At 42.0% G+C, this 72,089-nt stretch overlaps 1 protein-coding gene across 11 annotated transcripts; it reads left to right on the forward strand.

Moving 5' to 3' along the window:
- Positions 1-26,757: 26,757 nt before the first annotated feature.
- gata3 (GATA binding protein 3) lies at positions 26,758-41,238 on the forward strand. 11 transcript variants are annotated; one of them, XM_034075186.2, is made up of 7 exons: positions 31,312-31,688; positions 31,799-32,165; positions 33,090-33,608; positions 35,450-35,506; positions 35,663-35,709; positions 37,717-37,842; positions 40,009-41,238. In XM_034075186.2, exons 2-7 carry the CDS (start codon positions 31,940-31,942, stop codon positions 40,285-40,287), a joined length of 1,254 nt encoding a protein of 417 aa, XP_033931077.1. In that variant the 5' UTR covers positions 31,312-31,688; positions 31,799-31,939; the 3' UTR covers positions 40,288-41,238. The 11 variants fall into 11 exon arrangements, with proteins under 11 accessions (XP_033931074.1, XP_033931077.1, XP_033931081.1 ...); XM_034075190.2 differs by having other exon boundaries at positions 33,090-33,551; XM_034075183.2 differs by lacking the exon at positions 31,312-31,688 and adding an exon at positions 26,758-26,927 and having other exon boundaries at positions 35,450-35,709; positions 40,012-41,238.
- Positions 41,239-72,089: the final 30,851 nt, after the last annotated feature.

The following is a 72,089-nucleotide window of genomic DNA, read 5'->3' on the forward strand; positions in this document are numbered from 1 at the left end:
GAGTACACCGCCCACCCACTGCTGTAGGTTCCCACCCACGACTTTCTTCCTTCACGTGTTTTACCATCAATAAGTAGTTCTACATTAATTTGAAGTTACATTGTAGTTACCACTGGTGTGTTGTGAAGTGTATTTACATATTTTACTAAAATAAAAGAAGCAATATTACAGTGTTATATTTGATACTCTATAAGTCTGAATTTCTTACCAATAATATTGGGGTCGGGTCCCTGTTTAATTTGTATCTCGTGTTCAGTAATGGACAAGTATTTGCAAGAACACACATCACTTATGGTTTACAACTTTTCTATTGACCACCAGCCAAACAATGCAATTACACATAACTGTATTTGTTGTAAAGAATGATGTAAGAAAACTTTGAAGGCCTAAGATGGTAAAAGTAGGTGGTTAAAAAAAAAGTTTTAAGATTCTTCTAAAGGTAGCAAATGGAAAAAAAACTTTTTTTTCATTCAAATGATTGACAGGGGCTTTGGCGTATTGATTGGACAGAAACGACAATTTGAAAATGTCATTTTGGATCTCAGTAAATTGTTATGTGCACTTTTCAATGCTTGACATTTAAAGGCCTCACAATTAATCAATTGCTCAAATAGAATAAGAAAATTGGGAACTGATTAATGGTTGGTAAGCCCCACTCTTCTTCATGTGGATGAATGAAGGGAAGAAAAAACTAGTAAATATTGGCGGAATATCTGCACTAAGAAATCTGTAAAACTACTGTAAAAGACATAGGTCACCATGTTTCCTGATAATGACCACAATATACAAACAACCTTATCAAAAGGTCTGCGCTCAGTTATTACTTGTGTATGTTCAAAAATAGGCAAAGAAACTGGAAAAACCCACATCAGAAAAATGAAATACATCTGACATTACTTATTGGCAAATGTACCCTGAAATGTCATGCAAATCCTGATTTTAACCTTGCAGACTGTGACATGTCTGAAGCTATCCTCTTTAAACCTCAACTGGAGAGCATGATAAAATAATAAGAGACAGGGCACTTCATATTACATGGATTGGTCAGCATCACATTACATTACATGTCACTTGTTAGACGCTTTTATCCAAAGCGACTTACATACATTCAGTACTGTGGACAATCCCCACAGGAGCAATTTGGGGTGAAGTGTCTTGCCCAGGGACACAACGACATGCTGACTGCAGTGGGACTCGAACTTGCTATCCCCCTGATTCAAAGTTCAGCACACTAACCAGTGAGCCACAGCCTCCCATTGCGGGGACGGGTGGGTCTGTGCATCCGATCATCAGATCAAGGGGGAGTGCTGGGGAACTCCAGTTCGAAACCCGCTCCTGTCGCCACTGCGTCAGGCCGTTGTGTCCTTGGGCAAGACACTTCACCCGGATTTGCTCCTGTGGGTATTGTCCACAGTACATGTATGATATCAATGTGTACTTGTAAAAGCGCCTCGATGACTTCGAGGCGTGAAGATGGATGGTGTGGCGCAGTGTGCTGTGCAATGATCATCAGATCAAGGGGTGAAACCCGCCGCTGCTGCGTCTGTAAAGCCGGTGTGTCCTTGGGCAAGACACTTCACCTGAACTTGCTCCTGTGGGTATTGTCCATTGCATGTATGATATGTGTAATGTGTGTATATGTAATAGCGCTTTGAGTCATTGAAAAAGCGCTATAATAAATTTAAGGAATTATTATTATTATTAAAAAGAAAATGCAAGAAATAGAGTATTGGGTTTGTGTTAAATAAGCAGGTACGGTCCAACATTTCCTCAAATAGAACATATTTTCTCTGTGTGTGTGTTCTGTGCATACCTTGTGAAACGGCAAAGAAAGAAACGGAGAACAAAAATGGCTTCAAAGGACACTTGAGCCTTTACTGTACGGAGGAAGATGAGGGGAGAGGGCGAGAACAAGGACGAGATAAAACCAAAGCAGGAGAGAGGAGGAAGAGGAGAGACCAAAGCAAGGACGAGGTGAAAGAGAAGAAAGATTTCAATTCAGAGAGGAGAAATCCACAGTCCCTTCAGCAGAAGACTGTCCAAAGAAACAAGAATACGGTAGATTAAGAGAAGACAACAAAACAAACAAGAGAAAGTAACAATTTTAAAAGTCAAGCTCAAGAGCAGGAAAGTGAGGAAGACCTCTGAGGATGATGGTAAAGCACGAGTCAGTGCTATACTATCTGTAATTGTTGGCAAAGAGTTCCCTGTGTGGGCTTGTGAACAGTTAATCTCTCTTGACAGGATCTTCATTTGAATAAAGATTCTGTCAGCGCTATGTGCCTTTGGTTGCTTAAGAGGAGTACCTACAGGAGCTCCTCCACAAATTGCCTTGACAAATCTTGGCTGATGCGAGAAAGGCGCCTACCTGTGCATCGCTAAACATGCCTGGTGGAGACACCTGAAGAGAACTTTCAAATCAGAGGGAATCTAAAGAGAACGGGCAAAAAGCGTCTCATAGATATTAGAGCAGCTTAAACGCAGGATTAGGCTTGTAATCAAAATGCCATATGTCCTTTTTATTTTTTACAGCTTGAGCTTTTCCTCACAGTTGATGTTGGTCAGGTGTGGAAAGCACTTACACAAGAGCTGTAGGCATTAAAATAGTAGGAATATACATGTGAAGAAGACTATTTATATTAAAAAAAAATAATAGAATTGATGTTGGACGTGGTGAAATTCAAATACATTTAAGAACCCCCGCCTCGAGGCTTTAAAAAAGTGAAATGCCCTGAAAATCTCCCATCATCACCAAAACATGATTTATTGTCCCATTACTTTAAGGTCAACTTCCCAACTGCTTGAGGAGGATTGTCCTCATTTTCCAGTCATTTGTTTTAACTATTCTATTGCCGTTCAAAACATGCCTGATGGGGAAGGAGTAATCGCTTGGCCTTGCTGCTTGAAGCTTTTTCAAGAAGGCTACTGCTCATCGAAACAACTTCACACTCGACACTTAATTACTGTTCTTTAATGTACTGCAGGGAACAGGCTCAACCCACCCTGCGGTTTGGAATTAAATAGGGTTGCCTTCTCAATACACTACATGTGCACATAACATACTACAATAAAATCATCTTAAGGAAATACACTTGACACTGGACTTATGGGACCTCAGCAATCTCGAAGAGAGAAGTCTATCTGATTTGTGGAAGTAAAGGCAAGGCAAGGCACGTTTATTTATATAGCACTTTTCAACACAAGGCAATTCAAAGTGCTATACAAAAAATGAAAGACATTAAGCATTAAAAAAGAAAAGCTAATAAAATAAACATTAAAAGGAAAAATACATGGATAAAAGTTACAGTGCAGTTTAAGATATGAATAGTTCAATTAAAAGCAGCGTAAAGACATTGATTCTTTTAGATGTTAGTTATATGCTAAAAACAATATTTGGAAATGTTTTCTTTTAGTTGCCTGACCCTAACCATAAAGACGGCAGTTCAGAAAGTGTCCATATTTGAAAAAAGGAAACCTTGGTTGACATCCCTATTCCTAACAACCGCCAACACTGGTTTATTATAATCATGACAACAAATCTGAGTATTGGTTAAAGTTGTCTAACCTGATCCTGGCAACAAAATGATGGAACAAGCTCCCCATGGATAGGGCAGTAGAAATTCGACATATCTTCTCACTTCGTAAGGTGATGATTGTGTACTTTGTCATCTTTTTTATTTAAGGTGTACAGAGGGGAAGAAAGAATATACTTGGGTATTATTTCTGTGTGACATTTGACCCGGGAATCTCTCAGTAGCGTGTATCTGAACATGGTGTGTGTAGCCCCATAATGGCACACGATGCCGAAGTTGATTTAAGTTCAGAAATCCCCCTGTCTCCCTCTCTCTCCTCTTTATTCTTCTCTCCCTCAACATTTCTCATCTCCTCTCCTAGATGGAATTCACAAAGTGATTTTCTCCTCGTTCCTCTAAATCTCTTGATCACTTTAATTTGTTGCTAGGCTGCTTCATCGGTGTCCTGGGAAAGAGAAAAGAGGAGGAAGCAGCAGACGGGCGAGAGACTGCAAAGGAGGCTGGGTGAGTGCAGGGAGAGAGAGGGAGAGGAGTATAGAGTTAAGGCTTTATCAGTGAGTGCCCTGAGGTATGTGGGGACGCTGCTGAATCCAGAGAGATTAGGGGAAAAATGCAGCACATGGCAGTAAGGGGCTTACGCCACAGCTTGTATTAGTTCAGGTGAAAAGAGTATTGCTTTTACATAAAACTGGACAAATCCAGCTACAATGCATTTCCCGTTGGACCACAATGGGGCCCTCTATCTGTGGACCTCACCTCCTGTCCCCCGGGTTCCTCAAAGCTCCTCTATCTAAACAGGAGTCGAGACTGAGGAAAGGAGGAGAAAACACAGTTGGAAATGGGAGGAAGGAGGAGATATAGCGCCGCACAAAACTTCCTTTTCAGGGTTTACCGGGAGCCAGTTTTCAGGAGATGGCAAGAGAGTAATTTCCACAGGGGACGAGGGGGATCAGCGTAGTTTTGTCCCCCCTGAATTGATCAACTTCAGGTTTAATTTACTCCAGAACCTTACTGTCCAGTTGCTCCAAACAAGTGTGAGTTCATAACAACGAGGATTTAAAATGTAAAGGTTTGAAATAAGCAAAATAAAATAAAGGCCAGTTTGAATAAAATGTACAATCATCTTATTCTTTGCTGTTTTTTGGACCTCTGTTACTTTTACAGGAAAGCTGCACTTCCTTTAGACTTTTCACATTAAAGGAAACAAGATGTAAGGGCTTGGGCTTTACGGAAGGCTTTTAATGTCAAAGATCTTGTACTGTATCACAGGTACGAGAACATTTTGAGGCAATTGTACTTTACTTAAAGTGGACCTATTATGCTATATTTGAAACATATATTGTAGGGCCATACCTATATAAAACATGTCTGTGAAGTTTTTTTTTCAAAATACCAAACAGATCACCCATTGTAGCCATGCCTCATACTGCTCAAACCCCTCTTTTGAAGCCCTGTTAGAGAAACGCGGATTTTGGGTCCTTTGCTTGAAAAAAAGAAAAGAGGAGGCGGAGCTAATGCCTGATCAGAATTTTACCGGAGCTAAAGTTAAATTCTGCTGTGATAAAACGCCATCCTGTTCTAAACCACATCAAGGATTATTTCTGAAACAGTATGGAGCTCAAATGCTTTTTCTCTTGCAGGTTTATCACAAGGCGAGTTCTTTTTTTATTTCCTGCTTTCTAAACACATGTACTCTACACAGTACAGATTAGCTCTGAGTGTTAGCGAGGCTTGCTAATGTAAACACAGACGAGATTACGTCCAAAACACGTCAGCCATTGTTTCTGATAGCAACTTTGGGTCCATGACGTCACAGTGGATGGACACGTCACAGCGGATGGAAATCTGTATCCGCTCGTTGTAGCCCTGTTCTTAGAGATTTGGGTACGGAGGAAAAGAGAGAGGGTTGTATTTTCTGACGCTGCGTGAGTTCCCCGGCGCAACGGGTACACATATTTAAGTATAAAAGACATCACAAAGTGCATTTTGCATGATAGGTCCCCTTTAAGTATTTCCCTTTAATGATACTTTTCTACTTTTCCTTTTACATTTTGGGGGCAAATATTGTACTCACATCATTATGTTTGACTGCTTTGGATACATTTTAGATCATTATTGATACAAAATATGAATCCACCACAAAATACTGATATATTATTTTAGGTTTAGCTACTCATCAGTAGCATTTTTTTTATTACAGCATATTAACGTACACATTAAGGAATTACATGGTCCAGTACTGTAAATCTAATTATTTTCTTCTAAAATGGACCATTCTGCACAATGGGCACTTTTACTTTGATCCTTTTAGACTTCTTTGAAGCATTTTGAATGCCTTACTTGTAACAGTATTTTTTTTTACATTGTACTATTGCCATCTTTGCAGGGAAAATATTTGAATACTTCTTCCCCTTCTTTCTGAACCCAAACCTATGCACATTGCAGATAAAGGCATGAAGTTACAGAGGAATTTAGTTTGACTAAAAGCAGAGAAAGACCAGAGAGCTGAGCATACATCAGAGAAATAAGTGATTGAGTGATTGAGCAAAGGTTTTCAGGTAAGGTAAATGCTTCTCTTAGACTTGGAAGTCTCCTATTCTACTTTCACATGGACTTTGTATCTAAATCTTCTGTTCTGAGGTGCGGTTATCAACCAAGTTTTTCATCTTGAAATATAGGTTAAGGGTAGATTGGCCCGCATTATTCTTTATCTTTCACCTGTCATGTACAGTAAGCCCAGGTAACAATGGCACCTTACATTACATTACACAATCCGTATTCACGCCAGACATCCAAAGTGGCTCCGACACCCCTTCCATCCTCGCCATTATTGGCAGAACAATACCCTGAAAAAGCCCCCAAAAAAAGAGAGGAGCTGTATCTGCGATGGCGCTTAACATCAATTTGTGTCACGATTAATCAATTTGGACCTTCGCGCTCTCTCTCTGTGTCTTGTCACTCTTTAAATAAAGAGTGCCGGCTGTTTGAATGAGCCCGGGCTCATCGCGATATGGCGCAGGTTAAGTAGGAGGCGCATGTTTTAGGATAGCGCCCCGCCGCTCCCTCTCGTCCTGAAACACTTAGCTGGTGATTAGCATAAGCTGATAGCGCTATCAGGAGCGTGCCATTGAGGTGACCCTGAAGCCCCCCCCCAACCCCACTCTTTCTCTACCACTAGCACCACCAACACCCATCCTACCCCACTCCCCCCTTCCACCCCCTCCTTCTTTGTCCCTCCGAGAAGGTCTTATCAGGGATGTACAGGGCCTCTGTCGCCTCCTGGGGAGATGATGGAGGGAGGAGGCAGAGGTGGGTACTAAAGGGAAGGAGAGGGGGGGGGGGGGGTTGGATGGGAAACAGGGTGGAGTGAGGGGGGAATCCCGTTGTTGAATACTTTGTGTCTTTGGATGTGTCCTCTAATGTTTTCACGCCTTTTGACAATGGAAAATTCTACTTGATTTCTGTGGCACTTCTTCAAAATTCACTGCGTTAATCATCACAAAGATATTAAAGCTAATGATTAAAATCAGCGAGACAGAAAGAAGTATCTCAAACAGAGAAGTAAAAAAGAACTTGGGTCACATTTCTGATGTTTTGGCTTTCATTTCAATCGGTTATGATTGTCCTGGACAGTCCTGTTTTTCAAACTTTGGGTGCAATATCTACAGTTTTTAGCCCTATCACCAGAGTGATGGCAGTTGTTGGTCTGTTCACTGCTAGATTCAAGACTGAAATATTTTAACATCTCCTGATTGATTTGCCATACATTTTTTGTATTCATGTCCCTCTTGTGCCAGCATCAGATCAGAAAGCACCAAATACCTGTCAAAATAACAACACCACCATTGTTTGTCAAGAGGATACCGGCAATACAACTGTCCTTAATTTCCATGAAACTTGGAGGTAAGGTTTGGCATGGGCTAAGGAAGACTCCTATGAGTTTCGGTGTGGACACGAATTACGTTGTGAATACACACAAATATCTTTCACTTTTGTTAACATTGCCACAAAAGGGCCTTTGGCCTTAGCGGAAGTCTGTGCTCTCAGAGTCCCCTTGTAGTGAGTGTATGTTATTATGCTAACAAGCTACATTTATGTTAAGCTTAAACCTGCTAGACATCAGCATGTTGTTTTTTGTCATGTCTGTTTACTCATGATGCCTAACCCTAACCCTGTTGGAAAAGATCTTCCAGCATTGAAGGAGTAATATGTTCTCCTAGCAGCCGGAACATGGACAAACATACGAAAAACCTGAATCCAGGTTGTGATAAACTGGATTTACATTGTGAGTTATAACAAAAGGTTCAGAAAGAGAAAAGGGTTTGGCCCTGATCTTTAACGGCAGGTAATTCCAAAGAGTCTAGTCAAGACGACAGCCTTGACAGATCTCTGTCTTCGTCTCCTTGAGACGAAAGTTTGACAGTTCATTTCAAACTTGAAATCAAACTTGAAAAAAGATTCACCTACATTTCTCCCTTTTTGTTACCTATTTCAGCGGTCTATAAATCACTCCTTTTTTGTGTTATGAGAAAAAGTATGATGAAACCACGAAACAATACGCACATAAGCATGAATGTGGCGACACATTACTTGAAGGTAAGCAATTTCCATGCACGTTAAGAGCTTAGCATCTACGCAGCACTATTCATATCAGTGTACCATTATGATGCAAATGATAACAGTGGTGCCTGGCTCCCTCTTTCTCTCTTTTCTTCTGCACTTTTACGACGAACAACACATTATGGTACAGATGCACACCTATATTACAGTGCACACACAGACACACACATGAGCAAATTCACCCAGCTCCATTGCTTATCCCCTTTGTTTGAGCTGATTGGATCTGCGACGATCACATGTTTACCCAGAGCGCTATCTCTTTGAGAAACGTCCGTCACGGGTAGCGGAGAGTAACGTTCGCCTCTTTTTGTGTTTTCCTTTTATTTTGGAGACGGGCACGCACACACGGTCTTTATGTATATATGCTAATAGGCTGGCTAACACGGTTTCACACTGTTTGTTTTTGAAAATGATGCAACTTGCCAGACATCCGTTTTTCTGCTGATGTTCACAGTTTCTTTTTTTTTTCTTTCTCAGGGCGGGCATTTTAGAGAGAGAGAGAGAGAGAGAGAGAGGGAGAGAGAGAGAGAGAGAGAGAGAGAGAGAGGATGATGAAGAAGAAGAAGGGAGGGGAAGGGGCGAGGGATGGAGGGAGGCGTGTGTTCAAAATCCACAAAGGTTTTGTAATAAATGCATCGACGACAATAAAAACAAAAACATTAAAAGGGAGAAAAGACGTGTTTCTGTGTTAAACAATTAGTGCTGCAGCATTAGAGCCGATCAGGAAGAGACAAAAGCTCGGCAGCAGCAGGGGTTTACCCCAGACACAAAGACACAAAGACAGATGCTCTGCAGCCCCGCCAAACTACACCACCACACCAGCTTCCACTGGAGCAGCAACACATCCAACCAAATCCCATCCTGCTGCAGGTCTGTAATAGTATCGCATCTCAGTGCAACTGTAACACTTTGATACATCCGTCTGCGTAATCTGCTCAATAAAAATGGCTATATAATCAATACTTTGTACATGTAACAGTATTAGTATTGCTGTTTAACCTCTTAAACTATGACTTCATCCAGTGACAGATTTATGTCACAGCAAGAAATAACAGACATTACTGTATGTCACCCCGATACACAAAAAGGATAGAGCCCATTATTTTCAGTTTCAACACACTTAGATGGTATTTATGGAGGTTGAATGTACTGATGATAGTGTCTGCCAACATGTAATGTCATCTAATGCAATATCATCACACTACAACGTTAGACACTCAACCCAAAGGCAGAACAAAAACAAGCTGGGTTCAAACTGTTTGCAGTTAATTAACACAAAACATGGCCTAATAAACTGGCAATGGAGGGTATTTGATTTAATTAAAGTGTTGAAAACCTGCCAGCCAATCAGAAACAAGTATAGACCAAAATACGTGTAACAATCTATCCACAAACATTATTTAAAAAACACCAAACAAAGTACTTAAAACTGCTTCTGTGATATTGCCCGCTACAGTAGATGTCTCTGACACTAACACACGTGCACGCACACTTACTAAGAACATTGACTGTTAAGATAAACACATGTTTTGGGTCAAACTGTAAAGACATGAACAACATTTGTGTCACCTAACCTCTCAGTTCTGACCTGATGTATTTGGCTTTAAAAGGTTCCTTAAAGGCCCTGTCACACTGTCCCGAAATTGACACCCGATGGACACACGAATATGGAATTGTGAATTTCGCACGAAGATGGCCCCGAACCACACACGAAGGCAACATTTACATTACATTTAAGACATACAACTGCAACGAAAGTACCAAAAACAATTATGTTACAGTACTATGATACTGTACTGATATCTTCAGACTTTGTTCTTTACTTTATCCGTCTTTATATGTAGAAAATATTACGTTTTCTCCGTAATGTTGTTTCCATAACAACAACAATTTCCTGTCAACTGTCCTTCAAAATAATATATTATATCCTTTTTAGTTTCACAGAACACAAATTGGGTTATTTACATAATATATTTACATGATTTTGTTGTGCAATAAAACAACCCGAAGGACACACGATAAAGGAAATGTTCAAATTCGGCTGTGATCGTAGCAACATTGGGCCATTCGTGAGGGCATCTTAAGCCATCGTATGACCGCCGGCGGAGTTTCTCAGGATCCGGCAGCAACTTCGTGAGCGGAGGCAAAATCTTTGGCATGCCAAAAAATTGCCGAAGGACCTTGCGAAGGTTCATTTTCGTGTTGAATTCGTGTGTCAATTTTGCCCTTCGTAAGGCCATCGTGAGGGCATCTTGTTATCCTCGGTGCCATCGGGCATTCGCCCCGATCAGAGTGAATGTGAATGCACCGATGATAACACGAAGATGTCACGATTTGACAAGATGCCCTCACGAGTGCCTTACGAAGTTGCCGCTCACGAAGTTGCTGCCGGAGCCTGAGAAACTCCACCGGCGGTCATACGATGGCTTAGATGCCCTCACGAATGTCCCGATGTTGCTACGATCACAGCCGAATTTGAACATTTCCTTTATTGTGTGTCCATCGGGTGTCAATTTCGGGACAGTGTGACAGGGCCTTAACCCAAATTATAAAAACATATTTTCTCACTTACCTCTAGTAGTATTTAGCCAAACAAATACTCTGGTTTTAATTGCCATGGTTCTGATATACCTGTCTCTGCCACCGATTTATCCAACTAAATTGCGTTCTCCTACAACTAAACTGCAATTAGGTTTTGAGAAATGTTCTCTTGGAGTTTGTTCGCAGTTTTTAACACGGCTAAAGTTGTAAAATCAAACTCAACTAAATATTGGTAAGGTCTAATAAAACAAACATTTTTTTAGTGTAAATGGAATTAATTAAAAGAAAAGTTTGACCCATCGATCCACCCAAACCCCCTCCATATACTTCTGTGGACTTTGATAAGAATTTGAAATATGTTAAAATCAAATGTAATTGTAATTTGCGTTGTATGGGAATGCTTTCTTTAGGCCGACATCACTCGAGTTAAGTGAAAAAAAGTTTATATTTTGAGTGAAACGACCCTTTAAGTATAGGTCAACAGTCATTAAACAGCTCCTTGCTTTTCTAATTATATCAGGACAGTGTCTACAGTGACTCGGAAATTCATGAAAATTAAAAAGATGTTAGTCATAACGCTTCTGCAGCCTGTGTGGTCAATCTCTAGTGTGTGTGTGTGTTTGTGTTTGTGTGTGTGTGTGTTTGTGAGTGTGTGAGGAACCCCACTCCGGTGGCGTCTGCTCTGTACATTCGACTCAATGGCTCCAGTGTTCATATGTGTGTGTGTGTCTGCATGTGTGTATGACTGCGGCACTTAACCCTGTGACCGGTTGTGGAATGAGCTCCACAGAAATTGCCGCAAAGCCTCTTGCCCCCCCGCCAAACGGCACCGGCGCGGTGTGTGTTACCACCCCAAGAGAGGCCGACCAGCACACACACACACACACACACACAAACACACACACTCTGTGTCCTCCAAGACAGGGATGGTGACGGCGTAAAGCTTGGTGTTTAGACTCTGCCTCTTTGTTCCTCCCTCATGGTGCCTCCTCTACCTGCATGAGGGAGGAAGTCTCCGCTGTTTCCACTTTAAAGCCAGGAAGTGTTTGATTCCCTCAGTTTCCTCTACTACTAAAAGCCCATTTCATCTTTTCGTCCCAAACCGCAGAGTGACACAACACTATTATTCCCTCAATCTGCACCCTCTTTCTGATTCTCTTTGATTCACCATCATTTAGCCTCATTGTCACACACTGTATAACACTATCACCTGCTGCAGCCTCTGGTGTGTGTCCAATGAGGGCAAACAGAGGTGTGTGTGTGGGGGGGGGGGGGGGGGGTTACTTTTACATTTTGTTTTGAACTGCTAACAAATACCCTAAATAACCCTATTACCTAACCTTAAATATACAGGCTGGAAAGCAAATAAGGACAAGCTCAAAAACAAACTAAATATGTAAGCAATATGTCCTGATGCTGCAACAGGTTGAATCCAGCAGTTCGGAAAACAACAAATTAGATATATTCTGAAGTTTTGTGTTCACCTTAAAAAAACGTTTTTTACTAAGAAGAACTTCTGGTGTATTTAAGGCTTGCCGTTTTAAGTTTTCCATCAATTTTCAACCTAATAATATGCGAACATTTAAAAAGAATACTACAAAATAAACCTCAAATTACATTTTTGGTCTGGAATGGACATTTCAACAGTATAAAGAACTTTTATTTAACTTTTTGCAGTTACAAATTGTGGAAATATGTTACAAGCTAAAGTCCTCTTATCTTATCTTATATAAGTAAAATAACAAAGTACCTAAAACTTGTACTTAAGTTACGGTGCTTGAGTAAATGTACTTCATTATACTCAGAGAGCTGTCAGCTGACTTTACTGAGTGTTATAAATGTATTTTAGTAATCCGATATGTGTGTGCGTGATGTTTGAGGTGGCAGAAAGGACATTGGCGGTCAGATAAGACGTAAAAAAGGAGTCGGGCATCTGAGACCGGCCCGTTACAGCAGGGGTCACAAGAGGTCAACGCCACGGCAACAGTCTGCCTCTCCTCCTGTGAGGGTCTCATGTAAGTCTGTATCCTGTCAATCACATCGTAACCTGCAGCCAGAGACAGGATGCTGATTTCACTGCCAATGTCTTTGAGAAATACATTTGCAAAATGACCGATTATATTGTCTCTTATTCTATCTTACATGTACATAGTTAACTTATTCCTGCATTCTACTTGCAGCATTGGATAGCTTTAACACTGAATAACATTATTTTTGCACAATTTTTATTAACTTACATCTTTGTGTTTTACTTGACGGAGTATTTCTAAACTGGATTATTGTTACTTAATTATTGTTAACGTGTTATAACATATCTTCATTAACTGGGGTTTCCTTTTAGCCTTTCTAAAACCTGTTAAGCCCGCAAAATCTTGCAAGAAACAGCGTCTCAGGGCTTCTAAACATTTAACAACCTATTAATGATGCATACTGCATAAGAAACTCAACAATTTTTACCTAAACGGAACAGAAGTCCAACACCAAGCGTCTAAATCAGCACTTAGCGAAACGGGCTAACGGTGCTAACGGCTACTTTAGCACATAACTGGCAAAAACGATATTTTCTAAGTCATGCTATCTGCACAAACGACATATCATATGAAAACTGAGATTCCACAGATTCCATATGTGTAAATCTCATCACTGTACGACGAGTAAAACGTACTGAACTAGCAGCCAGGAAAGAGCAAGAAAACAACTTTCCGGTTTCAATAAACAATAAACAATAATGTCTTAGGTCTTACCTTTGCTGTTTTGTGATCAAAAGTTGTGTTCAAGGGCATAACAACGCTGCTGAAGGTTAATCCAATGTCTCTGTGTGAAATTATTACTGATAATCCATCATTACATTTATGGCAATAAACAGCTTAGCATGGTTAGCACTGCAGTCCGGGGCATCAGCTTTAGGGCATACATGTGTGTGTGCGTCATTCTAACAGACCAATGGTAATGTTTACATAGATTTATTAACTGCCCCTCGATTCTATTGGCTCTAAATCACATGTGTCAAACTCAAGGCCCGGGGGCCAAATCATGCCCTTGGTGGATTTAATTTCGGCCCGCAGGACAATTTTTTATTAATAGATCTGGCCCGCCGGTATATTGCACGCACACCTTCACTCAATGCTGAGGGTTTCCTCAGCTTAGAGCCTGACCCCAAACATTGATGAACTTGCACCAAAGTTGAGATGCCAAGTATCTGCTTGACCTAGCATCACAGAGCAGCACACTGAGTTTCAATGAATGTTTCCTTCTGCACTTTTTTCACTATAAATAATCGGTTTTTTTAGGCGGAGATTATAATTTACATTTTTGTACTATGTTCCATCTGAATTTACTCTGACACAGCAACATTTAAACTGATTCTGACACTTCTACAGCCAACTCACAGGCAGTGTTTACCATACATTGATTTATTTGTGGCGGGCCGCCACAATTAAATATCGTCCACCACAAATGGATCTCATAAAAAAAAAAGATATTATTACTATTCTTTTTTCTTAATTCTTTTTTTTGTTGTGGTCTAATGGATAGTGAGGTGGGCTGATGATCGGAAGGTTGCGAGTTCAAATCCCGCCTGGAACACCACTACTAGTGTGCCCTTGAGTAAGGCACTTAGCCCTCAGTTACTCCAGGGAGAATGTCCCTGTAATTGGTCATTGTAAGTCGCTTTGGAATAAGGCATCTGCTAAATGCCTAAATTGTAAATTATATTTTTGGGAGAATAAACCCCACAGTTCCTCAACTCCGGTGTGTCTCACTCATTAACAATGCTACACAGAGCAACAAGAACGTTGTCTAGCCATGAACTCGCATGTATTATCTTATTTGAGGGGGGTGGATGCGTGGACCACCCGAATAGGTTAAGGGGCCTTTGGCTTTTCTTGCCCGGGGCAAATAGAATCAAATTCTGTGGGAAACACTGACAGGTCTATCATTGCTTTGATAAAAAAGATTATTCATATACCCCTTTTAGAAGTGAAGATATAGTCATTCATTCTCGGCATGTCATTTTCGAGCCTGAGGCCTGTAAAATAGGTTCAGGGCTTAACAGGCTAATAAAACATGTTATTCTGATGAAGCCATCATGCCAAAACTGATTGCATTTGTCATTTAGAGATATCTTCTGTATTAGAAACTTTTTTTTTTGTTAGTGTGCGTACATCCTTCATACATCTTTCCCTCCTAATGGCTGCATGCGGTTGAATTTCCTGTTCAAAATTGTCCAAAAAGAGTTGTTAAGATCCTCTGAGTTGTGAACTTGCTGTTTGCAGATGACATTATTATTGCACTGATATTTCTCAGCCTAATGAAATCTGCTCTGCCTCGCACCGATGGAACACTGTTAACTTTGATCTCACAATTAAGTCCCCATGAACAGCTAATAAAGCATAATCTGCTCTGTATCTGTGTGTCTCCGCCACAAGCACAGAAAGCCTTTTAGCATATCTTGGCTGACTGACATTTTGTTGCTCTCGGCTGAAAACAGTGACTTATTTTTATCACGCTCCACATAATACAATCAAGTATTAAAGGAATTAAAATCAAACTGGATCTGCATCGGGTGAGTGGCAGATGCCTGTGGGGGCTTCTAGTTATTCAGTCTCTGTCTCCTCTTTCATCCATCTCCTTCAACTTCTCACCAGATAAATTGACATCCCTGAATACTAAAAAAAAAGGTGACCTGCTTTTGTTGCTATCTCCTCACCAGAGGTTATTTCTGTTGATTGGGACATTTGGATATTGTCCAGTCTTTCATTCATGATTTGGTTGAAATGCCTCTTCGCTGTGAGTTAATGACGGGTCAGACCAATCTGAGATCACTGCTCTATGATAAGACCAATCAAAGGAAAATTACAGCTTTTATTTTTTACGATCTGTTCCCGTTTTCTTGTAAAATGACACAAGCTGAGGCAGCCAGACGGTAGCAGTTTGCCTCTGTATGGTGGACGATTGATAAGGAATGATTTCCACATGAGTTTGGTACTGATTGCTGATTATTTTCCTCTCATGTTGCGAAGCAAAATCAGTTAAGCCTGTACATGTTGTGCCGATGTATGTTGGATTACGTATAGAACTCCAAAAGTTAAAATGCAGTTTATCTTCCCTACCTTGGATATGCTTCTCCTTTTCATCATGAAACAGGTTAAAAAGCCAACCTGGCTGTAATGAGGAAGCACTTCATCAAGAGGAAGATTCCTCCGAGTTTAAGCGAGGTTAAAAGGTAGGACTTGAGTCACAAAAACAACAGCGCACCTTCTGACGTCTAACCTCACACCTTTCATCTTCCACCTGTTGTTTTCGTTGGAAGAAATACTTTGAGGTCAAGGAGATCAAACAATAACAGAATCTGTTTTCATGGATAACAGTTTGTGATGGATATCAGATAGTGTCTAATGAGCAGCGGGCTAAGTGTCTACTGGGGCCTGAACGTTACAAAAGTCTGTCTATGTTAGTCCTCAGTGTTTATGTTTGAATGTAGCAGAGCGAACATATTTCGGGAATCACAATTAAAACGGTTTAATGTACTTTTGGAATTATTGATCAGGTTCCCTTGAATCTAAAAGGCTTTATTCAATATACTACTGTGTTTCAGTTGGATTTAGAAAGGTTTGTATCTTTTGTATCTTTGATCATAGTTAATACTCTGAGGCATTTGCAGGGCAAAAGAGAAATTCTATTTAATTCCTAGAGAAGGAAGTCTAAATAGAAACGAGTTTTGTTGTTATGTTAGCTCTCACGATAAGCTGCCCCTGCAAAGTTTTTGTGTAAACAACATATTTACATTCTTAATTTTTTTCCTCATAAAATGTTAGAAATCCAATATACCGATTTAATAAATTACATCCTGCATTGTTTACATCCATGTTAAGAAGTTATTTCATATCAACGACTGAATACAGCATGATTTCATGACATGTTAATATCTTGTGACGTAACAGCCAATCCAAATCTGGTGGCTGTTTTCTTTGATAAACGTTCTTCTTGAAGTTGAAACTGCATAAAAGACCCATTTTGCCTCAACAATCTGAAACTAATAGTTTCATTCTGCTTGCTCTTGAAACAATATCCCGACCTTTCATCAGATGTGTTGCCTGCGTCAGGCTTTATTTAGCCCGAGAGCATCTCCTCTATATCTCCTGTGCCTGTGGATCTCCTCTTTTCTTTATCAACTATTTTCTAACTTCAGCTTTTCAGGAGCTGCTGGGAATGTGATGTGAAAGGAGGGCAGTTGGAATATTTTGAAAGCTTTTCCTTTAAAGAGGGGCCTAAAGCATCCTCTGAAATTACACTATTCGTTGTCAAACATGTTTGCATATTCAATATTTAAATAAAAAAAACCCTGCTGGATGTGGCTTAATTTAATCAGCCTCATAGGCGACATGCAAACTCTTCAACAATGTGCTGCGTAGAGATACCTCTTTAGCCTTATTATCATTTTCCTCCTGATCAGTCTCCTCCTGCAGATTGTTGTCCTTCACCTAACTTTCCTCTTTATCGTGTAGACACAGACCAAATAAACTGCAGACGCCCGTAGCTCTGCGCTGAGAAAAGAAGTTGCGAAAATAAAAATGAGGAGACCACAGATGCCAGGACAAAGTGAGGAGAGGGAAGTGGGCTGTGTTCTGACAGGGGTGTCAACCGAAGGGCAAAGACAGTCTGAATGAATGAAGCCAGGTGAAGGAGAGCTGCAGCCAACAGTCTACTGGAGGCCCGCCATGCTTCTTATTTAAAAAAACTGCCCTTGATCTCGGTGATCACTGGGCTATAGGTGACTTAATTAAAACTAACAAGCAGCGCATTAACACCCCGGGGAGCCGGCGCACGATCCAGATGCAGGTGAAGTCGATTTAAAAAGCCAAAAAGAAAGATGGCAGGTTTGTGCACACTGATTGAAAGCGAAGACCTTCCCGCTCAAAGTGTGTGTGTCATGTGTGTGTGTGTGTGTCCTCAGAATAAAGCAACATACCCGAGTAAGAAGGCCAGCCTTGAGCTTTAGACGGCGCTTTGATCAGAAAGGCCGGTTCATCTTCACCTTCTCCTGCACGTCCTCACTGGATGCTGATGGAGGCGGTCGCTGAACAGACAGGAAGGAAAAGCGTTAAATGTCAGTTTTAACAAGTTTGACCCTTTAATGTCCAGTTTTAAGGTTGTTATTATCCTCTTATTCCGCACTGTGACAGTATTGCATGTATATTCTGTTTCAGCTTGTTCAAACTCTTTGTGAAAAGTAAGATGACCCTAACGATAATTCAATGAATTCCAATTACTTCTGAGTAAAGTAACGAGTAATCTGCAGAGTAATGAGACCCTCTGCTGTGTTTGTGAATGACTTTGTGACGACCTCTGTTGCAAATGTCCCCCCCCCCCTCCCCCTTCGTTCACAGAAAATGGAAATGGCTTAGCACTATCGCCGTTGCCCCGGCAACCATCTGAGTCCCCCATCTCGTGGTGGTGAAATGAGTTGTGAGCAGGCTCGAGAGAGGCAGGGATTAAACATGATCCCGCGGACGCACTGTCAATCAAATCCACAACTCTGCAACCTTCTTCCGCCTACAGAGAAACACACTGCGAAACCTAAAAAGCTACCATATAAAATAAATTACACTCTTTCACAACGCCTGTTTAATGTGTTGTGTAGTAAATTATGCTCAACGACAGACCGTGGGACCCAACTTATTTCCCCCCTACTTATAAGACCAGGAAAAATGAATCTTATATAGGGTAAAAAAACATAAATATAACAGCTTTAATGTGGTTTGCATAGGTCCTCAGGTATGGAATGAGATGAATAACTATACAAATGCCTTAACCTGCGTCTGTCTTCAATGTAAAGCAAATATGTCAAAGGTTAAAAACACTTCATTGCTGGGGACTTGACATTTATTTAATTTATACCATTATTTTTTATTTGTCATTTATATGAGTTTACAATATCTTACCAATTTGAAAGCAGTGTTTACACTAATGCAATACATTGTTTTAACCATTTAAAAGTGAGGGTTGGATTAGTTTTAAGGTATTTTGTAAGTGTCAGTTTTTTTTTTTTTAGCTTGTAATTGTTTCTGTATAATATATGAACTCTCTCCAATTCTAGATGTGTACACTTAAGTAAGGTATAATATAAATAATTTATGTTTAGTGTCTGATGATTGTACTTAAACTGTTGTTATATGAATATATATGAAAGGCCTTGATAATGACTCCTGCCTGGTGCTGTTTGCTACTAAAGCAGAAAACTCTTTAAAAACAAATCCGTTATCCTGCAGAGGATTTAGTGGTGGTCGTTATATTCCAATGCCAAGAGGCGATGGATTAATTTAATTAGCCTGGTGAAGATTAATGACAATGCATAGGCCTTCTGTAGATAAGGCTATACACTGTTAAAAGGGATGTTATTTTCAACATGGCGGTGTGTCTAATTTGGGAAAGTGGGGAGTGGGTAAAATTAGTATAGACATTTCAAAACCTTGTATTTATCTGTGTAGATAAAATGTGTGTATAATAGCATCACTGATTTCTGCCCTTTTAAGGGATGAAACAGATTTTCTTCTGAGGGTGATATTGTTTTCCACTATTGGACAATCAGTGAGAAGATATATACTATTATTAGATCAAATGTTTCTTATAAAAGCACACTCAAATGAAAGCTGTGCTGGAAGGGTAAAATAGATGTATCTTACATGCGTTGTATAATTAGCTACAGTGCTGCAGGTGTCTTCACATCTACACCATTATCTATTTAATATATAGCATTATAATAAAGCAAATAGATGTGTATAACATGTTTCTGCCACATTTGCAAAAGCAAAATATCAAGTGACCTCCCGACCCTTGGCTACCACTTGTGTGTGCTGTCACTTTAGTACCTTTTATTTTCTGGATTTTGCATTAATGTGCCTGATATTACAACACAGTTGTTAATCAAAAATCATTATTATTCTCATTTCAATTCATTGTAATGATTTGAACTTTATGGCTTATTATAACTTTCATTTCGATGCTTTATTGTATTATTTATGTCTTAAATTCACTTCAGTAAATAGTGCGGCAAACTCTACAAATGTATTACGCATGATAAATGATTGGATAAAGATAAAAGTGACCTTAAAAGAAATCCTCCAAAATAAAACTCCTAAAAGCCTAATATTTGCCTGATGTCTGTTTTCAATCTCAATGATGACAGCTTAATGTACAAGTTGAAAATAAATAATGAAATCCCGGGAAATCCCTTCTTTCCTGTAAAAGTAATCGGATTACAGTAACGCACTACTGGTGCTAGGCTGGCAAAAGAGTGCAAGGGGGCGGGGAGGGTGAGACCCCCATGCAATTTGATATTTGCCTCTTTGACAGTCATTTAAAGGGGATCTGGAGAACCCGATACCCCGAGACTTACACCCCTCCAAAGACTGTCGGGACACTTTAGCCCGGCTCGGCTCGGCCCTGCAGCGCCAGTGAGTCTCCAGGCAGGGTGTAAACGTTAAATGTTAGCTATTTGTTCCTTGGATTGCGAGGGAAATCAAGCCACTCTTTCATTCATTTTTTTTTTTTTGGAAACCCTCCTCCCACTCCCCGTCTCTCCTCTCCTTTCTTTCTTTTCTCCAAAACCCCACAAACAGGCATTGACTAAAGCAGCTTAAGGAGTCCCCTAAAAGAGTGGTGCAGGAATGAGTCCTAAAACCCGGGAATGAGTTAGCATTTTACCGATTCCAGTGCCCTTGTTGAAGTCAAGGTTTTTGGAATGTGTTTTAAGATTCCTGAAATAAGGTCTGTGGTCAATAAACCGCTCTTAAAAAAGAATAATCTAGATGCTTCAGTAATGAACAATTACAGGCCCATATCAAACCTGCCATTTCTAGGTAAAATCATTGAAAAAGTTGTTTTTCAACAGTTGAGTAATTTCTTGCATTTAAATAACTGTTTGGATGTGTTCCAGTCAGGCTTTTGTCCAAACCACAGCACTGAGACTGCTCTTGTAAAGGTCTTCAATGACATCCACTTAAACACAGACAGTGGCAGAACCTCAGTGTTAGTATTATTAGATCTCAGTGCTGCGTTTGACACTGTTGACCACAACATATTACTAGACCGACTAGAAAACTGGGTGGGACTTTCGGAAACAGTTCTAAATTGGTTTGAATCCTACTTAAAGGACAGAAACAACTTTGTTTCTATAGGTAAATACAAATTGACATTCAGAGTTGACAAATATGACATGTGGGGTACCTCAAGGCTCCATCTTGGTGCCTCTTCTCTTTAACGTCTACATGCTACCAATGGCTCAGATAATGAAGAACAACAAAATAAGTTACCATAGCTATGCAGATGACACACACATTTACGTAACAATTTCACCAGGAGACTATGCTCCAATTCAAACACTGAGTAAGGGCATTGAACAAATCAATGACTGGATGTGTCAGAACTTTCTCCAATTAAACAAAGATAAAACTGAGGTAATGGTTTTTGGAGCCAAGGCAGAACGTTTAAAAGTTAGCACTGAGCTTCAGCCTGCAATGTTCAAACCAACAGATAAAGCCAGAAATCTAGGTGTAGTCATGGACTCTGACCTGAGTTTCAACAGTCACATTAAAACAGTTACTAAATCAGCCTACTATCACCTATAGAACATATCTAGGATTAAAAGACTAATGTCACAGCAGGATTTGGAAAAACTTGTCCATGCTTTTATCTTCAGTAGACTCGACTACTGCAATGGTGTCTTCACAGGTCTCACTAAAAAATATATTAGAAAGCTGCAGCTGATTCAGAACGCCACTGCTCGAGTCCTCACTAACACTAAGAAAGTGGATCACATCACTCCTGTTCTGAAGTCTTTACACTGGCTTCCTGTGTGTCAAAGAATAGATTTCAAAAATACTGCTGCTGGTTTATAAAGCACTGAATGGTTTATGCCCAAATTACATTTCTGACCTCTTGCTAAATGATGAACCATCCAGATCTCTCAGGTCTTCAGGGACTGGTCAGCTTTCTGTCCCCAGAGTCAGAACTAAACATGGAGAACCAGCATTCAGTTATTATGCTCCAAACATCTGGAACAAACTCCCAGAAACCTGCAGGTCCGCTACAACTCTTACTACTTTTAAATCCAGGCTGAAGACTTTTCTTTTTGTCTCTGCTTTTAATTGAACTATTCATATCTTAAACTGCACTGTAACTTTTATCCATGTATTTTTTCTTTTAATGTTTATTTTATTAGCTATTCTTTTTAATGACTGATTTTAAATGCCATTTTCTTAATGTCTTTAATTTTTGGAAAAGCACTTTGAATTGCCTTGTGTTGAAAAGTGCTATATAAATAAACTTGCCTTGCCTTGGTTATCACAAGCTGAAGAGATTCACATGTTGTTCTTCAACATTAAATATGTCGGTAAATACCCCACTGGTGAATGTCTGAAGCTTTTAGTGTCATGAAACCAGCGGTTGCTAACAAGTTACTAAATGAGATGCCATTAGGCCAAACATTAGCCACCTTTAGCCTAGCAGTGAAGTCATGTGACCCTGAAGTAGTTCCTTTTGCCTAACATTAGCTTCTTGTTTCTGTCGATTAGAGTTATGTAAAAAAATCATTGAAGTGGTGTAAATATTTGGAGATCATCCAGTTGAACAAAACGTGTATGTATCATAAACTTGTGTTAGCCACAGAGCTTTCTTTCAGCAATATTCCAAAATCAAATACAAAATTGTATTGCTTTTTGGAGAGGGAGGCCTAGGATGCTAATTTCCGGGGCGAACTAAAAAATCACCCCTGCCTTGATGAAATATTTAGGGATTGCTGGGACTGTACAGACAAAGAGTCCTGACGCAGTGGAAGAGGAGGTTATCTGCTATCGTGGCGTTTTCTTATCAGTGGATACATATTTGTATATCATGGCCAACTGGGGACTCGGTGAAACCCTCTGACGTGTTGTTGTGATTGTTGCAACACAGGTGATCTACAGTGAGATAGCTGTACTGTATATGAGCAGCTGCAATGTGGGGGGTCGAGGTGCTCCTGAGAAAGCCACTTTTCAATTATGAGGTTAAGAGAGTGTGTGTTTTTAATAAACGACTGCTCATTAAAGGGAGAGTACATTCCCCTACAGATAACAGGCAGGGCGCATTGTGCTGCTGTCTCCTGGGAGGACTCCTGACTGGATGTTTGTCCCCCAACTCCCCAGCCTCGCATCTCATTAAGCTCATCTCCACATCTCTATCTGCAGTATCAGGCCGCAGCATCGGCCCTATATATGGCTGACAAAGGATTTTCTTTCAGGGTGAATTAAATCAGGCTATTTTGGAGTATAACCAACGTGATGTGGTTGTTTTTTTTCCTCCATATGAAACCCTGACTGGACTCCCAGTGGCCACCCAGTCCAGGATTATTTAGCAGAGAGGAGGAGGAGGAGGAGGAGGAGGAGGAGGAGGAGGAGGAGGAGGAGGAGGAGGAGGAGGAGGGGCTTGCCTGGATACCCAGCCGCCTGCAAGTGTCCATCCCCGGTTTATTTGACATGGCAGTGTCCCAGAGTATAAAGCAGATAAACATCTGGTGGCGCTGCCAGGACATTGGAAAATGAGGGATTCGGGGGAGGCAGTGAAAGAGGCGGTGGGAACACACAATCATAATGAGAAGAAAGATGGGCAGAGAGAGACAGAGAGATGCTGATCAGCTAATTACAGCTGCAAATAAAATGCAAATGTATCCTGGCACGGTGAGCATGCCCAAGTTTAAACATAGCTGGCGCCATCCAAAAAATCAGAGCTGCACGGGCACTGTGCCAAGGACGAGTTCAAAACAAAGAATGATTATCCAATAATAATAATAACCAATATATAGTTAATATTATTATTATATTAGCTAGTGCACATTGCATCCTGCTGGTTGTCAGGCTAACAGGCTGCACCTCCCTCCCCTTTAAATAATAAAAAAGATGGCACATTTCCCAACAACAGTGACAGCCTCATGCACATGATCCAAAATCCAACAATTACAGTTCCCCACACTGTAGCTGGTATTTATGCAGGGGGCCACATGTCTCCCCCCCCACCCTATGTGGTGATTAATGACACATCGCCACCCAAAGATTAATCAAAAAAAAAATCATGGAGGTACTCATGAGAACTGCAGCTAGATCAGGTGGGCTCGGGATGGAGGGGGTTCTGGAAACGAATTAGCTTCATGGAATCTTTTTAGATGCAAATATTTTGTTATCTCCACTTTGCTGCACTGTTTTCAGTGTTTATGATTAATTATCTCTTCTTGGTGAAAAATAAATCATGCGAAATTAGGATCTAGCTGACTCCGCCGGCGGAGGCAGAGATGGCAGGTCGATGCTGTTAATTTCAGGTTGAAATTGACACACTAATTATAGTGCAGAGTGCTGCTGGAACACTAGCAGGCAAGATTATACCTCGGTGCTTCTATTTTTTTTTTACTATTTTTTTTTATCAGATCCCCCTTATATTTTACCAATTAAAAATCGTAAAGGCATTTCATTGCCCCTGGATATAAAAAAGCAGCCTCTCTGCTAACATGGCCATCACTTTCCCCCATCAGATTCATTGTGATGTATTAGATGCAATAAATTATCCCATGTAACAAAACATGGCGAGCTGAAAGGCTGATAATCTGCAGAGGGGAGATAAGGATTCATTATTCCAAATCATTATGAATCCAGCGTTGGCTGTGACTTCTTTCTTAATCAGCTTCTGTGATCCTGGATACGTGAAGGGAGCAGATAAGAGCACAGTCGTTTATAATTCTCCCCACCTCGGCCTAATATTTTAAAAATAAAATCGCAGGGAGAAGCTGCCGTGTGAAAAAAACACACACATTGGCTTAACGTTTGGAGGGTGCACAGGACGAGAATAATAAAACACATTGAGAAAATAAATAAGTAAATAGATAATGCGAGGCCCATACATTTTTGGAGGTGTTTTGTCTCAAATTAAGGTCATCTTATTCGACATTTACAGCGAGGAATCATGTAGGCAGGGAGAAAAAGAGAGATACTGCAGCGTTTATTTCACATTTGGAGTAGGAAGTGTCTAATGAAATGTAGGCTACAGCACGAGGCTATAAAAGCGGGTGACGGTAAATGATTTACTCCGTTTACGCACTAACGGGGCAGAAAAGCCATGGTGCAGAGGTGGCTTAGGCTAAAGCGCTGCTGCAAAATTAACTCGAAAAAAACATGATGCAACCAAAACACGCTGCTGTATTTACTCAGAATATAAAGGTGACATTTAACTCCTCATTCTATCTGATGCTGAGATTATATACATCAGCAAGCGGAGATATAGAATAAAGTGCAAAACGGAGACTAGACTACACCCCATAATGTGATAGGCCTACAGCGTGGCCTAATAACGTAACGTAAACCCCGAACCGTTCACACTCACCATTTACAATTAATTAACTCCACACAATCTGCACCCACCCCCCTTTCTAAAAAAAATGCATTTTGTATCCACTCCCTTTCAAAAAATGTAAATGTGTTTCCTCCCTTATTAAATTGCAAAACACAACAAATTGATTCTCGTTATTTCACTCATAATTAATCTATTTATTAAACCTATAATATGCTTTAATTATCTGCGGCATAAATATGGTTTAACTGTTGTTTTTCATTAGCTCGTATCAAAGCAATCAATTTGTGCATTTATCATATTAACTTCACCTTTGCATTGAAATGGAAAAGCTAATCATTCCCAGAAATAGGGCACTTTATTTACGTCAAAAGCAGATTAATAAATCATTATATGGATTTTCTAATTCTATTTAGATATTGAAATACTAATTCCATAAACGAAATACACTGCTGCGTGGAAACTGAATAATTCATTGATTTAAAAAGACATATTTGGCATTGGTGAGTTTATACTACAACGTTTGCGCCGATTATCTTTAATTTATTACCTTAATTGAATTTCTTCCCCAAAGATAGATTTGGGTGTGATCAGTTTACATTCTCCTTCGAAGAGTCAAGGCGCAACGTGAGAGATACCGAGCCTGCAGCATCCTCCCTCTCCTCTCCTCCTCGCTCTTTTTTCCCTCAGTGCATTTCACAGAGAGAAGGATCGGATTTGCTTGGTGCTCCTGTCAATGACCCATGGTGTCAATAAGCAGCTAGCAGGCCTATGTGCTCCGTGTTGGATGCATAAGGAAGCTTTTTCTGTTTTCAGAACAAACTGCTACAAACCTCAGCCCGCATTTCGATATGGAAAGATTTCAGATTTGTTTGGTTACACATTATTAAGATGTAGCTCTTAATTGCTGTGGAGTTTGGCGAGGATCTAGCTGTTGATTAGACACCAGCAGCAGCTATGGCTTCATCTGTCCTTTGTGGCAGGCATGAGGGGAGGAAAGGCTGCTCCTGCAACACAAAAGGAGGTGCAGAACTGAAATATCTGCAGAGCACAACGTGTACAGGCAGCGTTTTATTAGTCATAATACAACACATTGAATTCTGCCTTGATCAGGGACAAACTATAACACATTAGTTACATTAATATCCACATTTCAAACATGTAAAACTATGTTCTTTATTGTATGCCCTTAATGTACTGTCCATGGACATCATATTATAAGGATGCATATATATTTGGTTTAGGCATAACCTGGCATGGTCAGGTGTTAGCTTTATTTATTTGGAAATATTATCATGAAAAGAAAAGAAAAAGAAAAGCAGTATATGGGATATGTGTTGTTTTGAAAGTTGATATAAAAGGCTGTTTGAATAAAAAAACGTTTTATTCTTTCGCTCTAATTTATTCCCATTGGTTTCTAGATGCAATCATTCAAAGGTTGTATTGTCATGTGCACAATAGCTTCAGCGTTGACAATGAAAGTCCCAGGCTTGTCCAAGAATACAACATAGTCTTCAATATATAATAAAAAGAGTCAGAAACAAATAGTGCAAGAAAAACCAACAAGTGGCTATAGCTTTTAATTGGGTTTATTTTCCTCTTACGGTGATGCTTTCAGACCCGGAAGTGCTGGTGTGCACTCACAGTCAGTGCGGGTGTCTCTGCTCGCAGTGTGTTATATGGTGATGTGACTCCAGGACCGAGGGCGCACACCACCACTGAGAGGGTTTTTCTGCTTCTTCTTCTTCGTGCACCACTCTCACTGTCTCTCCGTCTAACTCTAAATGCCATCGGCGTCTCCACCTCTATGTCACTCTTTCTTCACATTTGCAGAAAAAAGTCTCCGATCAGCGTCCACTACAGGTCAGTAGCCTACATATTAAGATTTGCTCTCCATCATCCGTAATGCTCTGTCCAATAGGCTACCTCTTCACTCGCTGGCTTTGTATTTCGTTTTTGAATGATGGGAAACTTTTGCGAAGGGGTTAACGTGTGCGTAAAATGAAAATAAAACGAAAAGAAATCGGGACTTCGTTAAATCCAGAGAGGGAGCTGCCGCTTCATTTATCTCTGTGTGCACCGAAAAGGGGTGTTGATAATACAATGTCCACAACGTCCGCCATTGATGCCTTTTAACGTCGTTGTGAGCTGTTAGTTGTTATTTTTTTCACCGAGAGCGAAATTAGCTACGGTAATAATTAGCCATAGTTTCCCCTTGTGTCACTTGGGATTGATATGTACAACAAAATGTGGCCAGCTAACTGCATTTCTTCAAATATTTAACCACCTACATCAAAACCGGCCCCCTAAAATAGCGCAGATGAGGTTTTTAACAACCTATTACCTCAGGTTTGCGGTATAAGCAGGATCCCATAGAAGCCGTGAAATTGATCTGATTATTGCCGGCAGTCGTAAAAAAAGGAGTTGAGTTTGCTGAAGCTGCGTTTCCCCCCTCTGTTATTTGTTTCCTCCATCTCGTCTTGGTCGATATGTATTGATATGGCCGATGTTAGAATGAATACCAAATTAAGGGCATCACACGTTACGGGCCAAGAGCTCTTACTGCATGCAAAGAGACGTGGCGCACCCTTGATTTGATCCTAATCGGTATTTTATATATTTGTATCTGTTTTACAAATGTCTACACTGGTCATTTATGTTGGATTAAATATTGTTTTGCCTTCAAACATTATTACTATGGTTTGTTTTTTCAAACAAAGATAGAGAATGTGGTTTCATTTGAATTGTGTGGCAGAATTTGTTTTATTATGGCACACATACTTTAAGATGTTGCTTTAGGCTCAGAATTCAGGGCATTTTAGCGATAATAAAAGAGTGTCATGTTTAACGCAGAATTAATGAATTAGATAAAAATATGAATGACTTTGTTTCTGTTGGGGATCTACGAGGTGAAAAGGCCCTGCACGCTAAATGAAAGATTACATCAGTGCATCTGGCGAGGAGCGATATAGACACTGATAAGCATCAGTCAATTGGCAGACCGTTTTTTTTTTTCGTTGGTAAGAATGACACAACATACGAAGTGCTACTCTGTCTTTTTTCTTTTTTTTAAATCGAAGTAAAAGCTGATTTATCCTACGGCTTATGTTCTCATTTTTAATCATTCTAGGAAATCCACTTCAAGTTTTACGCGCTCAACAAAGCAGCATTTGACGCCCTCGTTTTGTTCTGAGAAGCAGAGTTGGTTCACATGCTGGCAGCTCCTTTTTCTTGAAAAGACTAGTAAGGTGACAAATGACTCACAGGGTAAAATAAATTTAACATAAAGGTTAGCTGGGGTGGTTTCAAAATGTATGATCATTTAACATATCACGATTACGGATATCATTTTAAATAGTGGGTGACTGGGCATCTTCATTGTTATAGCAGGCAAAACATATAGCATTCTACTGTTTTTATCATTTATATCACATGTGTGTATTCGCCAATATAAATTATTTTATATTTATGAATAAATGCTCGTAACATAAGTACAGTTTAGGTTGAAATTAAGTGAGCAAAATATGATAAAACCCAGACACCAAAGCTTTTGATCACTCACGCACGCACGCGCGCACGCACGCACACACACACACACACACACACACAATATATTCATAACATTGTACAATTCTGTATATTGTATTTGCTCTAATTTCCAAACAACATTTATTTGTGCTGCTTATTTAAACATGTATTATCATTATTGATTGTATTTATTTATTGTTAGTATTACTAATATATATTATTGTTGTGTGACTGTATCTGCCTGACTTCTGATAAATCAGCTGGCGGAAGGACAATATTATTTATGAGGCAAAAGAGTGATTGTAATTGCTGATGAGGTCACACACAGGAAGTTGGGGGACAAAGTACACACACACACACACACACACACACACACACACACACACACACACACACACACACACACACACACACACACACACACACACACACACACACACACACACACACACACACACACACACACACACACACACACACACACACACACACACACACACACACACACACACACACACACACACACACACACACACACACACACACACACACAGTTATCTAAAACATCCCCCTCACTGGCAATGGTTTAATCCGTTCCCGTCTTAAATTCTCAGCCGTGATTTAGAAAAGGAACTGTGCCATCCATGTTTTGATTTTAATCACGGCTGGCTGACATAATCAGATCTCTGCCATCAAGAAACCCGATTGGCCCCTCGCCTACTTTTATGAATCAACCTTTACGCACAACAGCTCTGTATTTGTGTGCCAATAACTTCAAAAATAGAGCAACGCTTTACACTCACACACTGACAGAGAAAAGGAACTGAAGCCACTCGTTCCTCCTCATATATAGCGACAGGTTGGGATTATCAATGACAACATTTTAAGATAGCCAGTCGTATTCTGTGCTGAATAAGCTCCGGCGTTATTGACACGGAGGCTAGGGAATCAAGACATGGGATGGCTTCCATGTCCCATTCTTTAAGCTTCGATACATCCAAGTCATGAAACAAACACACAAACATAATCGGGATTTGAGGCTACATTTACCGTCATGTGTTGCCTCTGAGCACCTATAACGGGTACTTTGTGGATAATGGCTCCGCGATACTTTTCAAGAGGCTATACACGAGTCCGCTGACAGTTTGACAATGGCAGCTACAGCAGTTTGCATCCAAGTTCAGTCTCAGGTTTGTATGAGTGAGGAACGCTCCCCCCTCTCCAGGTATAGGGCTATCCTGAAGAGAGAAAACTACAACGCTTTGCCAAATCTCGCTCAGTCACTCAGAACAACCTCGATATCAAAGAAAATTCATGAAATGAATAATAGCTAATGGAGTCATCGCCTTAGCACATGGCCTTGGGTTAAACATGTCTGATGATTAAAATAAAGCCTTTTTATAATGAATACTATAGATCAGTGATGGTCAATTTCATGCACTTTGGTGCAGCCACATTAAACCGACCCAACCTGATATTATAGTGCGTCGTAGTGCAAGGGCGTGCGCGCACCCGAAGCTTCAGTGGGAGTGAGCGCTCATTTCCTGACTGTTTAACACCGCGGTGACGTCACATCCAGTAGCGTCGCCGAGGCTGCCCCCCCCCCCCCCACACACACACACACACACACACACACACACACACACACACACACACACACACACACACACACACACACACACACACACACACACACACACACACACACACACACACACACACACACACACACACACACACACACAATATTACACAATCTGAGAGAATATGGAGAAGCCAAACTGGGCTTCAAACATAAAATACTTCCCCAAGGACCCCCCCCCCCCTTTGCGAGGCATCGTGCATGTAGCCTATGAAATTGAACACACAGAGTAACACCTCTCTGATTTAAATGGGATTTTTTATTTATTTTGTAATTATTGTTGTTGTTAATTTGTTTAAGCTGACAAGGCTGAAAAAGGTGAAAAAGGGGGGGGGGGGGGGGTGTAAATCACTTCCTGTGAGCTCTATGGCGTTACATTAAACCCGCTGTTTTCTTAATAAATAATGACATGAGCCATTGTTGCCTGTGTGTCTGAGGTATGGTTATTGCTCAGATGCATGTAAGTTAACTGAAAGACAATACAAGCCTATATTATAGGGTTTAGTTTATTTAATTTTCGCAGTCTAAAGATCAGTGAGACTGCCAGTTTGTCCTTGTCCGCGCCTGCTCAATTCGGATCTGCCATTAGAATAATGTGCCTGTCACCGCGAGAGGACGCACTGTCACAATTTTAAGAGTGTAAATGTCCCGCAACCTGCCATTGGCCCAGAGCAACAGGCTCTGCTGCTGCTTCTCCTGCACACAAGCTGGTAAAACAAAAATGCAAACTGTAGTAAACAAAAAAGAAGCTTTATTTTGTACTACTTTTATTTTAATTAGATGTTTCTTTAGGAGGGGAGATGCTTAATTGTTCCTCTTTTTAAAAACAATGTGTGTAGCCTTTTTGTTTGTTTCTATGCACGATAAGGGTGTTTTATTGGGCCTATTTAGAAGAATTACGTTCTATATAAATGATATCTTTTTGGAGGAGGTCACTGAAAGAAATCTTCCTGCCTCCCCCCTGGTCTACGTTATTTTCAATTAGGGCAGGCCCCTCCCCTTAACTGATGACACTGACAGACCCTCCTTAAGTTGCGTCGCGCCACAGCTGTCTGCAAGCATTGAGCTGCCTGGCGCCATCCTGAAAGAATGCCTTCACTGTAAAAAAAAAAAAGAAAAAAAAGAGAGTAGAGAGCAAGAGAGAGAGAGAAAGAGGGTTAGAGCAAGGGTGAGCGAGCAGCAAACGCCACACAGACGAGAGGGAGAGAGAGAGAGATAGAGAGAGAGAGCAGTTAATGGAGAGGGTACAACTGCGCACAAACAGATTTGATCACAGAGTTTAACTTGCTGGTGCCGGTCAGTGAAGCCATCCGCTGCGCAGACCTCCACTACTTGTTGAGCCTGGCTGAAAACGCTTTTCTTCTGAAAGAGCGGTTCAGGAACTCTGCGTGGAGCTGGATTCCATTTTGGACGTATTATTATGACAACAGCTTTGTTGCATTTGTAATGTAGGGGTAGGTTTTGTGTTTTCTCTTTTTAACCCGGGAACATTTATTTTAGCCGTAGCCTACTGCATGTGAACTATAAAAACAATAAGACAATTAATTATTATCTCTGTCTCCAGGTGATCGGAAGCAAGCGCGGAACCAGTGGATTTAACTGAAAGAAACACGGATTTGGGACAGTTTATTTCTTATCTCGTGACTTGTACCGATTTGCTTCGGAGTGCATGAACATTTACTAAAGAAAAAAAGCAACAAAAGCAATGGAAGTAAGTTCGGATCAGCCAAGATGGATGAGCCATCATCTGAATGAGCAGCACCCCGGCTCACATCACCCGGGCCTCGGCCACTCATACATGGACCCTTCGCAGTACCAGCTACCTGACGATGTGGATGTACTCTTTAATATCGACGCGCAGGGGAACCACGTCCCTCAATACTATGGAAACTCAGTGCGAGCCGTCCAGAGGTACCCTCCTCCTCCACACAGTAAGTAAAGCCCATGTTTAGGCCTTTTATTTAATAATGTGAACATTATAGGCTAGGCTAGTCTTTAGATCCCTGTGCGTAATTTAGCCCTGAAGCAAATACTCAATTACTGTCACTGTGCTTGGAATTGTTTGCATTATCTGACTGTGATCCAGGCCAGGTTTCGGTTTTGGCCTGAGTTGACATCGTCTTAAAAAACCTGAGAGCGTAAAGTGTTGTGAAACCACCCCGTAAATATGTATGGTTTACCTCCAGTTTATCTTTGGTTTCTGTTGACCGCTTATATCGCATTCTATCCCCGTCTAAACTTCACAGACATGGAACAAAATAGTACATCCAGCTGACCCATATGTCAGAAGCTTCTATTAAAATTCCGCGCGTCATTTATTTCCCCAATTTAGTTATGAATTTAAACAAATATATATGTTGGCACAGATGTCTCAGTTTCACCTGGAATATGTTGGTCATTTTAAATAGCATGTTTTCACTTCTATATGTATATATATTGTTCATTAGGTCGTAGTTATTTTAAGAGTTCTCTATATCGTAGACTTCCTCAACAGTTAATTCACCACGTTGTCTCTATTTAGGCTTTTGACTTCAAGCATTTAGTTGCATCAGGGCCTGTATAAAAGAAAAAAGCACAGGGCAAAAATATGCATATGTAACTCGTTTCTATACATAACAGGGAAACGAATGATTTCTAGGTGAAATGTTATTGTTAGAAATGTTAAATAAAAAGCTATAAGCAAATTAAATCCTAGCTTTGTGTTAATAAAAATGAAACTGTCAGTACGTGATTAATCGAGGGCTTGTTCAGGCACACAGTTGGACTTTTACGCTGCTAAATGGTTGATCAAAGTGTGTTTGTATGGTCGCAGACTGAGCTCAGGTTGTGATGTTTCTTGTGTTTCTGCGACCCAGGTAGCCAGGTGTGCCGTCCCTCATTACTGCACGGCTCCCTGCCCTGGCTGGAGGGCAGCAAAGGCATCGCCCCGCACCACAGCACGTCTCCCTGGAACCTGAGCCCCTTCCCAAAAAACCCCCTGCACCACGGCTCCCCGGCAGGCCTGTCCGTCTACCCCTCCGCTTCCTCCTCCTCCCTGTCCACCGGTCACTCCAGTCCGCACCTCTTCACGTTTCCCCCGACCCCGCCAAAAGACGTGTCCCCGGACCCCGGCATGTCTAACTCCGGGAGACAGGAGGACAAAGAGTGCATAAAGTACCAGGTGACCCTGGCCGAGAGTATGAAACTGGAGTCAGCTCACAGCCGGAGCGTGGCATCAATCGGAGCAGGGTCTTCCTCTGCCCACCACCCACTCGCCTCATACCCATCTTATGTCCCTGAATACGGCCCAGGCCTCTTCCCACCAAGTAGCCTGATAGGTGGGTCATCCTCTAGTTATGGTTCCAAAACAAGACCAAAATCAAGGTCCTGTTCAGGTAGGCGTGCGCTTTACTACATTCCCTTTTGATCTAACATTATTCCCCAGATTTGCAGGCGTAATGATCAGCCATGTTCAATCTCATATACAAAAAATGCCCATGAGCAGCTCATTCATCCCTCACATGAACAACTTTTCCTTTTGGGGCTAAAGGCCATGCAGGTCAAGCTGCATTATAATCAGGCGTACAATATGCCTCAAAGCTTTCTTTCATCATCTGATATAATGATAATAATAATACAAATAATAATGATACTAATAATAATAATAATAATAATACATTAAGATAAAAAATATATAATACAAGTAAAATTACCAAATTAAATATGTGGAAAAAAAAAATACAATATAAAACAATTACAAATAATCTATATCCCAGAGTAAAGATATGTTTACCCCAACAAAAAAAAAAACATCATTACGCAAAGGGGTTGAATGCTTAGATTCATTTAGGTCATGTTTTTTCTTCCTCCTCTACACTCACAGAGGCAGAGAGAGACAGAGGGGAAGCCAGCTCTCCGGCCAGTGTCGCCCCGTTTATATGTTTAGGATAATCCCATTACTGTCACACCAGTGCACGCCACAGTTGCATTGTTTATCCAGCGCGAGAGCACCGGATGCTGCTCGTTCATTCACAGGGAAAAGCGGCTGAGCCTCTGCCGTGCACGAAGCATTGAGGGAGGGAAGGGAAAGAGAGAGTGTGGGGAGATATTTCAAAAATGGTTAGGCAAGGATGGTAATTATTTTAAGGTTGCGGCTGCTCAGCTGAAAAGCAGTTTCCTGTAATGAGATTAATATCAGAGGCTTTGAATGGAGTATAGAAAACTGTGGATTAGTTGATGCATATCATCGGGATTATTCAGCATTCACACACTTAATGCAAATACAGATTTTAATTGGAGGATAATGTGCGTTTTAAGATATTTACCGATATGATTAGTATTCAGATTTTATTAGTTCAGTGTTCGCGTCAAACACACCTTGTTTAATGTTCTAAATCTGCATTGCTGAGGCCTGTTTTTACTCGAGCAATATGCACTGGATCATGTCTGATTTCAGCAGCAGGATAAAACAGATTTATTTGTTAGACACTTGCATGTCTGTCACGTTAAAACGCGGGCACGAGCCAGCCTGACACATGTCTCTGATGTGTGAAGAAGAAGGGCTGTGTGTGTTTTGCAGCTCGAGAAAAAGGGGAAGTGCGGCTGCATGAAAATGCAAAAAGGCTCTCTGCGTTGCACAAAAGCCCTGTGTGAGTCTCTGCTTTCAAATAATGTGAGTGTGGCTGCAGCAGCCTTGTTTCAGTTTCAGCCCCCCCCCCCCCCCCCCTCTCTATAATCACACTGTCAGTGCGCGGCTCACCTGTCGGGGTCACTAGAGAAGTGTCAGTCAAACATGGACCTCTCAATCGTTTCAAAATAAAATAGAAAGATATAGGCAAAATAAACGTATTATTATTCAAACTATATACTGGGTGACAAGAAAAATAAGAAGGCTTATTTTGTTTAAATCACCACGGACTATTTTTAAAACCATGAAACCGTGTCTAAAATAATTTGGTGTTTTAAGAAAGAAATTCTGTTTTATGGACCTCAACAAAAACTACTCATCATAATCACCATTTACATGTGTCTAATGTGTGCTGCAGTATAAGTCATACCTGTATTTGAAATATTACATTATCATGGTTGTTGATACTTTTCCTTCATATTGCATGTTTTTACCAGATGTAATGTGTGTCTTGACATGCATCAATAATTATTTTTCAAGGACTAACTGACCTGGTACTCTCTCCCATGTTTTCTGTGCGTGTGTGTGAATGTGTGGTGGCTCTTGCAGAAGGTAGAGAGTGTGTGAACTGCGGGGCCACGTCTACTCCGCTGTGGAGGCGGGACGGTACGGGTCACTATCTGTGTAACGCCTGCGGACTCTATCACAAGATGAACGGGCAGAATCGCCCTCTCATCAAACCCAAGCGGCGGCTGGTACGTCTCCACCACATTTCTCTATTGATGACATTTCCGTCTCTCTCTCTGTTTTTCCCCTATCCAGGAAGAAGTAGGCCTATTAGCTGCAGGAAATTGACTCGACAAGTGCAGGTCTCTGTTTTCAGATACTACCATAGAAAAACTGCACCGTTTTTTTTTTTTTTTTTAAATGCAATGACGATGCTATTTTTTATTTGCTAAAATTGTCATTGATTATTCTGTTCAGGCCCCATGTGTATTATTCTGGAGATGCATTGCCTCCATTAAAGAGAGCTTCTGTAGCTTGTGGCTGCAGGCTTGCATTCAAAAACGCACAATGAGCTCCATCATTTATACATTATTTTGACATTTTACGATACATTTGTAGGCTATTTTATTGCAATACTTATGAATGCTCCAAGTCGAGTTATTTGTTAGCAGTTATGTCAGGGAAAGCCCCTATCATCAAAGCTGCATCTTTATCTTTAGAGGAGTTCCCCAGCCTTCTTATATGAGCAAAATCTTTCGAGGCAAGTATGGCTGTCCAGACCTGGACCCTTTCTCTCCTCTTCGCCTCTAATGTGAAAACCTGACTTCCCAGGAAAGGGCTGCCGGATATCTGAGCAGCGCAGATAAGTCGCTTTTAACAACACAACCCGCTTCCCCAGTCAAAACACAGAGGCGAGCACAGTCACGACTCGAGATTATTTAGTGTTAGATTCTCCCCTTAAATACGCGCGGTTGGTGGCTAAAGTGGGTAATTGGGACGCCACATTTGAACTAAAATAATCTTATTTATAGGCCAGGAAGTGACACCATAGGACCAATATATGACCTGCCAATGTGCCAATTTCGATTTAATAATAGCTCGTATGCTCAAATGTAATGTTATTTGGCAGAGAGAAGAGATTATTTGCTGATTTGATAGCAAGCGTAATCATAATTAAAACAAAGGACTGAAGTAAAGGTTAAGATCATAGCCAAACACGTTTTATACGAACTTAATAAGGCTTATTCCTCCGAGCTGATTGGTTATTCACAGCACACAGCAGGGGTTATTAGGCCACCACGTGTGTATAATTGGAAATCCCTCCCTGAGATAATGTAGTCCTTTACGTTAGTGTGTCCTTTGCGCTCACCTGTCTATCGATTGTTTTTAGAGATTATAACATCAATGTCAGGCCAGTGCTGCAAACTGGGCCGTGAGACAGGCAGTAAATCCATGGAAGACATGACTTTCACTGTGTCAGGATGAAGAGAGGCTTTTACTCTGCTGTAGCCTGCAGCGAAGCTAAACATATCCACATTTTCTTTTTTTATTATGCTTTTAATTGGCGTGCAATTATTGCTCATGGTTCATCTCACTGCATGATATCTTATTATTTTCTTTCCATATTGTCACCGTTTTAGAATCATCTTATATAAGAGTCTTTTAATCGATAATACATCTTTATGTTCTTCCTTTTCACTTGAATTGTTTCACGTCACGAGGTCGACATTTTAAACGGGTTTTCGTGGCACAACCATGCATTTAAAGGGGACATTTAATCAGATTTAATAGCTCTCCTATTTCAAGGCACTGCTTTTATGTCTTCTGTAAATATTTATTCTTCAGGAGGTATGTGCTCTATGACGCTATTTTTAGCCTGGAGTGAAAGCAGCTCTGATTTAGGTATTTATGTCTTTATTTAAAGCTATTTTTAAAATTACAAAATAAGAACTACGTGGTGCACATTAACAATGTACATCCAGCTTTTTTTTGATCAGCACGATTTGTCTTTTTTAAATTGCTTTAACACAATGCACATAAGTAAAACATAAACATTTCATTGCAAGTAAAATTGCAATTTCTTATTGCATTTATAGATATTTTGTAGGCTATTATGCAAGATGCCATATACATGTCGGCAAAAATTACAAAAAAACAACCTTAAAGACGATTTTTTTGTGATCTATTTAAACCCAATATTTATTTATTAAATCACATCAACAAACGCCATATTTTCATTTTTATCACAGTGCTAGAATCACGTATTCTTTACAGGAATTGCAGCCCTGAATGTAGATCTTAAATGCATCCATGTTGGTTGGGTAATTACCTGGTCACGTGACGCTCTTTGCCCCTCTGTGTTTGTGCAGTCTGCAGCCAGACGCGCCGGGACGTCGTGCGCAAACTGCCAGACCACGACGACGACGCTGTGGCGGAGAAACGCCAACGGGGACCCGGTGTGTAACGCCTGCGGCCTGTACTACAAACTGCACAATGTAAGTAATAAACCTTCATAGGAGATCTCGGTATCCCATCAAACAGCATGTCCTGAATACTTATTCCTCCATCTCCATCTTTATTTCTCCCTCATCACGTCCCACCTTGCCCTCCTCCTCTGCATATTTTATCTGATTTGTCCCTGCAGAGGATTTCCGGGCCACGGCGATAACAAACAGTGTGGAATTAATACGATTTATTGGCAGTAAGTGCGAATCTAAAATGTATAAGTGAACCAAGCCCGCAGCAGGTTCGCTTTTGAATATTAAAGAAGGGGGCTTAATTAAAATTCGATTAATTTCAGGCCGATTTTTTTTCTTCTTATTTCTAGCCTTTTGGTTCGCCAGGGACTCAGAGTCCCCCCTCTGACCACCAATCCGCCTGATTCGTTTTGGGTCGGTTAGCGCCTCACCACATCATTTCACAACCTCAATCTGAAGACCCCAGGGACTCGTTTATCTCCCCCCTCTCTCCTCTCCTCAGCACAAAGCTGTCACTTTTAATCAAAAAGCCATTGTAGTTGTAACTAATAATAATAATAAGTTCTCGAGGCCACATGTAGGTAATATTTCCCCTCTTCAGTCAACAGATAAAGGTTATATATTCCTGCGTGTGAGGGGCAGAGTATCCCGCTCCATGCTTGTCACGCAAGCGCCTCACACTAAATAATTTTCCCATGTTACTTGTGGCATAGGGCTGCAGAAACAGATTCAGACCAAGGTTAAAAGGAGAGAAGAATAATATTTCCCAGTCCACATATTAGCATTTGAACTGACCCTGACCTTGGAGTAATTGTAAAATTAGTTTATTTTGGTAAATCCAGACTTCTGTTGCTCCCTTTGAAACAAATTCCACATTTTGCATGGAGACTTTAGCCCTGCTCGCCTGCATGTGTGTCCCAAAACACTTGGTGTGTTGTAAGCTTAGATAAGAAGCTTGTGAACACAGGAAAAGTTGCCACAAACGGGAGGCCTTGTTAACACCAAAAACACAGACAGACTCTTTTCAGTAATCAGGGTTTAGTCACCGCGTGTGAAAGATGTCTCATCTTTCGATCTCTGAACGTAGTACAGTGTGCTCAGCTTTGACACCTCTGAGCACGCTTTCAGGTGGTTAGCTGCTGGTGTTGGGACAGAGGATGTGAGGGTCTGCTCTGTGTATGCGGTGGTCATTGACTTATACTCTCTTGGCTTTTGTTTGATGTGCTTGGGCGGCGGCCGGGCGCAGGCCGGAGGCCCAAGGCTTCCTCTGTGAGACATCTCAGCATCAAAGGGCAGGCCTAACTGGCTCTAGGTGGGCGTAGCATGCCTTAGAGCTGGAAGCACGGCAGAGAGAGTCCCCCAGTATGGAGCCACATCTTAGAGAGTGAAACCACATCACTGCAGATAGATCTCTGCCCTCCACTAATCACTCAGGCCACTAAAATGCCAATGTCCCAGGCAGTAGGAAGAATCTCCCCTTTCCCCAGGAAGAAGTGCTCAGAAAGAGCAGGAAGCCAGTCGGCCTCATCCACCTCCCCTCATAATCCTTCTCAAAGCCCGAATTCCATCATCCAGCTCCCATCCCCAGATAAACCTATGCTGGAATATGGCAGCTGGGGCCATTTTGGCCAGAAGACGGCCACGCGGTTAAGGAGGAGGGAGGAGAGGAGGACTTGGCCGGCGCTGGCGCTCGTCATGGCCATGTGTCTCTGTGGTCGCCGTTAGCTGCCAGACTCTCTGTGCTGCACACTCGCTCCATCTCCCCTCCATCTTTCCTGTTTCTCTCTTTCTTTCTGGCACAGTCACAGATACAGTTCAGCCTAAACGAATCAACATTTAAATCCAGCCTAACACACACACACTGTGCAACACAATATAAACAATCTTCTGTTTCAGGATGGGACAGTCAGATTTGCCCCGTAATGGGACTCCATTACATATCATTATCTCTCCCCAAAACCCCAAATTCTGCCTCAAAGCAGACAAAGAAGCTGTGTGTCACATTTCCTTTCTTATTTTCAAATGTGATGACACCCTTCACTTGAGGTTTCTCTTTTATTGTGTTTCTTAATGTAAATGGAGCGACAACTACAGATGTCTCCATGTATGAATCTCCACTTTTAGGATTTCTATCACTCTATCCCAAAATACTAATTTAACATCTTCTCTGTCTCCTTTCGAGAGCAGATCAACCGACCTCTGACCATGAAGAAGGAAGGCATCCAGACCCGGAACAGGAAGATGTCCAGCAAGTCCAAGAAGAGCAAAAAGTCCCAGGACGGCATGGACGACTTCTCCAAGAGCCTGATGGACAAGAGCTCCTTCAGCCCGGCCGCCCTCTCCCGCCACATGTCGTCCTTCCCTCCCTTCTCGCACTCCGGCCACATGCTGAGCACCCCCACACCCATGCACCCCTCCTTCGCCCCCCACCACCCTTCCAGTATGGTCACAGCCATGGGTTAGAGCTCCCTGCGCTGCCCCGCCCATGAACCCTCGCCACCACCACACCCCCTCGGTACCTCTGCTGACCTGCTTCCATATCCTAAGAGACAAATAAACTGCTCCTCGGTCCGACCTAAGCCCCCCCCTGTCCCCCCACCAGCTGCGGTGCGAGAACGACAGGCTTCCGGCTCCTTATCCTCTTCCTCAGTTGTATCTTATTTTTATAAACTCAAAAGTGTACCTCTGCGATGTGAATGCTTTGCAGACTTGACTGTGGCGCACTGACCTCCAGGGGGAAGATGTTGTTCTCCTCCAACCAGGGGAACTTTTTTTTCTCCTTATCCGACGCCGCCTCCACCACATAGAGGCTGTCCTCCCAGCTGATCCACATGATAAGGAGCTCCATTTGTGTACAAAAAGCCATTTTTCCACACCACGAACATCACAAAAACAGACTTTTACAACAACCTCTCCAGAAGTTTCCACTCCCACCTCTCTTCACCTTGCACCTGTGTAACAGGAACCCCCCCCGCTCCCCTTGTTCTTCTTACTGGAGATAGACGTTGAATATATTTGTACAAATTGTATGAAATACAGTACATTTAATGAAGACTTTTTAATTAAGTAAGAAAAAAAAGGAAACATGCCCGGGCAGCTAATGACGACGAGAAGGGTACGAGTCGCAGCAGTAGGAGAGAAAGGACACCTACGAGTCCCTGAGGAGAGAGAAAAGGGAGGAGGTGAGGGACGAGAGGAGAGACTTGAGAAAGGGCAGGCTTCGGTTTTTGCCTGCGTGAATTGTGTTGCATTAAGTTTGCAGAGAGTCATCAGCTCTGGCTCTCACCTTTTTATTTTGGATGTGCTATAGGTCTCGGGCAATTGGTTTGTGTTGACACGTACACGTACACACACACACACACACACACACACACACACACACACACACACACACACACACACACACACACACACACACACACACACACACACACACACACACACACACACACACACACACACACACACACACACACACACACACACACACACACACACACACACACACACACACACACACACACACACACACACACACACACACACGACCTGAAGACATTTTTCCTGCCCACAGATTATATGCATTGTGAAAAAAGTTCCTGTATTTGTTATTTGTATGTATAAATCAGAGTACCAAAAATACGAAATAAACAAAGATGTAGAATTATTTCTTTATGTTATGCAGACTGAATGGTTGTAAAAATTTAATAATAATCACTAGTGTAAAATATGACTGCTTTTTTGTTTCGTAATTTTTTTTCCTCTTTGAAAATAATAAACTAGTTTAATCTCTGTTGACATGTTAGCACTGTGGTCGAGAGCCGTGTTTTCTGTGATCTTTGACACATCACCCCACCTACTCACCACAACCACAGCCAGCAACACCCTGCCACTCTGTTTTTACGCAGCATTCACAGGAACGACGCTAACGGTCAGTTTAGCACAAACAGGAAGAGCAGAAATAAACAGTGGCCATGGAGGAACAAATCAAATGGCAGGGTCACAGAGGCCAGGCCACACAGGCACCATGTTCTGAAGGGGCTTTTGTCTCATCCTACTGATACATAAATACGAACCGAGCGACACGCAGCAACGTACACACACATCAAACAAATACAACTCATCTAGCGAGGAGGATTCATCAGGAAACAGCATCATTTCAGGCATTTCCCACTGACTCAGGATCAGGTTTCTTTCACACTTCATATCAAAGAGATGCTGATAAATATAACTTTAAGACCTTTCTAGACCATAAAGATGAACAAAAATCTCTTTATTGTTTTCACATGTTGCTATGTGCATCACCACCTTCACACTGCTGAGAAATGAGCAGGAAATAAGAGGAGCTTTGGACGCTGAAATAACCACACAGTGTCTCGATCGTCTCAACATTTGAATACTATGACGTGGTTAACACAATAATAATCTTTATTTGTATAGCAGCTTTCATACAACAAGTGCAGTCCAAAGTGCTTCACATAGACATTTCACAGAAAATGGATATCACACAGAATACAGATACCAGAAAAAGACATAAAAACAAACATAGAGTAGACATATATAAAATATATATGTAGATTAAAGGTACAACAATGAAATTGTGCATTAAAAGGAGGATAGTGCAAATTCAACACACAATCAGGTGACAGGTTCAAATGCATTGAGAAAGTGCAGCAGAGAGCAGGAGTTTGCTTCCTAAAAGGTTAAATTGTACAAATGAGTTTCTTCTTAAAGAGTTTTTTTCAATACTGGTTGAAGACCACGAACAACAACTGACCACATCGCACAATGCTCTACAGTGTATATGTGATATTAAGCACAAAGGGAGAAAAGAAAACTACCTTAGTGAGTGTTTTTATGGATAATTCATTGCTATTATTGTGAGAGTGTGTTTTAAAGAGCTGAAACCATAGTGCGTAGCGCAGTTTGAAGTGCAAACCCTGTAGGAAATCAAACAGTAATACAAGTGCCCTTAAAAAAAGGCAATAGATGATAGAATGTGAGTAAAATAAATTAAGTAATATTATTCCTCGAACAAGAAATAGGGATGCAATTACAAAAAAGTATTACAAAACAAATCCAACACACTGTCAACACCACTAAAAGGTTAATATAACTATTTCCATCTTAGTCTGGCCTGCCATGAATCTCGAAGACAACATCAACCGCTTTATGTCTTCTACATTACAGATTGAAATAAAAGTATTTGAAATGATCAACAACGAATCAGAGCCGAGCACGAGTGATGGAACAAAGATGCGATGTATTCAATATTTTCTTTTTAGCATGAAAGCCGACTAACAACCTAAACAAAGACGTTTAGCCTCTGATTCACAACATCTAGGTACATTTCCCTGATGGGCTGCAGGAGTAAATAACAAGGTGCTTAAATCAAGACATCCAACACGAAAATATCAAATGTCTTTATTTCTTCTCTTATTATATTACTGCTCTCTTCTGCACATCATCAGCTAAGTCAATCCCCTCTTACGAAACACTCCCTGTTTGTTCTGGTAGCTAGTGTTGAAAAGTTGCCCTGTAAACTCCCACAGCTTCCCCTACCCCAAAATCATGCAGACTGTTGGGAACCACATTTCTAATATCGGAATATATTTGCACAAGTGGAATGCCAAATCCAGCGGCTGCAGCCCTCTCGTGCCTCCCTGCAGAAAAGGCCATACAGAAGTCAGGTATTTGGCATCATTTGTTTCTGAGCCGCCGTGACCAATCAGGAGATTTGCTCCTGTGTTTTAATAGCGAGGTCAAGGGGCCATGTGGGATGAGAATGGGAATAGTGTGTGTGTGTACAGAGGGATTGAGGAGTGCTTTGCCCCGCGGTGGGACCCCATGGCCCCTGACTGACCTTATTTCTCTCGGTTTGGCTGTGGACTTCTGCCAAGGGTGACTGGATGTGCAGTGGCTAGCTCAGGTGAGGATAAAAACGGACCAACAACCTCTCTGTGATCTCCTCTTCCCTCCATCATCATGGTCACCGTCGTCACAAACCACTTATTTCTGTCTCCCTCTCCGTCCGTCTGTCTCTCTTCCTGCGTCTGCCTCTCGTCTTTCAGGTGAGGATGATGACAGATTTGTGGCTGTAAGCGGCTCGAAGGAATAGTCCATCTTCATCCAGGCAGCGCCGCTGTCACTGCAGGAAAAGGTCAGGTCAGATTTGGGGTCAACATGTCAGAGGAATTTGGCTACTTTGAATACTAAACATTTAAATAATCTGAACCTATGACATTCACAGTGCTAGAAGTAGACATTTGTTTGTACAGGATAGGCCTTTTTCAAATTGTATCAAAAGGTTTGCTACAGTTTCCACATACAGACACAGAGACTAGTTTAGGTAATATTGGTTTGAAGGACGGCCAATCTGTGTCAGTTTGGTCACATGTGGGGAGTCAGCAGTGTGTTGTGGGTGAATGGTTCTCTCCTGTCCCACAAATAAACCCAGAAGACGTCGAGTTATATTTATGACAGTCAATGTCTGTTACAGTCTAGAGTTTGTGCGTTTGAGGGCTGGAACTCAACAGTTTCCATTCTTTATTTGTTGTATAATAAAGCAAAAAAAACAAAAGAGCAACGTAAAACACATTTATCAGACTCTGTATAGTATGTTTTTATCATTAAAATGTACAATGGACGTTTGGCGGCCAAAGTGTCAATCTACATTTGAGGTTGTGTTTAATGAGAAGGGAACATTTAAATCCCTTATTATCCACATTTTGTATAATAAGTGTAACTTTTCTGACAGCTTGAGTTTACAAATTGTGCACTAATACCATTTAGCAAAGACTCCAGGCTAGCTGTTTCCCCCTGTTTACAGTGTTTTTGCTGAGCTACGCTAACCTGCTTCTGACTAAAGCTGCACAGACACTGGAGGGGCATCGATATCCTCATCTATCTCTAAAATAGAAAGTGAAAAAGTCTATTTCAAATACATTAGCCAGTAAAGCAAAAAACGAAGCAATCTCACACAATAAAGTTTTCCTTAGCAGTTTCTATGTATCCAATGAATATTTTGTGCTATTGACTTTGTCGTCCAACAGAAAAACTTCAAATCTCTGCAGCAGAGACACTTTGTAGTAATTTAAGGTATTATCTAAGGGTGTATTAAAGGTATTTTATGCTCCATAGCAAGCTAAAAGGGACCTTATGAAGTCTGCGGTATCTTCAATCTTTCTCAATATCACTCACCTATACAAGTATACAAGATATCATTTGCTGTTTACATAGCATCGATAAATATGTTAAAGGATTACTATTGTCCTTTTTGAAAGTAAATGGCTGTTGTAGGTCTTATCCTTTCCTTTTGTTTCGAAAGACCTGAAGCCTGAAACATGAGGGATGAGCTGCTGCGGCATTGTGGGAGTTCTCTCACTTGTTCGAGACCCCCTCACCACTTTGAAAAGAGCAGCCTCACGCTGCATTGTCTCCTTAACAATCGTAAATTTGAACCATAATCTCCCGTCACAACATAGCAGATAAAAGATAATTATCTCTTTTACTGAGGTGCCCTGGGGCTTCTTGGACGGCCTAGCAGACAACATGCCTAAACCCTCATCACACACACACACACACACACACACACACACACACACACACACACACACACACACACACACACACACACACACACACACACACACACACACACACACACACACACACACACACACACACACACACACACACACACACACACACACACACACACACACACACACACACACACACACACACACACACACACACACACACACACACACACACACACACACACACACACACACACACACACACGCAACCACACACACAGAAACACTCTGTCTCTCTCAAAGACTTGCAACAGGCTTGGGAGCCAGCTATAGCTCTGATGAGAGATTTGTCAACAGATGAGTGCTTAAAGTATTTATGTGAATGTTTGCACATGCTCTAAACACATCCAAAACTTATCTTTTACAGCTCTGAATAAACAGACTCCTGTATGATTTTTACAACAAGGTTGTGAAAATCAAAAGATTATTCCCCTGTCATAGATTCAGAAATGGCTTTTGCATTCACGAGGAGTAATGGAGGTGGCAGAAAGTTCACAGGTTCAGTGAGGGAGGCTCAAACGTCAGTCTTTGACAGAAAGTGTCAGAGGGAATGAATGACGACCTGAGAGGCCAGGAAGAGTGTTATGTGACTTGTTTCAGGCAAGAGTTAGGGCACGGCATGAAGGATTTGGGTTGAACAGAAGTGGAGAGGGTCATATTTTAAGGGGAATGGATTGCATGAATGAAATATGATGTTCCCAGTCTGGGCAAAGAGTAGCAAATTATCGGAAACTTGCAAAAAAACTATATTTTCTTGAAGTTTACCTAAGTAAAATAAATATTACCTGTGTTAAACTCTACTTGAGGTTAAGTAGACAAAATATAAATTCTAAACACTCAAAGTTTATGTTCAGCTAAGGAACTCTACTGCATTATTTCTCCTATGAAATAACAGCACAAATAGTTCAAGCATAACAATTTAAAACTAATAGAGAACCTAAAAAGGTTTATACTCTATCAAATTCAACTTTAAATCTGGATAGTACATCAGTTAAAATATGGCCCTTAGTAATAGTTCTACATCTTTAGAAATACACGTTTTCCCTTTCATTGACTTGACTGACAATTAGCTTAGCTAAACACAAGGATACCAGTTAGCTAGCTGCGCCTCTGAAGCTCACTAACAGAGCGCTGCAGGGGAACAAGGAAGTAAGCATCGATTCCTTATACAAATTAAAAAGATTGTGATTTTGATTGCGATTTTGGATTACTGCAGAAAATATCCTCTGTAGTAGAAAACATGTATTATACTTGTAGGATTTGTTCAGCTAGATAATTGTCACAAATGAAATTGTTCACCGCAATCGGAAAAGGAACAAAGCCAACGTTTGGCTATTTATTATGTTCTAGGTTTTAGGACCTCTCCCTGCTGAAGTTGTCCATGCGATCTTCCTGCAGCACCTGCAGAGTGTTTCCATGTATTCTGCTGCACCGCATGGCTCTCACGACATGTTTTACAGCCTTGTCCCCTGGTTGGCCCTAACGGACAGCGGTCTCTCCCAGGCCTTGGGCTAAACTGAACCTCACCTGTCAACACCTTCGTGGTAGCAGCAGCACATTTGCATGGACCTGCATACACTAACTGTCACAGGTGTTTATCCACTGCAAAAATAACATCAGCATAATCACCTGAGCAACCGACGGATAGCTGACTGGCACATTTTAGCCGCATCACAGGAAAGTAGAGCAGACAGGTGTTTGTATTTTGTTCTTTTGGCGGCAAAGCCAGGGGACATGCATTAGCTAAGCTGTGTTTGATGACATGATCTTGGCACCATCTGCAAAGGTGTGTTTGAAGAGTGTGTGTTGAATACCACCCCTTTCATATCTGGGCCAAGTCATGAGTTAATCACCTTTTAATAAACTGACTAAGAAGTTGATATCTTCGGACAGATGTCGCAGCTTTATTTCTCAGCACACATTTTGGGGGGTGAGTTTAGCATTAATCTATTCTAGTTGCAGATTTTTTTTTCTAATTTCATCTGCGATTAAGCACACAAAAATAGGTTATTTTGTCACTATCAAGACAAGGTTTAGAGCACCAGCTTGCCACCAATGCCCAAAAAGAAACAAACTGCCATGTAGAGTTTCTTGGCATTAAAAGTTATACTCAAACATGCAGCATTTCACATCTCATTGCACGCCAGATCTCTTAAAGTTATCCCTTATATATGCGTCAGATACAATGGTGTTATTTGTATTGAGCTTCTTAAGGTTTGCTCAACTTTTCAAATCATCACATGTTCCACAGAGGGAATCAAATTATGAATTTTGTCTGATATATCGAACCAAATGTGAGCATTTCTTGAAGTATTTTGGGGTGAGAAAACTCCTCTTTCATTAACAAAACAAGAATAACTGTCAAAGATAAGCTATGCAGTAAAATGTAGCCTTACAGTCAAAATAATCTCGCCAGAAACTTAGTTGGATCTCCAAACAAAAGGGCGTTACTTGTATAAACTGACTTCATATTGTAAAAGTAAATGGTAACCTTCTCTCTTGAAGGCATATTCAAACTTGATGAAGTCACATATAACATGCATGTAGTCGGCTCAAAATCTCACAAGATTTAGGACCACCACACAGTGCATTGTGGGGCAGTTTAGCATGTGCAGTACGCTCACATTGTATACCTAGACGTTCTTGCTAATGTAGTATACATCCAGGTATTTCTTGTGTACACAAAATCCACATACAATGCTATTGTAAACTGATTCAAGATTCAAGGTATGAAAGGTATTTGCTTTGGAACACAGCCCATGAGTTTGAAGGCTTATCAGATGCCAAAACACAGCACAGTGGTTTCAAATACTACTGTTGGATTTCAAATCTCTAAAAAACCAAGTACAGTGAACACAGATGTATGCTTTCAAACCCAGTGTTCTTCACAAAAGGCACTGGTTTCATTGAAATAATAATTATGCTTGATAAGTGTAACCAAATATGATGTCTTCTATAATACTACCAGCACTTTATGGATTAGTGACAAACTCTTCATCGTGCTGACCCTTTAAGATGTTTACTATTGGCACAGGTGACCGATTATTGGTAGATTTCATCCTAAAGAAACCTTTGTAATTCCCACTTTAGCTGCAACCAGTGTGTGTGTGTGAGGTCATGCATGCGTCCACTGCCAACAGTTAGAGTAGCTACCCAACTAACAAAGGGACTGCTGTGTCGGTTGGCTGTCCAGAGCCCCGGAGCTGTTTACACATGCCATTGTCTCCCTTAGGCCAATCCGACAAGCCCTACTAGGTAAATAAGCCTGCTGCAGCCAATCGCTGGCAAGCACACCGGGACCTGGGCTGGTTATCTGCAACACCCCAGGAAGTGGGAGAAATTATCAAGGAAGTGACAAAAACACATTAGTGCAACCCTCTATCTCCTCCCCTCGGACTATCTACCTCATATCTCATTAGAGAATTAATTCATGGGGCTGGCTCTGTTCTCATTGGACAGTCCGTATCTCTCTGCTCGCTCATCGTCTGTGGCCGATGGATTTCATAGAGAGCCTTAAGCATCGCTGATAATAAGTTAACTGTTTGGAAGAGTGTAAACAGCTGCAGATTTGTCCACATTTTGCAGAAGCGCCCACCACCACTGTTTTTAATTTCAGTACAATGCATTTCCTGTGTTGTTAGGCATTTCCAACATGTGGGTTTTTCCAAGTTGGCTGATAATCATCATGGCTTCTACACACTATTTTGTCAGGAAACTAAACTCAAAAGAAAACAGATAAACAAATGATTGTCCTGCGGCTTAACACACCCATGTTTGCTTATTTATGATTTGTATATCAGCAACAAACCTGATTACAATCGTTTTTTTCTCACCGTCGTGTCGACACCATTTTGTTGCCATATTTATGCAACTAAATCCAATCCACTTTATTTATATAGCACATATTAAAAACAGACGGTTTTACCGAAGTGCTTCACAGCAGACATAACATTATAATAACATATAATATTACAATAATAGATAAAAGGCACACATAAGAATAGATGCATCATGAATTCTTAGCTTATTAGCCAACTTTGGTGCTTGTGACATTATTTCAATTCATATATATAAACATCAGTATGTTGCCAGGGTTGCCTGATGTTTCTTTACATACTCCAATACTGTCCTTGAACATCACATAACACAGGTCACCTTTGTGGTAAAAATAACTATTTCCTACAGGCCTAGCTCAGTCACGGTGTTGACAATGAGATGTCAGCGGAATAAGATTCATGCGCTTCCTTGTTTTATGACATACTGATCGATATTGTATGCAACCTAGACCGCATTGCTGAAGTTGATTTAGTTTGTTTTGGACCACCAGCTTTGTGTTCAGTTAGTGCTTGCTTGAGGTATGTTCATTAGATGATGTAAGACTCAGAGGCGACGCCAGAGCAGCGAAAAAGACACAATGTGCCTGTTTAAAAGTTGAATAACTCGCAGCTGCAGTTCAGACCACTGACGCAATATGATCCTGTTGCACAACCAGCCCCAACATTGTGATGACCAAACATGTTTTTTCATAGTGCTTACTGCTTTACATGAATGCTCCCTCACCAAAACTGTCCCCCTTCCCCTGTCCCTTTATCCCGGTTCTCTTAGCCCGGGTCTGCTCCCACAGCCACCCCACCTCCCTCTGGGAGCCCTGGGAGTGTTTGTACTGGAGGCAGCCAGCGGAGACGGCTGGTGTTTTCATAGCGAAATCTCTTTCCTGAGGTAATGCTGGCCTGGGTTGACCGCTGCGGCATGTACAGACCAGCAGCGGCTCTGGCAAGAGGTCATGGATGGTCTGTGATCACATCACTGTGGAGCCCTACAGTTGAATATTTAGCAGCCAGTATTGGTGGTGTGACACGATTTCACAAAAACTGCAGTTTACATGCATTAGATGTCTGGGGGACTAACTGCCTCTTATCTGAACCAAATGCTGGAACAGTTTAAAAATCATATCACGTGAATGTAATGACAATCCAGGCAATACAAATGCATTACAAAAAGGTAGGTATTCTGCTGATTAGCTTTCTTTATAGTACTTAAAAAAAAAGATGAACTACAAAAATGTTTCGACTGTCAAAATACAGGACCCATCTGTCAACATAAAAATATCTTGACAAAATAATTTATGGATAAATAGTTGAACAGATTGCTTGCCCTCCCTTTTTTGCCTGAAGCAGCCTCTAATATTTCAGTCAGTACCTGTCAGTCCTATACCCTTGGCTCTGGTAGGCTGAACGAGTCATGTTAGCATGTGAGATTAAAGTTTAAAAAAAGATTACTTCACTCAAGACTAACTTCTAGGAAGAACAAAGGTGCTATGGACCAAAGCACATACAATTTGCTTTCAGCCTCACAAGCTCAACATAGTCGTAGCTCCAATGATACAAATACAAATTACTCCGACATCCAGAGACATGATCATAGTTTAATAAGAAACATTGAGGGGAAGAGCCTCAAATTTAAAGTAATTCTACATATAAGAAATCAGATGGAAATAAATACAGCATTAACACGCGTCAACCAGCGCATCATGCTAGGACACACAATGTTTGACATTACAGTCAAACATTGGACTTCTACACTGGGGAACACTGTCCATTGACTTTTTTAAATATAGGTCCATAACTTATATGACGAAACGTACCTATTATAAGCCCATCATCACTTTTCTAAACCTAACCCAGTTGTTTTGTTATGCCACTCTAATAGAGACCATAGAGTGTATGCATCCAATTGAGTTCTCAATAGCCGCGTTCACACCGCAGTACTTTTCCCACTTTAGTTCCGATATAGTACCTATGTCTGATTGGCTGGGCGGAATGCAAACCACGCCCCGTAAAACTCCCAAAAAGTTTTGTGAAGCCGCCATTTTATTATCCTCGCATTAGCCTTATTAGCATTATCATTAGCCCAGCGTACAAACGCAGAGACTAACTTATGGCAACACAAAATATAACATGGGAGCGGTGGAGATGAGGAGGTGTCGGCGTTCTGGCGATTTACTCGGAAGGTCCCCAACTCCGGGGACTTGCGGTGGCAGTATACGCCGTGAAGTTGTTTGCGGCCTGCCAGTAAACCCAAAGCAGAAGAAGAAGAAGTGACGTTAGCGGCTTCATTTGCCTAATCCTTCCCCAGGAACTTATTCCGCTGTGAACGCGATCTGTACCTCTGTATCTCATGAACCTTTGTGGGAAAAGTACTGAGGTGTGAATGCGCCTATTGGCTTTGACAAGGTGTTACTCAAGAGTAGCAACCATTTGGAAAGCAGAAACTGACAAGGAAAAACAAGAAGGAGCCGCTGAAATGTAAAGTTCCTGAGTTGTTTTAAAAGCTTCCTGAAATACTTCTTTAGTCTAGAATGGCCGTTAGATTTCAAGACTATGTTTCAGACATACTGGTTTATTTCCAGACCGAGTCCATGCTTTCTAGGACGCTGTTACATTAATGTATGCTTCCATTATTTATGTAGGACTGGATGGGACGCCAACTTATTAACTGCTCAAGCTGCAGCATGCTTTACATTTCTAAAAAAAAACATGCAGTACAAATGATTTCAAGTTCGAGCCTCATGTTGCACGGAGCAGCGTGAAGAGGCCGGGACAGTAGACAAACTTGAGGAAGCATGTATTAGGCCGGGGCAAGAGTGTGTGTTCACTATGGCCTCTAATTGACTTAAGTGCAGTCTAAACGGTGAGGCAGAGATAAGAATGCTGCTAAAAGACCTTGACCTCGAGTGACAGTCACACAAAGCAGGCGGAAAAGAAACATTCTTTAACTTCTTTTGACGATACTGTCTCAAATGTATCTCCTCAAGATTAAACATGTCGGGTTTCTTTAGATTACTAAAAACAGTCTTTAAATCATTAGTAATTTTGATTTGATTGCCACCCCAGGCCCTTCGGTTTGAATGTCTTTGATGATTCATCCGTGCTACGGTTGTTTACATAGTTTGGAGAAATTCTTCCATCAGGGCCTTACTCATGATAATATAAATGTGGGTGTGGTTTCTATACTGTAATAGGAAGATAAACGGTTCATCTAGCTCCTGCTCCAGGGAAGGCTCCGGAGCGCTGCACTTAATGGTGCCTGCGCAAGCAATTTTTAAGCTGCAGAATAAGCAAAGTAGAGCCACACAAAGACATTCACACACATACCTACAGCAATATGCTTAACCCCAGCAGGGAAAACCAATCTGTCAGAGAGAAAAAAAGCACTGCAGAGCACCAGCGCAGCGTGGGGTTGCGTAAGAGAAGAGCAGATGAAAAGCGGGAATGCGTCGCTGTCACCACCCGAACCAAACGAGACAACGTTTGTTTATCTGAACGCCTCCCGATCACAGCCGTGAACCAGGAAATAGCAGGTGCCTCGCTCCAATGGCAGGCCCTGTATTGTTGACAGTGGATAAACAGGTTGAGGTTGGGATGGGGTAGTTTGAGAGAAATAGGAAAGGGGTGAGTGAGGGTTGTGTTTTCCCCTAAACATTGGAGGCGGAATTAGCCCTGACTAGTTCAGTGTAAAATTTGAAAGTGTAAGCTGTTTGTTGTTTTTCCCCCCAGTTGGCGTTTATTAGTGTTGTCTTATTGCGGCTCTGCTGAACAAGCCTGGCCCGCGTTGTCGCCTGGCAGGGGCAGTGGGATAAAAAACCCAGTGAGGGGAGATGGCTGGCGTTGGGGGAAGGAGAGATTTCATTGTGCTTCCATTGTGGCTCTGTCACTCTCTGCTGCCCTGGCTCGCTGTCCCCTTTAAGCAGCCCGTCCATGTCAGCAGAAATGAGCTTTTTCCTTCTCTTTCATCCTTTCCCTTTTCTTTCTCTGCTATTCACTCAACTGTTTCTTCAAATGTCTTAAAAAGCCCGATCACACGGTCTTAGCACATTAACACATCTGCAGCTTAACCTTGAGAGCTGGCCTATTGTCGCCAAGCGCCAGGAGCAGCGGGACAAACAAAAGTTTGGATTGTCAAATGCATACATGGGTTCACTTTGGAACAATGTCGCTGTAAATCAACTGAAAAAAAGTTGTTCCATACAAAACTTTGGCTACACAGTGGGGGTATTGTTTCACGTAATGTTTCATAAGTGCAGAATGCTGCGGATCATCCCGGTGGTTCCTGTTCTTACTCATGGTGCCAGATGGAGGGGGAGGCTCGCCTCAGGGCAGGTGAGGAAAAGGGGAGATGGAGGTGGGGTGAGATGAAGGGGGAGGACTCGGGTGACCAGCTTTACCTGGGACTGACTCGAGCCCGTCAGGACATGCAAGAGAGATCAGCCCGAGGGGGGGAGGGGGGGGGGGGGAAGAGAAAGAGAGGGAATAGAAGGGCAGCAAGTGAGTCTTCAGGAAAGGAAAACACTTCTCAATATTTCTCATCAATCTTTTTAGTTTGGCCTCAATCTTTTTTTCTTCTCCCTTGCTTTCCTTATCGTTTCCATCTCCATCACTCCTTCAGTTTTCTTCGCCCAAAAAAGAAGGGCTTTCCCCTCACAACCATTATGTGCTCCTCTCCCCTCTGAGGTATTTTTTTTTTTTAAATTCCAAGGAGATGAAAATGTTCCTGTAATTGTTGGCCCATGGGAAAGAAAAAGAAAAACTCCCACATACCGAGAGAAGTTGGATAAATAGAGTTCGGACAAGCCAGACGTTTTTTAAAAGCGGTTTCTTTTCTTTGCTTTGTCTGGCCGCGATGGCAGGTTGTTTGTTATTGCCGTAATTTTCACACTTGGCAATTAATCAGGTGTAAAAGTTGAGTGGTGTGACAATATCAGACAATGGGAACTAATTCTGATACATTTGACTTAATGTTGCCTTTTGTGTAGGGTATTACAAAAAGGAATACTTTGGTTACACCCCTCAGAATTCCCTGTTTCCTCTCACTGTTATTCTCACTCAGGGTCTTATTTCAGTGATATGTCAACCGCTTTGATTCTATGGAAACAGCACTTTCACACAAGCAGCAATGTGACTTTTTTCTTTAATCTCAAATCTTTTTTTTCTGATGAGGCCCTAACACTGTGCTACTCTGCTGATTATTTGAAAACTTTCTCAACAATTGTTTCTGTTTAGTCTACAAGAGAGTTTTCTGTTTAGACTCAACAAAGTGCAGCAAAACTATCTTTGAAAAAAAGGATCACTGGGTTTCTGTTGTACGCGAGCTGAAAGTGTTCTCATGCATACTTTGCTTTAACTGTATAGAGGTCTGCATTCCCTGTCCCACGTGTGTTCTTCAAATTCAGTTTGTCAGGCGGGGAAACCAAAACTGAACTTTCAGTCACCCGGACGTGGATGCCTCGCAGCAAATACTCCTGAAGGGTGAGAAGGGTAGCCTACGGTATTTATGAGTTATTAACACACGTCATACAGATACTCTACCAGGAGATCTTTCTGTGAAACCCCAGCAACCCTTTCTTCGGATCACGTTACTTATATTCCTCTTCCTCCTCTGTGGTTTGTACCTGAAAAGCAGGTTGAGACACCCACCGTGCTCAGTCAGTTTAACTGAAAGCTGTCAGAGGTTATGGTAATTACAGTGGCAACTGAAACTTTGGAAGACACCTATACCTTTAAAGTAGTTCCTGATTATTTCCCGTCTCCCGTTACTTCCTCCTTCACTAAAAACATAAAACAAAAATTCAGATGAACTGTGACCAGGTTGTACAACACCCGTCAGATTATGTTTTGCAAAGCAACTTTCCCTAAATGGCAGTGCTTTTTGTCATAGAGCTTGTACCTAATCACCAAGTACTTTAATGCCACTGTATTCATAAAGGTTGTGGGATTTTGAGAATACAATTTAAACACAAATCCTCAGAATGATACAATTAAAAGTTATTGTGTTCATTCTTTTCTGAATGTATCAAACAATTCTGTGCACAACTCTTTCAGTTTCAGCGTCACCTCATCATCTCTTTGAAACTACAGTTGAAAAACATGATAGATTGCTGACACAGTGGCAGGTGGACTAGACCACTTTAGGAATGTTTAAAAAAAAAAAAATGGTTATGTTAAATCATTTTTAGGTTTCTGAAAAGTGCACCTTTCTTTAATCAGAATGCATTACTGAACATTCACCTTTAGCTCCCAAAAGAGGTTATGTTTTCCGTTTGGCTTGTCATCAAAATGATGGTAAAAGTACTGGCCTGGGGCAAGGAAAAACCCCTTTACATCTAGTAGGGAATACAGTGGATGTATGCCTTCTTATTTCTTATGATTTTTCCTCTTTTTCAATATTTATTTTCCATGTGTTCTGCCTATTTCCAACCATTCCTCCTGTGGAGCTCGGGCCTTCTTCGCAAACACCACTTGTAAAACATATGAGTCTTCTATGACCATAAGGGGAGGGTAATGACCTCTCAAATCTATGTCAGTGCCTGTTTAGATTTAATTAGCAGCCTCAGAACAGGTTCTCTGTGTGAGTGCATCCACTTAGAGGCCCTTCATTGGATTTTCACGTACACAATGGAAAGACTGAAGCGTCAATTCTAGTAATCCTATATCTGTCCCTTGAGGGCGATGCAATGTAGTGCTCTCTGTGTGCGCATGTTTTTCATTCATTTGTCAAAAAACATATTTGTTGCTGACTGTGCCTTAAGTGCATGTGAGAGTGAGCGTACACGAACCCTCTCGCACAGCGCTGAGATTGATTGAGCAGTGAATTGGGAGTCCCCTGTGTGTTTTTTTAGCAGCTTGTTGTTTCTGTTTGTGGCTTCACAATGGGCCTGTGTGTATTGGGGTGGGATTTGTATGCATGTGGGTGGGAATGTGTAAACTTCTGAATGTATGTACATGTTCACGCGAGTGGTGAAGGGCTGGAATGAGAGCGAAGCATGCTTTATAGTTGCCAAATTCTTGAGCAACAGGAAATCAAAAATAGATTTTTTTCCCCTCTACCTCTGGTAATTCCAATCTCAAAGAGAAACGGCATGACTGTTTGCCATGATGCATTCCTTGTAAAGCTAATTATTTTCATGGGCCACCAGATCTTGAATAGAAGACTTCCTATTAGCATAAGAGAGAGGAAGACATCTTGTCAATGAAACATCTCCAGGTCCACTTCTCCTCTTCTCTCCGCTTGAGCGGCCCTGCATGACCACCAGGTCTGGCCCGGTGGAGGACTGAGGTTTGCTGGGGATGAAAGCTGGGATTGTTGCAGGGTGGGACAGGTCCCTCCATAGCACCTGGCCATCTGGACATTACATCCCCCAGAGCCGTAATAGATGCCCCCCCCTCCTCCTCTAACTCCTGGCTGAAGACCCATAACGGACGCCCTCACCGGCCCCCTAAGGGGAGCCCCAGTGGGACTTCAGTTTGGGAGGTTGTGCAACTGGATAATGGGCTTGATTTAAAGCTCCATTCACGGCAAGGCCCAAGCTATCCTCTGAGGTGCTGTGAACTGCAGTGGAGGGGTTGCCGGGGGTCACGCCAAGGTTCACACAGCCCTGACCACCGGCCGGTATTTAAAACTCGATCACCACCGCCGACTCATACCATTACCTGCCTTCTGCCACTTTGGAAGCAGGTGTAAAGGGGAGGGGCTTGTTGTGCAGGTGTGTGGGCCTGATTCAGGTTACCTATGACCATGCTGGAAGACCAGCTTGTCCATCTTGAGCAAACATGATTAAATCTGAGGGTCACGGCACTGATCTGAGCAAGGAAAAGCAAAGTAGCCATGCCCTTTTATGACCTTCTTTTGTAGCACAACAAAAAGACAGGAACTGGCAAAAAAGCTAAAGACAGGTGTGTGTGTAGCTGTGCTGGAGACCGAAGAACAAGCTACCGCATGAATGAATGCTGAAATGTAACTGTTCATTAACAGAGAGAAGTCATTGGTTGATTTCACTTGCTTCGCTGCAGGGCTCCTTGCAACATTAACATTCTTAATTTCCATTTTCAAAGCTTGAAGTCAAACACACACATATGTGCACGCAAGCATATAAAGACTCACCAGTCCACTCGAAACTGAGCACACACGTGTGCAGAGTACGTGAAAGGTAAGTCACACTGTAATTCATAGAGAGGTGAAATGAAGTGCACAAGGACAGGTTTTTGGCATGTGAAGACATAGTGTGACAATATTACAACATTACAATAAGATGTTTCACACATCATAGGGTATGTTATATCATGTGACATCCAGTATTCTGATTCAGTTATGACTTATACACTTTTGAACTTTAGCTTAAGCATTGGTGATTTAACTAATGTCTTTTACTTTGAAAATCTGAAACTCACACTCCTCGCATTCCTCAAGTGGTGTAACAGATGAGGCAAGATTTGACATGAAACACATCTAAACCGAGACTAAGGCTCGTCTGAACTTTTACATCATTTGTTCCCTCAAACACAGACACAACTAACTTCTTTAAGAGTTTTTCGGTTGCTCTGTTTTTCAGCCTTCAAATCTTCTCTGCCGTTGGGAAGGGAGACGGTAAAGAGCAGCTCTCTCTCCCCCAGGGGCCTCTTCATCTCATCACCTCACCCCTGTCTCCCCTCAGGGAACATGTCAGGTGATTGGAGAAGTGAGACAGAGATATTCCAATTAGATGGAGCCGCTGCATGACAGTGCGCTTCTCTCGAGTCACGCTGACAGGAGGGCAGCTGCATGGAAGACAACAACTGTATTTTATTTTATGGGGCATCGGTTAAAATGACGGAATGCAGCACAGTGCAGCCTGCAGTGAAGTCAAACACTATCAGCTGAACCATTAACTTTAAAGTTGGCCGACATTTTGAAATCTCAATATCTAAAGACTTGCAGCAGTAAAAGGTTCATGTGATGTACTACACGGTAATATATGACATGCTTTATGAGGGAAATCGCAAAGGAAGTGACATGGTTTTAAGAGAATAGCTTTTAGCCAACCTAAGTTAGTAACCATACAACATTTAAATGTTATCTTTTACATAGTTGCTTTACATGAGGTCACAGAATTCAAATGGTTAGGAAATAAATGATGGAATTTGTACGTTTATCATCAACTCAATTTGAAAAGGTTTAATTTGAACACAATAAGATAATGTTATATGTATCTCTGCCCATCACACATTTTAACTAAACAGAGTTTGAATTAAACTCTTAAAAAAGTTAAAAAAAACTCAATGCCATCTCGCTCCTGCTGCTAACAGCTAACGCTACTAGCTGTTCTGCAAATTTCAAAAAGGACTTTTATAATATGGCATAATAAGGCATGGGTGACTGTAAAGAATTCATGCTGGTCTCCTTAAAGCACTGAATATGGGTCTAGTTCCAACTGTAACAGCATATTAAATAATCACTAATGTAACATCTGTGGTCCCTATTTATTGTTGAAAGGAAGTTTCCGCTGATGGCAAACCAAAATGTCTTTGTTAATGTTGAGTTTTATATACAATGAAAGGCAAATGTGTGTTATTAATGACATGAAATAAACTTGAAAGTGTGATGAAACTGTCAGAAAATACTTTTAGAATGTACTTGGTTTGAAGTCTGCCAGTTTCATGTTAAACCAGCTAATCCGCTTTATAGAACACACACACAAAAAAAGAGTGTTTTATTCAAAAGCAGTAAGAGAAGTGAATACAAAGCCTCATATGTGAGTTTCATTATCAGCCTTTTCTACAGCTGTATGAAACCCATTAGTTTGTTTCCCTCCAACAGTCCAGTGTGACATGTTGGCATGTTTTTAAAACTCCTAGCGTGTGCTTTGATAGTTTTTTCCCTAACACATTTTGTCGACCTTTTCTGGGGCAAGGTGACGCTATCAGCACGAGGGATCTTATCAGCTGTGTAATGTGTCATAAGTGGTAATGTTACTGAGGTGTGTGTGTTGGTTAGATGTTTGGCAGAGTGATGGTAATGGCGATAGGTGTGATAAATATGGCTATGTGTCAGTCATTTCTGATATGCCCGGTAGCCTGAGGGGGGGAGCAGGGAAGACGAGAAGGGCCATGTTTGATAAATATTGGAGAGATTCCATCTGCAAACAAGTGAAACGTTAGATTTCTGATTAGCCGAACATGTCTGAAGGCTGCTCTTGCTTTGGAGGACTGAGATTCATGATTTCTGCTCAGTGGCAGCACTGTAAAGTAGCAGAGATAGCATGGGAACGGGATGTTGGGTTTATAACTGGTGTTAGTGAGATCTGAGCACTTGATATATGAATAAACTACACTCGGATTCACATACACAGATGTACCTCATGTAAGCTCACACTCCCTGTTTTGTGAGTGTGTGTGTGTGTGTGTGTGTGTGTGTGTGTGTGTAGGACCATGAGGAATGTTTCTCTACCTGCATCGACAGGTTGCTCAGCTCTTCTTCTTTACCTGTCAGACCCGCAGGGCCAGGTCACAGCGCGGTGTGTGTGTGTTTGGGATTATTTTGGGGGTCTTGGTGTTGACTGTATATATGGCTCAAAGCATGTTTGTTATCGTGGGAATGTGTTTGTGTCCGTTAACTCCTGCGTGTGAACTACCTTTTTTTTCAGTTACTCAAAGCTGTTATTGAGCAACACATTACTTTCATTCCTCAGTATGTTGCATTAGCTAACAAAGCTAAAATAAACACAGCATGGTTCTCTTAATTACATCTCTGACATCATCAGCATTTCAAAATGCTCTGGTAAATAGTTGTCCGTCTCTTTTAGAGAAACAACCAAGTTACTGGTTCACGGGTGGATACAAAACAATACACTTTTTTTTTTTATAAATATACATTTTTTCTTGGTCTTAGTTTATATAAAGAGAGATGTTGCGGCATTAATATATACAAAACATTGATACCTATAGCTAACACGCGATGTTAATAGCTTTAAAGTTAGTACAAATCCTGCTCTGATGTAAAATGTTAAATATGCTAATAATACACATAAAATAATTTCTAAAGAATCCAGCACCCCTAATATGTATTTTTTCTTTGGACAAATGTATGTTTTGTTATTGTAATTTCGGAACCATGAGTTTGATTAATCGGTTCCTGAGAGAAATAAACTTCAGAATTCCCAATTACGTCTGTTTTTTTTTTCAATTTCAGAATAAAAGCACCATCTATAAGTGATGGAGTTGATTGGTTTCCTGATTGCACAGAGTGAGAAGGAACTGACTCACCCTGATTTTAGAAAAAAGGAAATGGTGACCAAATTGCAGGCCATAACTAAAGTGTAAGAAATAATCTCTGTCACAATTTCTATTGGGGGTAAAATGATACAGTTGGCTTTGAAGGGAGTAACAGGTAGAGAGTAAAGTGGTGGAGGGGTAGAAATTAGCTTTCTATTTCTGATTCAACCGCCCTGCGTTTTGGAGTGTTTCTCCTTCAGGGATAGTGTGTCACTCACTCTATAGAGGGCCTTGTTCCTGGGCCTGTATTGTTTTACCGGATCGCCCATTGTGCTCTCAGACAGAGTAGGGAGGGAGGTGGGGGGGTGGACCTGTGCCAGCAAGGGCTACACCGGCTGCCAGCCTCCCGCCAGGACACACACACACACACACACACACACACACACACACACACACACACACACACACACACACACACACACACACACACACACACACACACACACACACACACACACACACACACACACACACACACACACACACACACACACACACACACACACACACACACACACACACACACACACACACACACACACACACACACACACACACACACACACACACACACACACACACACACACACACACACACACACACACACACACACACACACACCAAGAAGCGAATGGCGGCCATGGATGGATCAGAACCACTCAGGCCCAACCAGGTCTCTGTTACACAGGCATGCAAAGAAACACACATACACACAAGAAGCAGTGAGTGTTGGATTGCAAGCAGCTGTAAGCAGCCATTCACACACACTTGGTTAAAAATAAAAAAATAAAAATGTATCTAAGTATTGTAGAGCTGAAAAAGAATGCCACCATGATCTTTTAAAGATATTTTTCAATGATTATGAGAATTATGATTCCAAATTTGTTTCTCTTGGAACAAGTGCAAAAGCGGGAATTCTTTAAAAAAAACACTAATTTGGACGCCAACACAATAGTGAATAACATTTCTCCTTTTGTTTAGGTCCTCCTTGGTAAATATATCACTGATAATGAGTGGCTGCTCTTCGTTTGGAACTTATTTTGTTTGTCTTTGTCTCTGTCACTGTAAACAAAGTGCTTCACCCAATGAAAGGTGTCATTCAGTAAGCTGCATTCACTAACCACAATCCAAAATTAGCCTCACCAACTATGAGCTCAAAGATATTTATAGGCGCGCGAGTGAGATCAGTTCGAACAGTATGAACCGTTAACGCTAAAACTACTGGATATGGCCTCGTTCCAGGAAGGATTATAAAAAAAACGGAAAGTCTCCGACAAACATCATTGCTGTGAAATCTACTCGTATAACTTAAATTGTGTTCATTTAAGCACAAACACAGTTAAAAAAGGGAAATTCTAATCTCAGACTCTACAAATAAAACACACAGACACGAGCAATAAGTGCTTCAGATCATCTATAAAGTTGTGTGCACAAATACACACACTTTGACGCATGGAGGGCATCCCAGGTAGACTACCACCCAAAACCGTTTCTATTATGATGATGACACAGTGTGTATCTGCCTGTGTGAGGTCTGACTCATGCAATCACACTTGCCAGGTTTTATTCAAATTATTAAGATGTAATGATAGTTCTACTGTGACTGTAAAATACCCAGACATGGCACCGCTCCAAAGGGAATTACTTGCTCTGCTCTGACAAATTATTGTTGAATTACAGGCAGCAATCTGTCTGTCTGTCTCCCCTCATTTTCTACAAGCTCTTTTTTCCCAAATGACTTTGAACTGCCTGTCATTTCTAGCTGAAGATTATTGTCTCATGGTAATGCTATCATCTTCACAAAACTGTAGAATAATAACAAGGGAAACTGTCCTATATTTAATTTCTAGCTCTCACCCTTCCCTTCTTGATGTTCCCTCAACTTTAAGCTCTTTTTTTCAGCCACAAAGCTCAAGTTAACAGTCTCTTTTATTTTAGAATGCTAGCTGTACCTGAGCTACTTCTAAGAAATGCATTTGCACCACTAGCAAACACTTGACATAGTTTAAATACTAAGCACAGACGATGTTCCAGTAAAATGTAAAACTGTTTTTGAAGTTGTTGCTGAGAGGTGCATTTTTCAGCTTTGAAGGATGCTAGCAGTAACCCCCTGTTTACAGCCTTTAGCTAAACTAGGCAAGTAAATACACATATTTTCAAAGACGTAAGAGAATTATAAGTCAGATAAAGTACGACTGAAATGACCAAATCGACACAGGGCACATGAAGGTGCTTGTTTACATTAAAACTGCAATCATAATGTAATAAAAATAAGCAAAACGGATTATTTGAAATCGAAAAGTGTCATATGTATTATTCGAGTACGCTCCTGAATAAATGGGTTCTTCCTTTGCATATGCTACTGTACAAACTTCCACTCAGCAACATGAAATTCAGGCTGGTACTTTTTCAATGGCACATCTCTAACTTCAAGTCACAATCAGTCAATTTCACAGTGAAAAATGAGTCTTTGTCTCACCATTATCTGCAATACATCTATTTTAATGCCATTTTTGCCAGAGGTGTACAAATTCCAACCCTTCTAATCTAATCTAATCACATAGTTTATACTGTACTGTATAAAGCTTTATATGTACTGGTATATTAATACCAGTACACTTTTAGTAAACAACCAAAGCCCATATGGGGAGTGCCCGGATTCTGTTGGCATTAAGAGCAAACAGTCAGGACATGTCTGTGCCTCTAGGGCTCAGTAAGTTATACTGTAGGCCTACAGTTGGAGCTCCTGTTGGTACAATTATAATATTATAAAAGCATACAATAGTAGTCTGAGCTGTATGACCCTGTGCATGTAACATAAGTAATTACACTGATCATTTAGCTGCCGTCTCTCTTTGCCTCTGTGGTGTTGCCTTGCAGTGGTAATGAAGAAATCTGCTGCCTCCTCAGAGAGTGAATGGTTTCTGAGCGGGACAATAAACATGTGAAACGCTTGCACAATAACGGACGACTAAATCCACGCTTGGGGGCAATGAGGAGGTGCGAGTAGCTTGGCAGTCTCCCCTTATGTCTCATCTTTCTCTTTTTATAGTATGGGTGGTAGATGAGCCTGAAATGAGAACAAACACCTCTTGTGTAGGAGAGGTGGAGGGGGTGATTGAAGCACCGTAAAAGTATGCATAGGTTAATGTGTGCTGCATTGTGTAAATCAATGATATCATGTAAGACTCCAACTTGATTAAAGTGCTTGACATTTTCTACGAATATCCTGACATGCCTATCTGCTAATGAAGTGGTGCAGGAATAAGTCCTAAACCTTGAAATGAGTCAGCATTCCCTCATCTTGAAGTTGACTTTTTAAACGTTTTTTGTAAGAAGCTGGAGAGATTTCTGAACTAATTCCTGTTGAGAAAATTCCAATCTATTAGGCTAATACTTTTAAAGTCGTACTAACCCAAAATACACACTGACACACGCGATTATTGGCGGTCTTCCACCAATTCCAGAATGGCTAATTACAGGTGTTGATGCATACATGATTGGTATTGGTGTGTGTGTGTGTAGGATCAAGTGGATACTTAAGCGCTCCTGTTGCCTTTCACTCTTGCTCTTAGGTAATCCTACAGGCCTAAACGGCAGACGCGGTTGCTCAGTTACTGTCAAATACACCTGAGGCTTTGGTCTCGTTGGATGTACTAACTGTTCTCTGTGTTTACGCAACCGTTTCATTCTAAATCTCTGAATGACAGACATCTGGTTGTTTCCGTTGCCCTCCTCTATGAGACAAGAGTAGCAGAACACCATCAGCGGAGGAATCAAACCTCAATGATGACATGAAAAGGGAAAAGGAAGGACTCAATAAGGGCCGAAACAGCTAGTCTATCAACACCCTGGATGAATTGCCAACACTATTCATAATCAAAACTAAATTATCAAAGAGAAATTCCAAACACTGTTTAGTTAAAGCTTCTCTAGAATATTCTGCTCTTCTCTGTTTTAGTGTGTTATTTCAATCTCGTCTGACTACTTCCTGCAGCTGATTTATTGATACATATTTCAAATAATGCATGTGTTTCTTTTCTTTTATATTCTCATTCTGCTGTATACAACTGTTGGTTATTTTATAGCAAACAAGTAGAAGGAGCGCCTTTTCTGTCCCTTCTTCTTTTTAAATTGAGTCTTTTCTATTGTTTAATAAAATGTCCAGAATTTTTATGTTTTATCCACAGTTGTTACAATCTAACAGCTATGGCCATTTTATTTCAATTGGTGAGTCAATTTGCAAATAAAGGTTTCATCAGAGCTCTATTGAATCTGTATTTATGCAACACTGACGCAACAATGCTGATATCTTGCCCCAATGTAATATATTTTATCATCTTAAAGGTGGGGTAGGTCATTTTGGAGAAACCAGCTCGAGTGTGCTAGAATTTGAAAATACACAGCTGGAAGAAATCTGCTATTTCCTTACAGAGCCCCTCCTCCAACACACACACTACATTACATTTCATTGCATTTAGCTGACGCTTTTATCCAAAGCTTACAATAAGTGCGTTCGACCAACAAAATACAAACTTGAAGAAAACAGAATCATATAAGTACATCAGGCTTCATAGAGCAAAAACATTTCAAGTGCTACTCAACTGGCTTTAGATAAGCCAGCCCTTTATTAGTATATAAGTGCTTTGTTAATAGTTCTATCGCTCGAAGTGGAGTCGAAAGAGATGAGTTTTCAGTCTGCGCCGGAAGATGTGTAAGCTATCTGCTGTCCTGATGTCAATGGGGAGCTCATTCCACCATTTTGGAGCCAGGATAGCAAACCCACGTGTTTTTGCTGATGGGAACTTGGGTCCCCTTCGCAGCGAGGGTGCAGCGAGCCGTTTGGCTGATGCAGAGCGGAGTGCACGTGCTGGGGTGTACGGTTTAACCATGTCCTGGATGTAGGAAGGGCCAGATCCATTCGCAGCATGGTACGCAAGTACCATTGTCTTGAAGTGGATTCTAGCAGTTACCGGAAGCCAGTGGAGGGAGCGGAGGAGCGGCGTGGTGTGGGAGAATTTAGGAAGGTTGAAGACCAGGCGAGCAGCTGCATTCTGGATGAGCTGCAGAGGTCGGATGGCACATGCAGGTAGACCAGCCAGGAGGGAGTTGCAGTAGTCTAGGCGTGAGATGAAGAGAGCCTGGACCAGAACCTGCGTCGCTTTCTGGGTCAGCTGGGGACGCATCCTCCTGATGTTGTAAAGCGTTTATCTGCAGCAGCGGGTTGTAGCAGCTATGTTTGCAGTGAAGGACTGTTAGGATTTGTCTGTGTTGGTATTTTTCTTGTCCTTTTCTATCTTTGGGTTTCCTATTTTATTTTGTAAAGTGTTCTCCCCCGTTTCCTGCCTGTTTGCTTTCTGTCGGTTTCCCTCTCTGATTACCCAATTGTGTTCACCTGGTACCGATGTGTTTTCTCCTCCCTCCTCACCTGTCTCGTGTTTGTGATTAGTCCTGGGTGTATTTAAGTTCTGGGTTTTCTGTCTCTCTTTGTCGGGTTGTCTTGTGTATTGGCTTGTCCTCGGTGAGTGTTCTGTTCTGTATTTGTCAGCATAGCCTTGAAATAAAGGAATTATTTGTACGTTAATCTGCATTTGGGTCCTACCTGCTTCACACACCGTAACATTACAACCCGACCTGAAATATGGGCCCAGCAGATCCTTTTGAGCAGGAATTATTGGATTTTACGTTTTCTTTGGCTACCTGCTCTCATCAATGGATAGGAGCGGTCAGGGTTCAGCAGCGAGATGCTGCTCTGGCAGAAGCAGTCCACCTTACACTGAGGAATCAGAGTTTTGTGAAATTCTTACCTGCCAGGCTTTTGGATTACCTCACAATTTGTTTTCCCGATCCTGACAGACCCAGGTCTCCCAACTCCTGTTTTGACACCACACGCATTGGTGTGGTCCGTCTGGCGTCAGCCCCTGCTTCTCACCCAGTGTTTGCTACTGTCCAGGAGCCATTCGCTGGTACTCGTCTGGCCTTTGGAGGTCCACGGAGCCTCCAAACGGCTCCTAAAGGAAGGGGTCGCAAGGCCAGGTTGGCAGCATGAGCCCAAAGAGCCAGGGTTCCAGAACCAGTTCAGCCCCCAGCAGCCATGGTTACGGACCCAGTTCTGGCCCCAGCAGCCATGGTTCCGTGCCCCAGTACCATCCCACATAGCCATGGTACCGTGCTCCAGTACCACCCCACACAGCCATGGATCCGTGTTCCGGTTCCCTGCCCAGCAGCCATGGTTCCGGCTCCAGTGCCGGTCCCAGCAGCCACGGTCCCTGCTCCGGAACCGGACTTTACAGCCATGTTTCCGGCTCCAGAACCGGACCTTTCAGCCAGGGTTCTGGCTTCAATTCCGGCCCCAGTCCCGGTCCCAGCAGCCTTGGTGCCAGACCCAGATGTGGCCCCAGCTGCCACAGTCCCATCTCCAGTTCCCCCTCGAGTTCCCTCTCGAGTTCCCTCCTTTAGTCCCTCCTCTAGTCACTTCCCTAGTCCCTTCTCCAGTCCCCCCTTTAGTCACCTCTCTAGTCCCTCCTCTGGTCCCTTCCCGAGCCCCTCCTCTAGTCTCTCCTCTAGTCTCTCCCCAAGTCCCTTCTCTAGTCCCTTCTCTAGTCCCTTCTCTAGTCCCTTCTCTAGTCCCCTCTCGAGTCCCCTCTCGAGTCCCCTCTCGAGTTCCATCTCTAGTCCCGCCTCTAGTCAATTCCCTAGTCCCATCTCTAATCCCTCCTCTAGTCACTTCTCGAGTCCCCTCTCCAGTCTACTCTCTAGTTCCTCTCGAGTCCCCTCTCGAGTCCCCTCTCGAGTCCCCTCTCTAGTCCCTCCTCTCTCCTCTAGTCCCCTCTCGAGGTCCCTCCTTTAGTCCCTCCTCGAGTCCCTCCTCGAGTCACTTCTCGAGTCCCCTCTCCATTCTACTCTCTAGTTCCCCTCTCGAGTCTCCTCTCGAGTTTCGTTCTCTAGTTCCTCCTCTGGTCCCCTCTGTAGTCCCTTCCCTAGTCCCTCCTCAAGTCACTTTCCTAGTCCCTTCTCTAGTCCCATCTCAAGTCCCTACTGAAGTGCCGTTGGAGGTCCCGCAGACTACTCTTCTGCCGGGGGTCCTGCCAACCCCATGTCCTGTGCCGTTGGAGGTCCCGCAGACTGCTCTTCTGCCGGGGGTCCTGCCAACTCCATGTCCTGTCCCGTTGGGGGTCCCACCGACTACTCTCCTGCTGGGGGTCCTGCCAACCCTTTGTCCTGTCCCGTTGGGGGTCCCGCCGTCTACTCTCCTGCCGGGGGTCCTGCCAACCCTTTGTCCTGTGCCGTTGGAGGTCCCGCAGACTATTCTTCTGCCGGGGGTCCTGCCAACCCCATGTCCTGTGTCGTTGGAGGTCCTGCAGACTGCTCTTCTGCCGGGGGTCCTGCCAACTCCATGTCCTGTCCCGTTGGGGGTCCCGCCGACTACTCTCCTGCCGGGGGTCCTGCCAACCCTTTGTCCTGTCCCGTTGGGGGTCCCGCCGTCTACTCTCCTGCCGGCGGTCCTGCCAGCTCCTTGCCCTGTCTCGTTGGAGGTCCCGCCGACTACTCTCCTGCCGGGGGTCCTGCCAACCCTTTGTCCTGTGCCGTTGGAGGCCCCGCCGACTGCTCTCCTGCCGGGGGTCCTGCCGGCCCTTTGTCCTGTCCCGTTGGGGGTCCCGCCGTCTGCTCTCCTGCCGGGGGTCCTGCCAACTCTTTGTCCTGTGCTGTTGGAGGCCCCGCCGACTGCTCTCCTGCCGGGGGTCCTGCCAATCCCGTGTCCTGGTCCTCTTCCGTGGGGGATCCTGCCGAGGCCTGTCCCACCAGCTCCGACACCGGGTCATGCCCGGCCTCCGGCGCTGTCCCGTCAGCGCCTTCCTGCCCGGCCTGCGGAGCTGTCTGGTCTTCGCCCTCAAGCCCGGCCCCCTGAGTGCAGCGGGCCTCGCCCTCGGGCCCGGCCCCCTGACTCTTCCTGCCGCTGCCTTCGCCCCTCCATGGTCCCCACCTTGGACTCTGTCTTGCCCCCGGGCCGTCCGCCCGAGTCCCCCTTTTTGGACTCCGCCTTACCCCGGGCCGTCCGCCCGAGACCCCTTCCTGGCCCTTTGCCTTGCCCCCGGGCCGTCCGCCCGAATCCCCCTTTTTGGACTCTGCCTTACCCCCGGGCCGTCCGCCCGAGACCCCTTCCTGGTCCTCTGCCTTGCCCCTGGGCAGGCAGTTCAGTCCCGTCCTCCTGACCCCCTCCTCCCACCCTGGTGGCTTAGTGATGCGTAGAATATCAGGAGCGATAGTCTGAAGGAGGTTTGAAGGGTTAGGGTCCAGAGGACAGGTGGTAGGGCGGGCAGAGGTAATGAGGGAAAGAACCTCACTTGGAGAGAGAGGGGAAAAGGAGGTCAGTGTGCGGGTGAAAGGAGGGTCTGGTGACCCAGCGGTGAGTAAAGGTGAGTCAGAAAAAGAAGAGCGAATATCATCAACCTTTTTTTTTTTCAGGTTGTGCGAACGCATTGGTCATGTGCGAACGCGCACATGACCAATGAGGGCACGAGATAAGTTTGTGCACAGATGGAAGGCTGACAGGCAGGTAGGCCATCCAGTTACTTTAGCCGGGCTGGCTAAAATGATTGGTCGTGCTTTTTACAGTATTACGGCTTCCACAGATGACATTTTTTTTTATGGATTTTTCGTCAAAGCACTTAAGATATTCATTGCTATCGGGATGTTAAGAGCATTCCATGGAATATAACAAAAAGTGTATCTCGAGCCGGTATCTCAAACTTACCCACCCCACCTTTAAATGACCGTATAAAACCAAACTATCAACAAATTGTATAATTCAGAATGTATTCTTCACCATTTTTACATCCTGAATGGTGGAACTTATTTTTGTCTACAATTTTTATAATTAGATTTTACAAAGGTTTCCCCTTCCTGTCATTTTTTAGTTCTTATGTAGTCGGACGCCACATTTGTGCCATTTCAATAAAAGTAATCGGGTCCCATAACGAGCAATCTTCTGATTGACACGGATGGAAAAGGTGATGGTTGAACCTGCAATCTGCATCAATCTACTTTTCATCACTTTTTACTGAATGGGCTCTGGTGTCAGCTTCCATAAGAATCAAGACCTCTTTCCTTAATGTAACATAACACAGCCCCGTCATACTAGCCTCCAGCTTTAATAATATGGATCATTCATTTAGAGTAGACCCCACGTATCATTTATTAACAGGCCCAGACTAAAGAAGGTCTCCATCGTTGTGTGTGATGGAGAGAAGAGAAAAGAGAAAGGTCTCCTCTCAGATGAATAAGTGTTTGTTTAAAGTGGCTAATCTTAAAGGATTTTTTTAACCATTGTGGAGGGAGTCTTTGTGAGAAAAAAGACTACTCAATGTAAATGAATGGGGGATCAGGGTTAACCGCTCTAGGGAGTGAGCGAGAGTAAGGTGTGTGTGTGCATGTGTGTGGGTGAATCTAGTTCAGCCATCTTAATCCAGCACCCAGACTCTTGGCTCCTTGGCTCATCAAAGTGAGAGGCCAGCAGTAGCCAGCCCAGATTTAATCTCTGTGTTTGTTTGTGTGTGTGTGTGTGTGTGTGTGTGTTATGCATTGTAGCCCCTTCATACGCTCAAGGGCTTTGCAGTGTGATAGCAGAGCTGAGCTAACGTTAGCATCATTTCTATCTTTCGGTCAACAGGGGAGTGGGAGAGATCCATTCTTGTGTTCACACCCTCGCAGCTCTTTGGGCTGTCAGCGGCAGATAAACTGACACGGGTCTGAGTTTGCACCTCTCAGCGAGAACAAACACTCCGAGGTCTGTGTCGGATAAGAGGCGAGAAGGGAGGAGAGTTTGTTTTTCTAAGTGTAACCAGCAGAGATACTGTTGGAGGAGATTGACAGTGCGTGAGGTCGGAGCTGGTGTTCAGGTTTAACCAACATGTGTTTGCACCAATAATGATACTGATCTAAAATGGACAGAGGCTGACTTAAGCCAATATTATACAACACATATTATATAGATTTTATATACGAATAGATGATTTGTTTAATGGGAACTTTATCTGCTTAATTTTGTTAGATTTTGTATTTCTTTTTATTACTACTCATTTGAGTTTGGATTTTACTTGGAAAACATTTTATAAACTCACAAAATAATAAGCACATTTGGTCTTGTGCCTGACAATGGTGGCTTTGCATTTAGTTTCCATGACCTACAACTTGAATCAGCATTACATTAGAAGCCATCTCACGGAACAACACTTATTCACAACAAGTGTACATTTCATAGTTTGAATTTGCATATGTTGGCCACCAATATTGCGAGATAACGCAAGGTTGAGTCATTAAGTGTTACTGCTACCTTAATTCTGCAAAGATGACTCAATACTCGCAATACTTTGTCAATAGGATGAAGCATTCCTCATTACCTGAATATACCTGTTGGGAGATGGTTTCAATTCAAGGTTTAAGGCGTTTATTGGTCATACGTACATAGCTACAGTGTAGTTATGACGATGAAAATCTTAGGTCACAGGCTCCTCCAACAGTGTAACACAATAAAACTGAAAAAGATATTGCAAGTTAATACAAAAAGAAAATAGTAAAAAAGTGAAATAGTGCAATAAGAGTCTATATACAAGTGATTGGAATATGATATATTAGATAAATAATTTCTAATTTGCAGCCAGATTAATGTTGGGATACTCTATGTAGACCTGTAGAAGTTGCAGAGCCTTCAATGAAGTTCTACATAGTATTTCATTTCAAGTTGTTTTCTAGACGAAAACAAGTTTGGTCATTATCATAGTCCTAAAAAGAAATATATTTAAAAGAATGGTTGTCAATACAGTGGATGTATTTTGCAGTGTGTGGTGTCGAATGGAAATATGCCTGCTCATATGAAGCCTTTTTGTCACACCTGTCCATTGCCAAGATACATCGATCACTTTATATTACATTTCTTTAACTTCCCTGACACACAGCTATAAATCAGAGCATTAAAAGAAAGTTAATCTGCTGCTCTCACCATCTTTCTCTCACTCCTTATTCTTTCCATAACTTTAATGTCTTTTAGCTAGTATGCCAAAGAACCCTGGACTGTTTTACATCGCCCAGCGTTGAGGTGACAGAGGGTCAAACCACTTAACCCTCTCCACTTTGCCTTCTTAATAGTTTTGTTTTTGGCTTGATTACGGGTGGATTCCCTCTCTGACGGATGCTTTCATCTTTTCTCTGTGTATAATTATGTAGCAATGAGTCAGAATGAAATGGGCTTTGTTAATTTCCCAGCATTCCACTGGGTGTTATTTACCCATGCGTCTGAGGTCCGATCAGCAAGGTTTTTGGCCTCATTAAGACACAGGCTAAATGGGTCAAAGCCTGATGAACATTTCCAGGGAGGAGAGTCCATGCTTCCTGACAGCCATATCTGCAGCTCACAGTTTTTCCTGGGCCGACAAAGTTCATGAAACTTTCATTCTCACAACATTTAGATATTTACTTTTTTGAGGGGATTGGTGCAGTGCTGGCTGATTAAAAGGGTGATGAGGTTTGATTTCATCTTTTGTTTCAGAGAGCTATTTATTACATGGAGATGTTTCTGGGTTA

This window comes from Pseudochaenichthys georgianus, chromosome 23, assembly GCF_902827115.2.
Source record: "Pseudochaenichthys georgianus chromosome 23, fPseGeo1.2, whole genome shotgun sequence".
Taxonomy (NCBI): Eukaryota; Metazoa; Chordata; class Actinopteri; order Perciformes; family Channichthyidae; genus Pseudochaenichthys; species Pseudochaenichthys georgianus.

What these genes read in the sequence shown, in the direction of transcription:
- gata3 (XM_034075183.2), top strand. Translation starts at nt 31,940, where the DNA reads ATGGAAGTAAGTTCGGATCAGCCAAGATGGATGAGCCATCATCTGAAT. An exon ending in AAAATCAAGGTCCTGTTCAG is followed by an intron (nt 33,609 to 35,449) that starts GTAGGCGTGCGC and finishes TGGCTCTTGCAG; the next exon opens with AAGGTAGAGAGTGTGTGAAC. An exon ending in AATTGACTCGACAAGTGCAG is followed by an intron (nt 35,710 to 37,716) that starts GTCTCTGTTTTC and finishes GTGTTTGTGCAG; the next exon opens with TCTGCAGCCAGACGCGCCGG.